This window comes from Salmo salar, chromosome 03, assembly GCF_965601325.2.
Source record: "Salmo salar chromosome 03, fSalSal1, whole genome shotgun sequence".
NCBI classification, from domain to species: Eukaryota; Metazoa; Chordata; class Actinopteri; order Salmoniformes; family Salmonidae; genus Salmo; species Salmo salar.
Genome location: NC_138293.1, coordinates 31,893,468 through 31,965,556, shown reverse-complemented (window position 1 = coordinate 31,965,556; position 72,089 = coordinate 31,893,468). Strand labels below are relative to the sequence as shown.

Here is a 72,089-nt window from a genome sequence, read left to right as displayed (position 1 = left end):
AGTTGCTGTCTATTTACCACCACAAACCAATGCTAGCACTAAGACCGCACTCAATGAGCTGTATGAGGCCATAAGCAAACAGGAAAACGCTCATCCAAAGGCGGCGCTCCTAATGGCCGGGAAACTTAAATCCATATTACCTCATTTCTACCCGCATGTTAAATGTGTAACCAGAGGGGAAAAAACTCAAGACTACCTTTACTCCACACACAGAGATGCGTACAAAGCTCTCCCTCTCTCTCCATTAGGCAAATCTGACCATAATTATATCCTCCTGATTCCTGCTTACAAGCAAAAATTAAAGCAGGAAGCACCAGTGACTCGATCAATAAGAAAGTGGTGAGATGAAGCAGATGCTAAACTACAGGACTGTTTTGCTAGCACAGACTGGAATATGTTCCGGGATTCCGCCGATGGCATTGAGGAGTTCACCACATCAGTCACTGGCTTCATCAATAAGTGCATGGATGACGTCTTCCCCACAGTGACCGTACATACATACCCCAACCAGAAGCCATGGGTTACAGGCAATATCCGCACTGAGCTAAAGGGTAGAATTGCTGCTTTCAAAGAGCTTATAAGAAATCCTGCTATGCCCTCCGATGAACCATCAAGCAGACAAAGCGTCAATACAGGACTAAGATCGAATCGTACTACAAGGGCTCAGACGCTCGTCGGATGTGGCATAGCTTGCAAACTATTACAGAGCACTACAGAGGGTAGTGCATATGGCCCAGTACATCACTGAGGCCAAGCTTCCTGCCATCCAGGACCTCTATACCAGGCGGTGACAGAGGATGGCCCTAAAAATTGTCAAAGACTCCAGCCACCCTAGTCATAGACTGTTCTCTCTGCTGCTGCACGGCAAGCGGTACCAGAGCGCCAAGTCTAGATCCAAAAGGCCTCTTAACAGCTTCTACCCCAAGCCATAAGACTCCTGAACAGCTCATCAAAGGGCTACCCAGACCCCTCTTTTATGCTTTTGCTACTCTCTGTTTATTATCTATGCATAGTCACTTTAACTCATGTCCATATTACCTCAATTACCTTGACTAGAGACCACTGTGATGACACACCAAACGGGTTTGATGGATCGCGGGAAAAGAGCATGAATAAGCTTTTATAGGCTACAGTCCAAGCTATGTCTTCTAATGGTGCGACTGCTGTTGGTATCCCAGATTATCCAATTTCAGTAAATGCTTTGGAGGTAAGGATGACAACAGTGGTGTAGTCCACGGCGATATGGATATCACGTATTATTGTTATCTACATAGCGCATTCATGTGAATCACACTACTGCTCTCCCGTTTAGCTATTCGCGCTAAACGGATTGTGGTTGTTGTGGATGGCTGTTCACAAATCTAAATATGTATTTGAACCCAGTAATGGTTGAATTCAAGTTTAAGCTGATTATCAATCATTGTTTTTGAAACTGGTGGACAGCCAGTAAAAAATGCGCTCTTGCAACAGCTGCACAGGCCGGATCCCGGCCTATGGAATAAAACTGTGTTTTTTTATTGCTCAATCAAGTCAAATTTTATTTGTCACATGCAGCGAATACAGTTGTAGACCTTACAGTGAAATGCTTACTTACAAGCCCTTAACCAACAATGCTTTAAGAAGTTTTAAGAAAAGTGTTTTAAGTAAAAAATAGAAAAAATAAAAGTAACAAATAATTTAACAGCTGCAGTAAAATAACAATAGCAAGGCTATATACAGGGGGAACCGGTACAGAGTCAATGATCAGGGGCACCAGTTAGCTAATTTGAATGTCATTGAAAAAACAAAGTGTCAAAGATAGTTTTTCGCAAACATCCTTTCTGAATTTAAAACTAATCCTCAAAGTAATCATCTAGTTTTTCAAAAGTATCTGTAATCTGATTACAATATTTTTGCTGGTAACGTAACTGTCACGAATCCCACCGAAGGTGGCTCCCCTGCCTGCTCGGGCGGTGCTCGGCGGTCGTCGTCGCTGGCCTACAATCCACCGCTGATCCCTTTTTCCTTTTCGGTTGGTATGTCTTATTGTTTGCACCTGTTCCTTATTTGTGTATCTTGATTTGTGGTTATTTAAGCCTGTTTAGCCCGCCCAGGTTTGTGCGGGATTATTTTCGTCAGTGTGCTTTTTTTGGATGTGCTGGCGATCAGCTTGAGTTATTTTCTTTCCGAACTGTGGACCCGTTGTGTATGGGTTGGGCACTTAGTTCTCACGCCTGTTGTGTTGGCGTCAACCGTTGTCGAACCAGAGAAAAATAAAACTTATTTTTCTTACCTCTGCTCTCTGCGCCTGACTCCTACCACCACTCCTAGCAATCGTGACAGAATCCTGCACCCGATTATGGAGTCAGCAGGAGCAGCCGCACCTCCTCTCCCATCGATGGAGGAAAGGGTCCTCCATCATACCAGCATTCTCCACCGGATCGGTTCAGCGATGGATCAGATGATGGAGAGGATGGACCGATGGGAGAGGAGTGGCCTCCTTACCGCATCCCCAGCACCTCTTCCCCCTCCACCTGCTACCCCTCCTCCGGCGTCCGGACCCGGGGCCCTACGCCTGGCTCTCCCCAGGGAGTACGATGGAGCGGCGGCTGGGTGCCAGGGGTTCCTGCTGCAGCTGGAGTTGTACCTGGCTACCGTTTGTCTGACTCCCTCGGGAGAGGAGAGCGTGAGCGTCCTCGTCTCCTGCTTAACGGGTCGTGCCCTGGAGTGGGCCAACGCAGTGTGGTATGGCCCAGACTCGGCAAGGGATCACTACCCGGAGTTCACCCACCAGAAGGCCGGGTGGCGGGTGAACGGCTGTTCCACCTGCGGCAGGAGACGAGGAGTGCACAGGACTTTGCTCTGGAGTTCCGGACCTTGGCTGCTGGAGCGGGGTGGAACGACAGGGCCCTGATGGACCACTATCGGTGTAGCCTCCGGTAGGACGTCCGCCGGGAGCTAGCGTGTCGAGACACTACCATCTGCCTGGATAAACTTATCGACATGTCCATTCGTCTCGACAACCTGCTGGCTGCCCGCGGGCGTCCAGACCGGGCCCTGTTGGTTCCAACTCCAGGCCCTCCAGCTCCCATCCCTATGGAGCTAGGGGGGCCGCATCGAGGGGAACTGGAGGAGGAGGCTCCTCCTGTACCCGGTGTGGTCGGAGAGGACACACTGCCGACCGGTGCTCCTCTGGGAATCGGGATGGCAGGCAGAGCACTCCTCGTTCACCCCAGGTGAGTAAGCACCAACCTGACCCAGAGCTCCCTGTTGGTCATATGTTTGTACTTGTAACTTTCCCTAAGTTTTCTACCTCTTTCCAGCATAAGGCGCTAGTCGATTCAGGCGCAGCTGGAAACTTTATGGATCGTGGGCTCACGTTAAGGCTAGGGATTCCCCTGGTGTCGTTGGACCAACCTTTCCCCGTGCACTCCTTAGATAGCCAACCATTAGGGTCAGGGCTGGTCAGGGAGGCCACGGTGCCACTGGACATGGTAATGCAGGGGGATCATGGGGAACGGATTAGTCTCTTCCTCATTGATTCGCCTGCGTTTCCGGTGGTGCTGGGGATTCCCTGGCTGGCCAATCACAATCCTGATATTTCGTGGAAACAGGGGGCTCTCAGAGGGTGGTCAGAGGAGTGTTCAGGCAGGTGTAAAGGAGTTTCCATCGGTGCGACGACGGTGGAGAGTCCAGACCAGGTTTCCACTGTGCGCATTCTCTCTGAATATGCCGATTTGGCTATCGCCTTCTGTAAAAAGAGGGCGACCCGATTACCACCTCATCGACGAGGGGATTGCGTGATAAACCTCCAGGTAAACACTACACTTCCCAGGAGTCACGTGTACCCATTGTCACAAGACGAAACGCTGGCTATGGAGACATATGTCACGGAATCTCTGAGACAGGGGTCCATTCGGCCCTCCATGTCACCCGTCTCCTCGAGTTTCTTTTTCGTGAAGAGAAAGGATGGAGGTCTGCGTCCGTGCATTGATTATCGAGGTCTAAATTCAATCACAGTAAGGTTTAGTTACCCGCTACCTCTCATCGCTACGGCGGTGGAATCATTTCACGGAGCGCGTTTTTTCACGAAACTGGATCTCAGGAGCGCGTACAATCTGGTGCGTATCCGGGGAGGAGACGAGTGGAAAACCACATTTAGTACCACATCGGGCCACTATGAGTACCTCGTCATGCCGTATGGATTAAAGAATGCTCCAGCCGTGTTTCAATCCTTTGTCGACGAGATTCTCAGGGACCTGCATGGGCAGGGTGTGGTGGTGTATATTGATGACATCCTGATCTATTCCGCCACACGCGCCGCGCATGTCTCCCTGGTGCGCAAGGTGCTTGGGCGACTGCTGGAGCATGACCTGTACGTTAAGGCTGAGAAATGTGTGTTTTCCAAACGAGCCGTTTCCTTCCTGGGGTATCGCATTTCCACCTCGGGGGTGGTGATGGAGTGTGACCTCGTTAAAGCCGTGCGTAATTGGCCGACTCCGACCACGGTAAAGGAGGTGCAGCGGTTCTTACGGTTTGCCAATTACGACCGGAGGTTTATCCGGGGCTTTGGTCAGGTGGCTGCTCCCATTACCTCACTGCTGAAGGGGGGTCCGGCGCGCTTGCGCTGGTCAGCAGAGGCGAACAGAGCGTTCAGTCGTCTGAAGGAGCTGTTTACCGACGCTCCCATGCTGGCTCATCCGGACCCCTCTTTGGCATTCATAGAGGAGGTGGACGCGTCCGAGACTGGGTGGGGGCCGTGCTATCACAGCGCTCGGGCACGCCACTCAAACTCCGCCCGTGCACTTTCTTTTCGAGGAAGCTCGGTCCGGCGGAGCAGAACTATGACGTGGGGGACCAGGAGTTGTTAGCTGTAGTCAAGGCTCTGAAAGTGTGAAGACATTGGCTTGAGGGGGCTAAGCACCCTTTCCTCATCTGGACTGACCACCGTAATCTCGAGTACATCCGGGCAGCTAGGAGACTGAATCCACGTCAGGCCAAGTGGGCCATGTTCTTTACCCGTTTCCGGTTCACAATCTCCTATCGGCCAGGTTCACTTAACACGAAGGCCGACGCACTGTCCCGCCTATATGACACCGAGGAGAGGGCCATCGATCCAACTCCCATCCTCCCAGCGTCGTGCTTGGTAGCACCGGTGGTATGGGAGGTGGACGCGGAGATCGAGCGGGCATTACGGTTGGAACCTGCACCATCTCAGTGTCCAGCAGGTGTTCAGTACGTGCCGCTTGGTGTCCGTAATCGATTGATTCGATGGGCCCATAATCTCCCCTCTTCGGGTCACCCTGGGATCGAGAGGTCAGTGCGGAACCTGAGGGGAAAGTACTGGTGGCACACCTTGGAAAAGGATGTGCGGTTTTATGTTTCCTCCTGCTCGGTGTGCGCTCAGAGCAAGGCTCCTCGACACCTGCCTAGAGGGAAATTACAGCCCCTCCCCGTTCCACAGCGGCCGTGGTTGCACTTGTCAGTGGACTTCCTCACCAACCTTCCCTTATCTCAGGGGAACACCACAATCCTGGTCGTTGTGGATCGGTTCTCGAAGTCCTGCCGTCTCATCCCGTTGCCCGGTCTCCCTACGGCTCTGCAGACTGCAGAGGCCCTGTTTACCCATGTTGTATATGGGTTGGGCACTTAGTTCTCACGCCTGTTGTGTTGTCGTCAACCGTTGTCGAACCAGAGAAAAATTAAACTCATTTTTCTTACCTCTGCTCTCTGCGCCTGACTCCTACCACCACTCCTAGCAATCGTGACAGTAACGGATTACAGTTACCATTTTTTGTAATCCCTTCCGTTACTCCCCAACCCTGCGTTTGTATAGCAACTAAAGTTGCATAAATAACTCTACTTTAAGTATATAGGAGGACCTGTTACTTTGTTAATGGCTCAACACAGAATAGCAGCATGTACAGTTGAAGTCGAAAGTTTACATACACTTAGGTTGGAGTCATTAAAACTCGTTTTTCAACCACTCCACAAATTTCTTGTTAACAAACTATAGTTTTGACAAGTCGGCTAGGACATCTACTTTGTGCATGACACAAGTAATTTTGCCAACAAATGTTAACAGACAGATAATTTCACTTATAATTCACTGCATCACAATTCCGGTGGGTCAGAAGTTTATATACATTAAGTTCTCTGTGCCTTTAAACAGCTTGGAAAATTCCAGAAATTGATGTCATGGCTTTAGAAGCTTCTGATAGGCTAATTGATAACATTTGAGTCAATTGGAAGTTTACCTGTGGATGTATTTCAAGGCCTACCTTCAAACTTAGTGCCTCTTTGCTTGACATCATGGGAAAATCAAAAGAAATCAGCCAAGACCTCCACAAGTCTGGTACATCCTTGGGAGAAATTTCCAAACGCCTGAAGGTACCACATTCATCTGCACAAACAATAGTACGCAAGTATAAACACCATGGGACCAAGCAGCCGTCATACCGCTTTGGAAGGAGACGCGTTCTGTCTCCTAGAGATGAATGCTCTTTGGTGCGAAAAGTGCAAATCAATCCCATAACAACAGCAAAGGACCTTGTGAAGATGCTGGAGGAAACAGGAAAAAAAGTATCTATATCCACAGTAAAACGAGTCCTATATCCACATAACCTGAAAGGCCGCTCAGCAAGGAAGAAGCCACCGCTCCAAACCGCCATAAAAAAGACAGACTATGGTTTGCAACTGCACATGGGGACAAATATCGTACTTTTTGGAGAAATGTCCTCTGGTCTGATGAAACAAAAATCTAACTGTTTTGCCATAATGACCGTCATTATGTTTGGAGGAAAAAGGGGGAGGCTTGCAAGCTGAAGAACACCATCCCAACCGTGAAGCAAGGGGGGGGGGGGGGGGGGCAGCATCATGTTGTGGTGATGTTTTGCTGCAGGAGGGACTGGTGCACTTCACAAAATAGATGGCATCATGAGGAAGTAAAATTATGTGGATCTATTGAAGCAACATCTCAAAACATCAGTCAGGAAGTTGAAGCTTGGTCGCAAATGGGTCTTCCAAATGGACAATGACCCCAAGCATACTTCCAAAGTTGTGGCAAAATGGTTTAAGGACAACAAAGTCAAGGTATTGGAGTGGCCATCACAAAGCCCTGACCTAAATCCTATAGAAAATTTGAGGGCAGAATTGAAAAAGTGTGAGCGAGCATGGAGGCCTACAAACCTGACTCAGTTACACCAGCTCTGTCAGGAGGAACAGGCCAAAATTCACCCAACATATTGTGGGAATCTTGTGGAAGGCTACCCAAAACGTTTGTCCCAAGTTAAACAATTTAAAGGCAATGCTACCAAATACTAATTGAGTGTATGTAAACTTCTGACCCACTGGGAATGTGATAGAATAAATAAAAGCTGAAATAAATCATTTTCTCTGCTATTATTCTGACATTTCACATTCTTAAAATAAAATGGTGATCCTAACTGACCTAAAACAGGGAATTTTTACTCGGATTGAATGTCAGGAATTGTGAAAAACTGAGTTTAAATGTATTTGGCTATGGTGTATCCGGCAATCCCTCAGAAATTGTTTGGAGAAAATATCCTTTCTATTTTATTTGTATTGTATTCTTCATACTATAAAATATTATTCAATAATGCCACAGAATCCTAAGCAAATCTTGTCTGCTAAATTAACTAGTGTAGCCCACAGACATATGACATATGAAGGTCAGGGCCTAACATAAGGACAACTCAGAATGTGCTATTCTGTTCTTCTGAAATAGACTACATGTTCTTCATATCATGTTTCTTTAGACCTGTAAAACAAATCATGGATTTATTGTGATAGTGTAGGCTATATTAAATTGATTTACTAGACTTTTTAAAATGTAGATGTTCCAAAGGTCTGCATCAGTGGCTTGTAGGCTATGCGTGGAAGCCAGGGGATGCTAAATGTTTTTATGTTAGTTAACGGTCAGTTACTGTGAGACTGACAGTTACTTGCTTGACAATCACCGGCTGATGAAATTTCATGACCTCCACAGCCCTAATAGGAATGAGTGTTTTGCACTAACAACATTTAGAAGGACTTTTCTTTTTAAAAAGAGGAAGGAAATGAGGGGTTCTATATTGGGTCATTGACTGGCCATTTCTTTTTTTAAAGAGGAAGGAAATGAGGGGTTCTATATTGGGTCATTGAGTGGCCTTGTTTAGTATACAGTCCATTACTGTAACACAGCAAACTAACTTCTTCAGATTCTACCCCATATATCTCTTTTATAACCAGAGGTCCACAGTATTATACTGTAGTGTACATGCTCCCTTCAAAGCCTCGGCCAATAGGCCCCATAGGTCCAGAACTAAAAGCTATGTTGAGAAGAGCTATGTGAGAGAGGCGGTAGTATGTGTGTAGGACTCAGTGTCTATTTATCCTCTGTACTAGAGCAGTGCCAGGACCAGGGGCTGCTGCTGCTGCTGAGTGGCTGAGAGCAGGGCTCTCCACTGGGGCTGAGGCTGCCGAGTGCCTGGGCCGGGTTCTGGATAAAGTAAACACACACACACACACACACACACACACACACACACACACACACACACACACACACACACACACACACACACACACACACACACACACACACACACACACACTGGGGTTCTTCCCCTCTCCCATCCTCCTCCCCAGCCTGCCCGTCAGCTGGAGACCACACAGCCAGACCACACAGAGTCTGAGCTCGGCCCAGGGCCCTCTCACGCAACACAGTCCGCAAGCTGTCACTCTGACCCCCCTACCACACACACACACACACACTACTCTAAAACACACTCTTAAACACAGAGGAACAGAAAGGTAGTAGTCGTAGGTATATGTATTTCTGTGGTTATTACACATTTTAAAAAGTGATTCATCAGTCCTGTGAAGTTGTTGGGTTGGGATTTTCTCCTCGCAAAATGTCAAGTATGTCAAATATGGCCCTGAACAGAGCTGTAGTGTTGACAGGAGAACTTCTTCTCTTGATTGATTTCTTGGTCCTTTCTTTCTCTCGATGCTTCATGGTCACTTGAGTGGTTTTACTTGACTCGTGGACCAAGAACAAATAAACAACCATTGGCCAAAAATGTATTTAAAGTGTCAGATGCTGATGTCTGTGATGTGTTTATATGTAAGTGGACAGCTTATGATTAATTTAAGAAATTAGATTAGAAATGAGACATTTGAATATAAATGTTACAATATGATTTTATTGGAGGTGTTAGTTATATTACTACCGTAACTACAGTACTGTGTGTATGTACTTGTGCACTTGTGTGTGTTGGAGGTCAGGGTGTTAGTAGAAGCAGGGCTATGGGTCATTAGCAGAGATCAGAGGCTGTGTAAATGCATTTATCGTGGGGCTCTGTCGGTCGCAGCGTAGGCACTCATGGTGGTCATTCTGCTCCAGGGGTCCTTGTTTCCAGTGGTGGAAAAAGTACCCAATTGTCATACTTGAGTAAAAGTAAAGATACCTTAATTAATAGAAAATGACTCAATTAAAAGTCAAAGTCACCCAGTAAAATACTACTTGAGGAAAAGTCTAAAAGTATTTGGTTTTAAATATACTTAAGTATCAAAAGTAAATGTAATTTCTAAAATATACTTAAGTATCAAAAGTAAAAGTATAAATCATTTCACATTCCTTATATTAAGCAAACCAGACGACACATTTTTCTTTTTTTAAATGTATTTACGGATAGCCTGGGGCACACTTCAACACTCAGACATCATTCACAAATTAAGCATTTGTGTTTAGTGAGTCTGCCAGATCAGATGCAGTAGGGATGACCAGGGATGTTCTCTTTAAGAGCGTGAATTGGCCAATTTTCCTGCCCTGCTAAGCATTCAAAATGTAACAAGTACTTTTGGGTATCAGGGAGAATTTGTTAGAAGTTAAAAGTACATTATTTTCTTTAGGAATGTAGTAAAGTAAAAGTAAAAGTAAAAGTAGTCAAAAATATCAATAGTAAAGTAAAGTACAGATACCCCCCAAAAAAACTTAAGTAGTACTTTAAAGTATTTTTTTACTTAAGTACTTTATACCACTGCTTGTTTATTTTCTCTCCAGCTGTCTCTTTTACTACAACTGACTAATGACATACTGTATCACTCCCTGCTGGCGATAATGTGTACTGCACCATTCTTCTTCTGTAATACTCCTGAGTTAAACAAAAGCAGGATGAAATACTTTCTGACCAAATAAAAGGTAGCGTCAATGTAGGGTTCAGGTATTGATTTCATTATTCATTGTTCAGACAATCATTTTCTCTGTGTCTGTCTGAATTCTACAGTACTGCATCTGGAGTTTGAAGTAATATTCCGTCAATGTTCCCACTATCCAAAGAGGGGTTTTAGGCTGGGTTTCTGTATAGCACTTTGTGACATCTGCTGATGTAAAAAGGGCTTTATAAATCCCTTTGATTCATTGATTTATTGGTTAATTGATGTAGATGAATTAATATCTGATATCACCCAGTAACTCTCTCCAAGCTCTCCACTGGCCTCAATCGACCCACATATTTCTCCCATAGTGTTTAGAGAAACATCCTTCTCCTCCTCCAAAACCCCCATACCATCCCTTCCAAGCCCTAAACAGGCAGGAGCCAGCCCCAGTCTGCACCTCTCACTGCCAGGTAGACTGGTCTACAGTATTGTTCTGGTTGACTATCATTACATCTGTATACATGCAGGCCTGTGGTCATGTTTCCCATTACTTTACTGTTTCTTATTATCATCCGACAACTGTTACTGCTTTCCTGCCATTGCAGTGTAGTGGTTGCTTTCATTGTTATCTGAGGAGGGTCAGATAAATAATCAGAGTCTACATAACAATGCAACTGATTAATTGTGGCGATAACTTTTTTTACCCATTTTTAGTGACTTCATAATAAAGTGGCAGAGACTATTCTCATGCCACTCAGAGCTTGACTTACAGGCAAAAAAGGTACTTTTACAGGAACTTTAAGTTAACTATCAATTTGATAACCACTGCAGTGATGTCAAACAGCTCACATTTTATTATAATTTTTTTAAATTTCACCTTTATTTAACCATGTAGGCTAGTTGAGAACAAGTTCTCATTTACAACTGCGACCTGGCCAAGATAAAGCAAAGAAGTTCGACACATACAACAACACAGGGTTACACATGGAATAAACAAACATACAGTCAATAATACATTAGAAAAAGTCTATATACAGTGTGTGCAAATGAGGTAAGATAAGGGAGGTAAGGCAATAAATAGGCCATGGTGGCGAAGTAATTACAATATAGTATAATTACAATATAATGACGTTACCCATCAGCCACTGCTTCCTGGGAGCAGGACATCTGTGATTTGCTGGTACGTGTTGACAGGGGGGTATGTAATGTCAGATGGGGGTCAAACAGACTGTTCTGGGGTTAGAGGGAATTGGCCATTTTCTCAACACCCTGGACACGAAACAGTGAGAAGTGTCTCGCTTTTCATCGATCCTAAACAGACAGAGGTTAGTGACATGGGTGCTCAGACACACACATTCTCATTCATCCAAGGGGTACATGTAGGTATGTATTATGTCATCCCTGGATCAACATGTCCATCAACCAGTCAGACAGTAGTCTGCCTTGTGACATCATCAACATGTGTAAGATTTGAAATTCAAATCCCAGCCATAATGATAATCTGGGATCAACACAGCTAAATGGCAATCCAGGATCAAACATCCTAAATGGAGATCCAGTTGGCTAGACTGAGCCCGAAAGTTATGGTGAACATTTGTGTGTATGTGTACGTTTATATTTGTGTACATGAGTGTGTTAGGGAGTGTGCTTGGAAGAAGGTACATCCTACATGTGACAGAGACAGATTCATGGTCCCAGGGGTTGTTTTGGTTTGGTTGTCCTGACTTTCCTGAAACACTGATAATCTATTATAGACACTGAGAGGACTTCCAGCTGTACCTTGAGCTTGAGTGTCTAGTTATCCAACATGATGAGGTCCAGACCTCCCTCTTCTTTTGCTGTAGGTCCATTGTGCGTGTGTATGTGTGGCTGGTGTAGCCTACGCCTACAGTTCAGGCACTTGGCTACTTGGTTGTCAGCTATAACAGATCTGGGAGTTTTGTTTATTGTTCTACCTACAGTTCCTGTAACTGAAGAATAATCTCACTCAATGACAGCCCCCCCCCCATCTCTCTCTCTCTCTCTCTCTCTCTCTCTCTCTCTCTCTCTCTCTCTCTCACCTATCATTCATGTGGTTAAACTGAGAGTCCAGTCTAGTCCAGATGGCGGATACCACAGGGTAAAAAGCATGTCCCCGTGCAGCTCTTTAATTTGCCAAGTGTTTTACTGCTGTTTTGACCACCCATGGAGGTATTAAAATTATACGCAAGCCACCCAGTAAGATGCCTTTCTTCCTACACATACACAGACATGCTGTACACACACAGTTGTTCCCCTAGAATACAGTTTTGGATGTTCAAGTCATTTTTACAAACACTTACGGAAGTATTTCTTAAAATAAAAAAACATGAGTTTCTCAGCTTTGACCGCTTTGATCTCCAGCAGAGATCGTTTGTCATGTCCAGCAGAGGTCAGTAAGATACAAACTAAATCCATATTTGAACACAATCTGATTTATCTGTACCACCTTCATTTTCTTTTGTTTGCAATCCTTGTTTTTATCAGTAAAACCATAAGGTCACTATTTTCAGTAAATAAAAAACTCAGATATCTATTTTTGGTTATGTTATTTAGGTCAGCAATTTATCTGATAGTTTCTAATAAATTACATTGAAGAATGGCAATTACATATTAACTAAATTTAGTAGCTTACATAATTCACCGTTTTATTACATTGGGATTTTATGAATCAAGAAAACATGTTGTACCAAAGAATACCCAGGCATTTTATCACATCATTTCATAGTATCAGGTCATTTGTCATTGCCTTAACAAACTTTTTCTAAAGCAATTGTAATTATGTTATTATGATATGTTTCTCCTTGAGTAATTGGCATTATTAACAGTCATTGGTTAGAGCCCACGCCTTCATGACAGTTTCGTTTCGGTGTAAGGACAAATGGGTGATGGTGGAACTGCTCTCTGGTCTCTCATGCTAATACTGTGTACCCTGTCTTTCTCCACTGCTCAGACGCCTTTGGTGAGGTGAGAGCTGAATAACAGCTCATAGATGGAAATACTGAAACCTTAGACTCTGCTTCCTGCGAAGGGGGGGGGGGGGGGGAGTACCATGGCAAAACTTGTGAATTGCTGTTGTTGTATTTCAAGCCCCTCTCTCTTTGTTTAATAATCTGCTAAATGCTATTTTGACTTCACTCATGCTCTGCAATGTAGACTAGCTCTGGATATCATTAGATAATGTGGAAAATAAAAACAAAATATTAGATAAGGTGTTTTTATGTCAAGTATGTTCGAATTTCAGTTAAATCCTCTCATGCTCCATCATCATAGATCGATAGTTTTTTCTTCTTCTTGAAGACATTCAGTTATTTTTGGAGAGTCTAACTTTTTCTTTTTGAGTCATTAATACTGCTTTTGGGGATGTTTTTGGGGATGTTCCAAATGGGATCGGTTTACAGTAAATTAATTAGTGTGTGTATGTATGAGGAGTCAGACCTTTTGTCTGTGTGTGTATGAGTCACTGACGTAACCGGGTTATTACAGAGCGTGTAGGTGGGGGAGTCACGTGTTCTCCTGTCTCCTCAAATGTCAAGCCCTTAGAGCCGTGCTAGTGGTCCCCCCCACACACACGCAAAGTCATATATCTGGGTAATTCTACAAGAAAGTCTAGTTCAAATGTGAAATAAATAACCTTTTATTTTAGCCCAGAGATTGAGGGAGAGTGATTGGACTTTTTAATTCACACCAAATCATCCGTGGTTTTGGTTTTGAGGGCCCACAGTGAAAGTAGTGTGGTTGAAGTGTGAGGGAAGTCACTCGCAGGGACCGAAACTCTGGACAATGAGAGAGAGAAAAAACAGGACCCTCATCTTTACTCACACTTCAGTGTACAGAACTGTCTAATTCCTGCTATCTAAATTCATGTTCTAATCAAATCAAATTGTATTAGTCACATGCACCGAATATAAAAGGTGTAGACCTTACAGTGAAATGCTTACTTACGAGCCCTTAACCAACAATGTAGTTTAAAAAAATAAGAATAAGAAATAAAAGTAACAAGTAATTAAAGAGCAGCAGTAAAATAACAATAGCCGGACTATATACAGAGAGGGATACGGGTACAGAGTCAATGTGCGGGGCACCGGTTAGTCAAGGTAATAGATGATAGATGATAACAACAGAGAGTAGCAGTGGTGTAAAAAAGGGGTGGGGGGGTAAATGCAAATAGTCTGGGTAGCCATTTGATTAGATGTTCAGGAGTCTTATGGCTTGGGGTTAGAAGCTGTTTAGACACCTCTTGGACCTAGACTTGGCGCTCCGGTACCGCTTGCCGTGCGGTAGCAGAGAGAACAGTCTATGAATAAGGTGGCTGGAGTCTTTGACAATTTTTAGGGCCTTCCTCTGACACTACCTGGTATAGAGGTCCTGGATGGCAGGAATCTTGGCCCCAGTGATGTAATGGGCCATACGCGCTAACCTCTGTAGTGCCTTGCAGTCGGAGACCGAGCAGTTGCCATACCAGGCAGTGATGTTTAGTCAGGATGCTCTCGATGGTGCAGCTGTATAACCTTTTGAGGAACTGAGGACCTATGCCGAATCTTTTCAGTCTCCTGATGGGGAATAGGTTTTGTCGTGCCCTCTTCACAACTGTCTTGGTGTGCTTGGACCATGTTAGTTTGTTGGTGATGTGGACACCAAGAAACTTTGAGCTCTCAAACTGCTCCACTACAGCCCCGTCGATGAGAATGGGGGCGTGCTCGGTCCTCTTTTTTCTGTAGTCCACAATTAGTTCCTTTGTCTTGAACACGTTGAGGGAGAGGTTGTTGTCCTGGCACCACACGGCTAGGTCTCTGACCTACTCCCTATAGGCTGTCTCATTGTCGGTAATCAGGCCTACCACTGTTGTATCATCGGCAAATGTAATGATGGTGTTGGAGTCATGCATGGCCGTGCAGTCATGAGTGAGCAGGGAGTACAGGAGGGGACTGAGCACGCACCCCTGAGGGGCCCCTGTGTTGAGGATCAGCATGGAGGATGTGTTGTTATCTACCCTTACCACCTGGGGGCGGCCCATCAGGAAGTCCAGGATCCAGTTGCAGAGGGAGATGTTTAGTCCCTGGGTCCTTAGCTTATTGATGAGCTTTTAGGGCACTATGGTGTTGGATGCTGAGCTGTAGTCAATGAATAGCATTCTCACATAGGTTTTCCATTTGTCCCAGTGGGAAAGGGCAGAGTGAAGTGCAATAGAGATTGCATCATCTGTGGATCTGTTGGGGTGGTATGCAAATTGGAGTGGGTCTAGTGCTTCTGGGATAATGGTGTTGATGTGAGCCATGACCAGCCTTTCAAAGCACTTCATGGCTAAAGACGTGAGTGCTATGGGTCGGGATTCATTTAGGCAGGTTACCTTAGTGTTCTTGAGCACAGGGACTATGATGGTCTGCTTAAAACACGTTTGATGAAAATGATGAAAATGTCAGTGAAGACACTTGCCAGTTGGTCAGCGCATGCTCGCAGTACATGTCCTGGTAATCCGTCTGGCCCTGTGGCCTTGTGTATGTTGACCTGTTTAAAGGTCTTTCTCACATGGGCTGTGGAGAGCGTGATCACACAGTCTTCCAGAACAGCTGATGCTCTCATGCATGTTTCAGTGTTATTTGACTCAAAGCGAGCATAGAAGTAGTTTAGCTTGTCTGGTAGGCTTGTGTCACTGGGCAGCTCTCGGCTGTGCTTCCCTTTGTAGTCTGTAATGGTTTGCAAGCCCTGCCACATCCGACAAGCATCAGAGCCGATATAGTACGATTCGATCTTAGTCCTGTATTGACACTTTTCCTGTTTGATGGTACGTCGGAGGGCATAGTGGGATTTCTTGTAAGCTTCCAAGTTAGAGTCCCGCTCCTTGAAAGCGACAGCTCTAGCCGTTAGCTCAGTGCAGATGTTGCCTGTAATCCATGGCTTCTGGTTGGGGTATGTAGTTACGGTCACTGTGGGGACGACATCATCCATGCACTTATTGATGAAGCCAATGACTGATGTGGTGTACTCCTCAATGCCATCAGAGGAATCCCGGAACATATTCCAGTCTGTGCTAGCAAAACAGTCCTGTAGCTTAGCATCTGCTTCATCTGACCACTTTTTTATTGATTGAGTCACTGGTGCTTCCTGCTTTAATTTTAACTTGTAAGCAGGAATCAGGAGGATAGAATTAAGGTCAGATTTGCCAAATGGAGGGCGAGGGAGAGCTTTGTATGCATCTCTGTCTGAGGAGTAAAGGTGGTCCAGAGTTTTTTTCCTCTGGTTGCACATTTAACATGCTGATAGAAAATTGGTAAAACATATTTAAGTTTCGCTGCATTAAAGTCCCCAGCTACTAGGAGCGCCGCCTCTGTGTGAACGTTTTCTTGTTTGTTTATGGAGGAATACAGCTCTTTCAATGCGGTCTTAGTGCCAGCCTCAGTCTGTGGTGGTTTGTAAACAGCTGCGAAAAATACAGGTAGGTAGACAATGTTGTCTACAGATTATCATGAGATACTCTACCTCAGGCGGGCAATAGCTCAAGACTTCCTTAGATATCATGCACCAACTGTTATTTGCAAAAATACATAGTCCGCCATACATTACCAGACGCCGCTGTTCTATCCTGCTGGTACAGCGTATAACCAGCCAGCTGTATGTTGATAGTGTCGTCGTTCAGCCACGACTCCGTGAAGCATAAGATATGACAGTTTTGAATGTCCCGTTGGTAGTTTAATCTTCCGCGTAGGTCGTCTATTTTATTTTCCAAAGATTGCACGTTTGCTAGCAGAATGGAAGGAAGTGGGGGTTTATCCGTTCGCCTACGAATTCTCAGAAGGAAGCCTGCCCTTTGGCCCATATTTCTCCGCCTTCTCTTCACGCAAATCACAGGGATCTGGGCCTGTTCCCGGGAAAGCAGTAAATCATTCACGTCGGGCTCGTCAGACTCGTTAAAGGAAAAAAAGTTACTTTCTGTCATAAGAGACAGTAGCGGCAACATTGTGTACAAAATAAGTTCAAAACTAAGTTACAAACAACGCAAAGAAACAAACAAAACACAATTGGATGGGGACACGTAAAACGTCAGCCTTCTTCTCCGGTGCCATCTTAGCCAGTATGTTTCTGTAATGTTATGTCTGCTGCTTTAGTGAGCATTGCCCATCTCCCTCAACATCATCGAAACGAAGGAGCTGATTTCGGAATTTAGTAGACAGCAGAGGGAGCACGCCACAATCCACATCAACGGGGTGCAGTGGAGAAGGTGAAAAGCTTCAAGTTCCTCTGAGTACACAGCACTGACAATCTAAAATGGTCCACCCACACAGTCAGTGTGGTGAAGAAAGCGCAACAGCGCCTCTTCAACCTCAGGAGGCTGAAGAAATTCAGCTTGGCTCCTAAGACCCTCACAAACTTTGACAGATGCACCATTGAGAGAATCCTGTCGGGCTGTATCACCGCCTGGTACGGCAACTGCACCATCCTCAACCACAGGGCTCTACAGGGGGTGGTGCGGTATGCCCAACACATCACCGGGGATACATTGCCTGCACTCCAGGACATCTACAGCACCCGATGTCACAGGAAGGCCAAAAAGATCATCAAGGACCTCAGACATCCGAGCCACGGCCTGTTCATCCAGCTATCATCCAGAAGGCGAGGTCAGTACAGGTGCATCAAAGCTGGGACAGAGAGATTGAAAAATAGCTTCTATCTCAAGGCCATCAGACCGTTAAATAGCCATCACTAGATGGCCTCCACCCAGTACCCTGCCTTGAACTTAATCATTGTCACTAGCTGGCTACCACCTGGTTACTCAACCCTGCACCTTAGAGGCTGCTGCCCTAATTAAATAGACATGGAATCACTGCTCACTTTAATAATGGAAAACTGGTCACTGTAAAAATGTGTGCATACTGTTTTACTAATTTAATATGTAAACTAGGCAAAAAAAATAAACGTCCTCTCACTGTCAACTGCGTTTATGTTCAGCAAACTTAACATGTGTAAATATTTATATGAACATAACAAGACTCAACAACTTAGACATAAACTGAACAAGTTCCACAGACATGTGACTAACAGAAAAGGAATAATGTGTCCCTGAAAAAAGAGTGGGTCAAAATCAAAAGTAACACCCTCCGATCCAACAGATCCCAGACGTGCTCAATGGGATTCAGATCCGGGCTCTTCACTGGCCATGGCAGAACACTGACATTCCTGTCTTGCAGGAAATCACGCACAGAATGAGCTGGAGCTGGAGTCATGCTGGAGGGTCATGTCAGGATGAGCCTGCAGGAAGGGTATCACATGAGGGAGGAGAATGTCTTCCCTGTAACGCACAGCATTGAGACTGCCTGCAATGACAACAAGCTCAGTCCGATGATGCTCTGACACACCGCCCCAGACCATGACGGACCCTCCACCTCCAAATCGATCCCGCTCCAGAGTACAGGCCTTGGTGTAACGCTCATTCCTTCGACGATGAAAGTGAATCCAACCGTCACCCCTGGTGAGACAAAACCGCGACTCGTCCGTGAAGAGCACTTTTTGCCAGTCCTGTCTGGTCCAGCGACAGTGGGTTTGTGCCCATAGGCAACGTTGATGCCAGTGATGTCTGGTGAGGACCTGCCTTACAACAGGTCTACAAGCCCTCAATCCAACCTCTCTCAGCCTAATGCGGACAGACTGAGCACTGATGGATGGATTGTGCGTTCCTAGTGTAACTTGGGCAGTTGTTGCCATCCTGTACCTGTCCCGCAGGTGTGATGTTCGGATGTACCAATCCTGTGCAGGTGTTGTTACACGTGGTCTGCCACTGCGAGGACGATCAGCTGTCCGTCCTGTCTCCCTGTAGCGCTGTCTTAGGTGTCTCACAATAAGGACTTGCAATTTATTGCCCTGGCCACATCTGCAGTGCTCATTGCCTCCTTGCAGCATGCCTAAGGCACGTTCACGCAGATGAGCAGGGACCCTGGGCATCTTTCTTTTGGTGTTTATCAGAGTCAGTAGAAAGGCCTCTTTAGTGTCCTAAGTTTTCATAACTGTGACCTTAATTGCCTACCATCTGTAAGCTGTTAGTGTCTTAACGACCCTTGCACTGGTGCATGTTTATTATTTATTTATGGTTCATTGAACAAGCATGGGAAACAGTGTTTAAACCCTTTACAATGAAGATCTGTGAAGTTATTTGGATTTTTATGGATTATCTTTGAAAGACAGGGTCCTGAAAAAGGGATGATTATTTTTTTGCTGAGTTTATAGTACTGTATTCTAGTCAAGGCCATCCTATTCAACTATTGCTGTACATATACTATTCTATCCTGCGTATTCTACAGCTACACTACATTTTCTATCAACATACTGTAATATATATATATATATATATATATATATATATATATATATATATATATATATATATATATATATATATATATATATATATATATATATATATACACTGCTCCAAAAAATAAAGGGAACACTTAAACAACACAATGTAACTCCAAGTCAATCACACTTCTGTGAAATCAAACTGTCCACTTAGGAAGCAACACTGATTGACAATAAATTTCACATGCTGTTGTGCAAATGGAATAGACAACAGGTGGAAATTATAGGCAATCAGCAAGACACCCCCAATAAAGGAGTGGTTCTGCAGGTGGTAACCACAGACCACTTCTCAGTTCCTATGCTTCCTGGCTGATGTTTTGGTCACTTTTGAATGCTGGCGGTGCTTTCACTCTAGTGGTAGCATGAGACGGAGTCTACAACCCACACAAGGGGCTCAGGTAGTGCAGCTCATCCAGGATGGCACATCAATGCGAGCTGTGGCAAGAAGGTTTGCTGTGTCTGTCAGCGTAGTGTCCAGAGCATGGAAGCGCTACCAGGAGACAGGCCAGTACATCAGGAGACGTGGAGGAGGCCAACAACCCAGCAGCAGGACCGCTACCTCCGCCTTTGTGCAAGGAGGAGCAGGAGGAGCACTGCCAGAGCCCTGCAAAATGACCTCCAGCAGGCCACAAATGTGCATGTGTCTGCTCAAACGGTCAGAAACAGACTCCATGAGGTTGGTATGAGGGCCCGATGTCCACAGGTGGGGGTTGTGCTTACAGCCCAACACCGTGCAGGACGTTTGGCATTTGCCAGAGAACACCAATATTGGCAAATTCGCCACTGGCGCCCTGTGCTCTTCACAGATGAAAGCAGGTTCACACTGAGCACATGTGACAGACGTGACAGTCTGGAGACGCCATGGAGAACGTTCTGCTGCCTGCAACATCCTCCAGCATGACCGGTTTGGTGGTGAGTCAGTCATGGTGTGGGGTGGCATTTCTTTGGGGGGCCGCACAGCCCTCCATGTGCTCGCCAGAGGTAGCCTGACTGCCATTAGGTACCGAGATGAGATCCTCAGACCCCTTGTGAGACCATATGCTGGTGCGGTTGGCCCTGGGTTCCTCCTAATGCAAGACAATGCTAGACCTCATGTGGCTGGAGTGTGTCAGCAGTTCCTGCAAGAGAAAGGCATTGATGCTATGGGCTGGCCCAGCCCGTTCCCCAGACCTGAATCCAATTGAGCACATCTGGGACATCATGTCTCGCTCCATCCACCAACGCCACGTTGCACCACAGACTGTCCAGGAGTTGGCGGATGCTTTAGTCCAGGTCTGGGAGGAGATCCCTCAGGAGACCATCCACCACCTCATCAGGAGCATGCCCAGGCATTGTAGGGAGGTCATACAGGCACGTGGAGGCCACACACACTACTGAGCCTCATTTTGACTTGTTTTAAGGACATTACATCAAAGTTGGATCAGCCTGTAGTGTGGTTTTCCACTTTAATTTTGAGTGTGACTCCAAATCCAGACCTCCATGCGTTGATAAATTGCCATTGATTATTTTTGTGTGATTTTGTTGTCAGCACATTCAACTATGTAAAGAAAAAAGTATTTAATAAGATTATTTCTTTCATTCAGATCTAGGATGTGTTGTTTAAGTGTTCCCTTTAATTTTTTTGAGCAGTCAATATATATAAAAGAATGGAATTTAGAAATATAGAAATATTAGGACGAGCAATGTCGGAGTCCGGAGTGTGTGTGTATGTATATATATATATATATATATATATATATATATATATATATATATATATATATATATATACACTCCGGACTCCGACATTGCTCGTCCTAATATTTCTATATTTCTTAATTCCATTCTTTTACTCTTAGAATTCTGTGTATTGTTGTGCATTGGTCGATATTACTGCACTGTTGGAGCTAGGAACACAAGCATTTCGCTACACTTGCAATAACATGTGCAAAATATGTGTAAGCGACCTATAACATTAGATTTAATCTGTACTACACTTTAGTTGGATAGCCCATCTATAGGTGCTCAACAAACTATCAATAGACTATCAGTAGCATGTGAGCTGCATGTCTGTTGACTTGCAACATGGAAGCATCTCCCTGTGTGATGCTAGCTCAGAGTGGTTCAACCTGAAAGCTCCTGTCTTGGCTGGCCTGGCCCTACAGTAAATGGAGACCACAGATAGTTTCCCTTCCCATTAGCCTGCCCACCAGTTTCGAGTCATGGGGAACAGGTGTGGTTTCTTCCCACCAGTGAAATATGACAATGGTGACATTTTCCTGACAATCCTGTCCTGACAGTTAGTTCGTACATGTGAAATTATAATAACCACTTTGTAATACACTGAATATACAAACCATTAGGAACACCTGCTCTTCCCATGACAGATTGCCAGCTGAATCCAGGTGAAAGCTACGGTCTCTTATTGATGTCACTTGTTAAATCCACTTCAATCAGTGTAGATCAGGGGTTCTTAAACTTTTTCAGCCTGGGACCCACATTTGAAATTCTGTGTTTTCCTGGGACTCAAGCTTAGGAAAATATTCAACTATATGTAAATATCGATACATTTCATTGCCCTTATGCCTAAAAAAAAAGCAATATAGACAAAAACAAATAACAATGAAATACCCATAAATGTCTTTTCATGTTTATTTTTCCCCATTAAAAACACTCTTACATACCTGTCTTGGTTGGAACTGTTGCTGTTAAAATACAATAAATAATTTCAACCTGAACTGGAATAAACGGATTGATCACATCACACAGATGTATAACAGAACACACACACACACACACACACACACACACCACACACACACACACACACACACACACACACACACACACACACACACACACACACACACAGGCTTTTTGATCGTGTAACCCTAAGTAACAGTACAGCAAAACATTTATCAGGCCTACTGTACATCTTACTGTATAAATGATTGTTGATAGAAATTCTAGGTTAAAACTGTTGCTGTTAAAATACATATATTTTTATTCTGAACTGGAATAAACTGATATATCACATCACACAGATGTAGACCAGAAAACACACATACACACAGTCCTAATGAGAGGTGTGTGGCTGGTTGAAGTTTTCAACAAGCATGTCATTCTGGGCTCAGTTTTTGACAGGGCAACTCTTGAGGTCATGCTCAGCATTGACACAGTTTCTGTACATGAGAACCCTGATTTGCATAGGTATGTGGTGCCAAATTGGATCAGAACATCTACTGCTTTCTCAGTCAGGCAAGAGACTGCTTCCTGCTGCAGATGAGCAACCCAGAACTGTGTGTTTGCCTCAAAAAGCATCTTGCTTTAATCAGTTTATTCCAGTTAAGAATAAAAATTCTTACTTGTATTTTAACAGCAACAGTTCCAACCTAGACTTGTTTTCAACAATCATTTCTACAGTAAAATGTACTGTAGGCCTGATAATTTTTCATCTTCATCTGTAATGTTTCTTAGGGTTGCACTATCAGTAACTAGTTAGCTTGCTTTGGCTAACGTTAGCTATTAGCTGTGTAAATTGCAAGGCCAGGGCATTGTTTGAAAGAGAAACTCACATCTACTACTATGAGAGACAATAGTCCCTTATTTCTGCTTATCATCACCGGTTATAAAATTACAACAATGCCTAGCTAGTTGACTTACTTTTCCACTTTCGAAGCACTGTTTCCTGAAGCATTCTGCCCTGTAATGATATAACTCCCTGAGTGTACCGTTATGTTGTGCCTGGATGTTTGGTCATGACATGTCGTTTTATTAATTTGTTCATTTTGAGAGACTCATTACCAAGCACTTCCCCACACAAAACACATTGTGGGCGCTCCTCGTTATTCTCAAAGTTTGAATGAAAGAGACAAAAAGTCATCACTGTATTTGCGTTTCATGACGATTGAGCTGTCAGAACTTGTGGCTAGCATGAGTCTATTTCATGACAGTGGTGGCGAGTGGGAATGACAAGTCAGTGGCTTGAACAACAGCGCTGCAGCATGTGGGTCGCGTAGTGATCTTTAAGAAAACTGCAGAAAAAAGATCCGGTAAACCGCGAAGCACACGGGCATCTCCCTCTACCTCTCCCACTCGCCGAGCTGCCAAACTGAACAGAGACCGCTGCTAAGCACAGAGCTCAATGAACCGAGAGTGCACTTGCACTTGGCCAAATCAATTCCAGTTATTAATGAAATAATTATACGTCGCGACCCACCATTAACAGGTCCGGTAGCGACCCATACTTTAAGAAACGCTGGTGTAGATGAAGAGGAGGAGGCAGCATTTTTTTTTTATCCCTGAGGCAATTGAGACATGGATTGTGTATGTGTGTCATTCAGAGGGTCGATGGGCAAGACAAAAGATGTAAGTGCCGTTGAATGGGGTATGTGCCACGTGCACTGGTTTGAGTGTGTCAAGAACTGCAATGTTGCTAGGTTTTATCATGATAAACAGTTTCCCGTGTGCATCAAGAATGGTCCAACACCCAAAGGACATGCCGCCAACTTCACACAGCTGTGGTAAGCATTGGAGTCAACATGGGCCTGCATCCCTGTGGAACTCCTTGTAGAGTCCATGCCCTGAAGAATTGAGGCTGTTCTGAGTGCAAAAGGGAGTGCAACTCAATATTAGGAACGGAAAGTATTCAGACCCCTTGACTTTTTCCACATTTTGTTAGGTTACAGCCATATTCCAAAATTGATTACATTGTTATTTTTCCTCATCAATCTACACACAATACCCCATAATGACAAAGCAAAACAGGTTTTTAGAAATGTTTGCTAATTTATCAAAATAAAAAACTGAACTATCACATTTACGTAAGTATTCAGATCCTTTACTCAGGACTTTGTTGAAGCACCTTTGGCAGCGATTACAGCCTTGAGTCTTGCTGGGTATGACGCTACAAGCTTGGCACACCTGTATTTGGGGAGGTTCTCCCATTATTCTCTGCAGATCCTCTCAAGCTCTGTCAGGTTGGATGGGGAGCGTTGCTACACAACTATTTTCAGGTCTCCAGAGATGTTCCGGACTCTGGTTGGGCCACTCAAGGACATTCAGAGACTTGTCTCAAAGCCACTACTGCATTGTCTTGACTGTGTGCTTAGGGTTGTTGTCATGTTGGAAGGTGAACCTCCGCCCCAGTCTGAGGTCCTGAGCGCTCTGGAGCAGGTTTTCATCAAGGATCTCTCTGTAATTTGCTCCGTTCATCTTTCCCTCGATTCTGACTAGTTTCCCAGTCCATGGCGCTGAAAAACATCCCCACAGCATGATGCTGCCACCACCATGCTTCACTGTAGGGATGGTGCCAGGTTTCCTCCAGACGTGACGCTTGGCATTCAGGCCAAAGAATTCAATCTTGGTTTCATCAGACCAGAGAATCTTGTTTCTCATGGTCTGAGAGTCCTTCAGGTACCTTTTGGCAAACTCAAAGTGGGTTGTCATGTGCCTTTTAGTCAGTGGTGGAAAAAGTACTAATTTGTCATGCTAGAGTAAAAGTAAAGATAGCTTAATAGAAAATGACTCAAGTAAAAGTGAAAGTCACCCAGTAAAATACTACTTGAGTAAAAGTCTAAAAGTATTTGGTTTTAAATTGACTTAAGTATCGAAAGTAAATGGAATTGCTAATGTACTTAAGTATCAAAAGTAAAAGTACACATTTTTTCGTATTGCTCATATTAAGCAAACCAGATGGTACAATTTTATTTAAATGTTTTTATTGGCCGATAACCAGTGGCACACTCCAACACTCAGACATTATACACGACTGTGACAATAATCGAAGAGAATTCTCGGTCGGCATTTGATTGTAAGGAATTCTAGGTCAGGTGAACAAAAGGACTTCAGTTCCTGTAGGTTGTTGTTATTACACCATGAGTCGTTAATCATAAGGCATACACCCCCGTCCTTCTTCTTACCAGAGAGATGTTTGTTTCTGTCTGTGCAATGCGTGAAGAAACCGGGTGGCTGTTCCGACTCTGACAACATATCGCAAGTGAGCCATGTTTCCGTGAAACAGAGAATGTTACAATCTCTGATGTCTCTCTGGAAGGCAACTCGTGCCCTAATTTCGTCTACCTTGTTAACAGGAGATTGGACATTGGCGAGTAATATGCTCGGAAGCGGTGGATGGTGTGCTCGCCTTCTGAGTCTGACCTGGGTCAGCCTCTGGGATATGATCGAATGTCCAGGGTGGAGGTCCGAACAAAGGATCCGCTTTGGGAAAGATGTATTCCTAGTCGTAATGATGATAAGTTGACATCGCTTTTATATCCAGTAGTTCTTCCCGGCTGTATGTAATAACGCTTGAGATTTTCTGGGCTAACAATGTAAGAAATAATACATAAAATAAAATAATACATAAAAGACCAAATAACTGCATAGTTTTCTAAGGACCTGAAGTCCTCCATTATATCCAGCAGCCAAGGAAAAACAATTTATGATAACGGACATATTCAATCTCTCCCTATCCCAGTCTGCTGTCCCCGCTTGCTTCAAGATGTTCCCCATTGTTCCTGTACCCCAAAAAGCGAAGGTAACTGAACTAAATGACTATCGCCCGTAGCAATCACTTCTGTCATCATGAAGTGCTTTGAGAAGCTAGTTAAGGATCATATCTCCTCCACCTTACCTGAAACCCTAGACCCACAGCAATTCACATACCGCCCCAATAGATCCACGGATGATGCAATCGCCATCGCACTGCACATTGCCCTATCCCATCTGGACAATAGGAATTCCTATGTAAGAATGCTGTTCATTGACTACAGCGCAGCCTTCAACACCATTGTACCCTCCAAGCTTAACATTAAGCTCGGGCTGTGAAGGGGTGCATAACTGGTGGCAGTGAAGTCAGACACAGGAGAGCAGAACTAGGTAATAGCCGGAGCAGTTTAATTTTCATAACCAACGGCATAAAGAAAGAACCAACATGGGTACAAAACCCGACGCGCACCAGTAAACATGTGCACAAGCACTTACAACAAACAATTCCACAAAAAGACATGGAGGGTTAAATACACAACACTTAATGAGGGAAATGAGAACCAGGTGTGTAGGAAAACAAGACAAAACAAATGGAAAATGAAAAGTGGATCGACGATGGCTATAAGACCAGTGACGCCGACCGCCGAACGCCGCCCGAACAAGGAGAGGAACCGACTTCGGTGGAAGTCGTGACAGTACCCCACCTTGACGCGCGGCTCCAGCAGGGGGCCTCGAGGACGACCTGGAGGGCGAGGTGCAGGGCGATCTGGACGGAGGTGGTGGAACACCCGCAGCATTGAAGGGTCCAACACGTCCTCCAACGGAACCCTGCATCTCTCCTCCGGACCGTACCCTTCTCAGTCCACGGGGTACTGAAGGCCCCTCGCCCAACGCCTCGAATCCAGTATGGATCGAACAGAGTATGCCGGGGCCCCCTCGATGTCCAGAGGGGGCGGAGGAACCTCCCGCACCTCAGACTCCTGGAGCAGGCCAGCCACCACCGGCCTGAGGAGAGACACATGGAACGAGGGGTTAATGCGGTAATCAGGGGGAAGCTGTAACATGTATCTCACCTCATTCAGTCTCCTCAGGACTTTAAATGGCCCAAAAAACCATGGACCCAGCTTCTGGCAGGGCAGGCGGAGGGGCAGGTTTCGGGTCGATAGCCAGACCCAGTCCCCCAGTGCGAACACCGGGGCCTCACTGTGGTGACGGTCTGCGCTGGCTTATTGGCGCAGCACGGCGCGCTGAAGGTGAACATGAGCGGCGTCCCATGTCTCCTCCGCGCGCTGGAACCAGTCGTCCACCGCAGGAGCCTCGGTCTGACTCTGATGCCAAGGAGCCAGAACTGGCTGATACCCCAGTACGCACTGGAAGGGGGAGAGGTTAGTGGAGGAGTGGCGGAGCGAGTTCTGGGCCATCTCTGCCCAGGGCACAAACGCCGCCCACTCCCCCGGCCGGTCCTGGCAATAAGACCTCAGAAACCTACCCACATCCTGGTTTTCACCCCGTTACTCTCGGGGTGAAAACCCAAGGTAAGGCTGATCGAGACCCCCAGACGTTCCATGAACGCCCTCCAGACCCTCGAAGTGAACTGGGGACCCCGATCAGACACTATATCCTCAGGCACCCCGTAGTGCCGGAAGACGTGCATAAACAAGGCCTCCGTCGATGGGGTGGTAATTGAGTCGCCCAGGGACTGGGAGACTGGTCAGGATCGAGACAAAGATAACCGAAGCAAAGTACAGAGAGATCCTTGATGAAAACCTGCTCCAGAGTGCTCAGGACCTCAGACTGGGGCGGAGGTTCACCTTTCAACAGGACAATGACCCTAAGCACACAGCCAAGACAATGCAGGAGTCTCTGAATTTCCTTGACTGGCCCAGCCAGAGCCTGGACTTGAACACGGTCGAACATCTCTGGGGAGACCTGAAAATAGCTGTCCAGCAATGCTCCCCATCCAACCTGACAGAGCTTGAGAGGATCTGCAGAGAAGAATGGGAGAAACTCCCAAAATACAGCTTGTAGCGTCATACCTAAGAAGATTCAATGCTGTAATCGCTGCCAAAGGTGCTTCAACAAAGTACTGAGTAAAGGTTCTGAATGCATATGTACTGTATGTGATTTCTCAGTTTTGTATTTGAATAAATTAGCAAACATTTAAAAAAAACTGTTTTTGATATGTCATTATGGGGTGTTGTGTGGTACATTGATGAGGAAAAAAATTATATTTAAGCAATTTTAGAATAAGGCTGTAATGTAAATAAATGCATTGGGATGGCACTATGCATAGACATGGAACAATGGTCACTTTAATAATATTTACATACTGTTTAACCCATTTCATATGTACAGTATATATTGTATTCAAGTCAAGGCCATCCTATTAAACCATTGCTGTACATATACTATTCTATCCACGTATTAAAAATCAATTCAAATTGTATTAATCACATGCGCCGTATACAACAGTGAAATGCTAACTTACAAGCCCCTAACCAACTATGCAGTTAAAAAAAAATATGAATAAGAATAAGGAATAAAAGTAAACAGCAGCAGTAAAATAACAATAGCGAGACCATATACAGGGGGGTACCGGTACAGAGTCAATGTGCTGGAGCAATGGTTAGTCGAGGTAATTGCGGTAATATGTACATGTGGGTAGAGTTACTAAAGTGACTATGCGTAGATGATAACAACAGAGAGTAGCAGTGGTGGAAAAAGGGGGCGGGGGGGATCAATGCAAATAGTCTTGATGGCCATTTAATTAGATGTTCAGGAGTCTTATGGCTTCGGGGTAGAAGCTGTTTAGAAGCCTCTTGGACCTAGACGTGGCGCTCCGGTATCGCTTGCCATGCGGTAGCAGAGAGAACAGTCTATGACTAGGGTGACTGGAGTCTTTGACAATTTTTAGGGCCTTCCTTTGACACTGCCTGGTATAGAAGTCCTGGATGGCAGGAAGCTTGGCCACAGTGATGTACTGGGCCGTATACACTACCCTCTGTAGTGCCTTGTGGTCGGAGGTCGAGCAGTTGCCATACTAGGCAGTGATGCAACCAGTCAGGATGCTCTCGATGGTGCAGCTGTAGAAACTTTTGAGGATCTGAGGACGCATGCCAAATCTTTTCAGTCTCGTAAGGGGGAATAAGTTTTGTCGTGCCCTCTTCATGACTGTCTTGGTATGCTTGGACCATGTTAGTTTGTTGGTGATGAGGACACCAAGGAACTTGAAGCTCTCAACCTGCTCCACTACAGCCCTGTTGATGAGAATGGGAGCGTGCTTGGTCCTCTTTTTCCTGTATTCCACAATCATCTCCTTTGTCTTGATCACGTTGAGGGAGAGGTTGTTGTCTCTGATCGCCTCCCTATAGGCTGTCTCGTCGTTGTCGGTGATCAGGTCTACCGTTGTTGTGTCATCAGCAAACTTAATGATGGTGTAGGAGTCGTGCCTGGCCGTGCAGTCTTGAGTGAACAGGGAGTACAGGAGGGGAATCAGCAAGCACCCCAGAGGTGCCCCTGTGTTGAGGATCAGCGTGGCGGATGTGTTGCTACCTATCCTTACCACTTGGGGGCGGCCCGTCAGAAAGTCCAGGATCCAGTTGCAGGGGGAGGTGTTTAGGCCCAGGGTCCTTAGCTTATTTATTTAAACTTTTTTTAACCAGGAAGGGCTCATTGAGATTTGAAATCTCTTTTTCAAGAGCGTCCTGGCCAAGAAAGGCAGCACCAAGTCATTACACAATTACACACAGACAACATGAAAAACTACAGGTAATATAGTAAAAAACTATATAATTCACAAGAGTATAACAAAATCACAAAACAGCTAATTAAAAACATTAACAGGTCAGGATATCAGCCTCAAAATCCTTCATCAATGATTTAAAAACACCAATCGGGACAAGTTCTTCCAGTTTGAAAGTATTTTCTAAGGTGTTCCAAGCCGATGGTTCGGACATTTGGGCTTTGGTGACAAAAGGGATGGCACTGTGATAGACTGCATCCAATTTGCTGAGTAGAGTGTTGGAGGCTATATTGTAAATGACATTGCTTAAGTCAAGGATCGGTAGGATAATCAGTTTTACTAGGGTATGTTTGGAAGCAGGAGTGAAGTATGCTTTTTTGCGAAATAGGAAGCCGATTCTAGATTTAATTTTGGAGATGCTTAATGTGAGTCTGGAAGGATAGTTTACAATCTTTTTTATTATTTTTTATTTAACTAGGCAAGTCAGTTAAGAACAAATTCTTATTTTCAATGATGGCCTAGGAACAGTGGGTTAACTGCCTTGTTCAGGGGCAGAACAACAGATTTGTACCTTGTCAGCTCAGGGATTTGAACTCACAATCTTTCAGTTACTAGCCCAACACTCTAACCACTAGGCTACCCTGCCACCCCAGTTTCCAGTCTAACCAGACACCTATGTATTTGTAATTGTCCACATATTCTAAGTCAAAACCGTCCAGAGTAGTGATGCTGGACGGGCCGGCAGGTGCGGGCAGCGATCGGTTGAAGAGCATGCATTATTTTTACTTGCATTTAAGAGCAGTTGGAGGCCACGGAAGGAGAGTTGTATGGCATTGAAGCTCGTCTGGAGGTTAGTTAACGCAGTGTCCAAAGAAGGGCCAGAAGTATACAGAATGGTGTCGTCTGCATAGAGGTGGACAACAGGCCCTCCGATTTGACACACTGAACTCTGTCTGAGAAGTAGTTGGTGAACCAGGCGAGGCAATAATTTGAGAAACCAAGGCTGTTGACTCTGCCGATAAGAATGTGGTGATTGACAGAGTCGAAAGCCTTGGCCAGGTCGATGAAGACAGCTGCACAGCATTGTCTTTTATCGATGGTGGTTATGATATCGTTTAGGACATTGAGCATGGCTGAGGTGCACCCATGACCAGCACGGAAACCAGATTGCATAGCAGAGAAGGTAAGATGGGATTCGAAATGGTCGGTGATCTGTTTGTTAACTTGGCATTCTAAGACCTTTGAAAGGCAGGGTAGGATAGATATAGGCTTGTAACAGTTTGGGTCTAGAGTGTCTCCCCCTTTGAAGAAGGGGATGACCACAGCAGCTTTCCAATCGTTGGGGATCTCAGACGATACGAAAGAGAGGTTGAACAGGCTAGTAATAGGGGTTGCAACAATTGCGGTGGATAATTTTAGAAAGAGAGGGTCCAGATTGTCTAGCCAGCTGATTTGTAGGGATCCAGATTCTGCAACTCTTTCAGAACATCAGCTATCTGGATTTGGGTGAAGGAGAAATGGGTTGAGGTTTGGGCAAGTTTCTATGGGGGGTGCAGGGCTGTTGACCGGGGTAGGGGTAGCCAGGTGGAAAGCATGGCCAGCCGTAGAAACATGCTTATTGAAATTCTCAATTGTCGTGGATGTATCGGTGGTGACAGTGTTTCCTAGCCTCAGTGAAGTGGGCAGCTGGGAGGAGGTGCTCTTTTTCTCCATGGACTTTACAGTGTCCCTCAACTTTTTGGAGTTTGTGCTACAGGATGTAAATTTCTGTTTGAAAAAGCTAGCCTTTGCTTTCCTAACTCCCTGTGTATATGTGTTCCTAACTTCCCTGAAAAGTTGCATATCGCTGGGTCTATTCAATGCCAATGCAGTACACCACAGAATGTTTTTGTGCTGGTCAAGGGCAGTCAGGTCTGGAGTGAACCAGTGCCTATATCTGTTCCTGGTTCTACATTTTTTGAATGGGGCATGCTTATTAAAGATGGTGAGGAAAACACTTTTAAAGAATAACCAGGCATCTATACTGACGGAATGAGGTCAATATCCTTCCAGGATACCCGGGCCAGGTCGATTAGAAAGGCCTGCTTGCTGAAGTGTTTTAGGGAGCATTTGACAGTGATGTGGGGTGGACGTTTGACCGCAGACCCATTACGGATGCAGGCAATGAGGCAGTGATCGCTGAGATCCTGGTTGAAGACAGCATAGGTGTATTTAGAGGGCAGGTTGGTCAGGATGATATCTATGAGGGTGCCCGTGTTTACGGATTTGGGGTTGTACCTGGTAGGTTCATTGATCATTTGTGTGAGTTTGTGGGTATCTAGTTTAGATTGTAGGACGGCTGGGGTGTTAAGCATGTCCCAGTTTAGGTCACCTAACAGTACGAGCTCTGAAGATAGATGGTGGGCAATCAATTCACATATGGTGTCCAGGGCACAGCTGGGGGCAGAAGGTGGTCTATAACAAGTGGCAACAGTGAGAGACTTGTTTCTGGAAAGGTGGATTTTTAGAAGCTCGAATTGCTTGGGCACAGACCTGGATAGTATGACAGAACTCTACAGGCTATCTCTGCAGTAGATTGCAACTCCGCCCCATTTGGCAGTTCTATCTTGTCGGAAAATGTTATAGTTAGGGATGGAAATTTCTGGACTTTTGGTGGCCTTCCTAAGCCAGGATTCAGACATGGCAAGGACATCTGGGTTGGCAGTGTGTGCTAAAGCAGTGAGTGAAACAAACTTAGGGAGGAGGCTTCTAATGTTAACATGCATGAAAACAAGGCTTTTACGGTTACAGAAGTCAAGAAATGAGAGCGCCTGGGGAATGGGAGTGGAGCTAGGCGCTGCAGGGCCTGGATTAACCTCTACATCACCAGAGGAACAGAGGAGGAGTAGGATAAGGGTACGGCTAAAGGCTATAAGAACTGGTCATCTAATACGTCCGGGACCAGATAGTAAAAGGAGCAGGTTTCTGGGTGCGGAAGAATAGATTCAAGGCATAATGTACAGACAAGGGTATGGTAGGATGTGAATACAGTGGAGGTAAACCTAGTCATTGAGTGATGATGAGAGAGGTTTTGTCTCTAGAGACATCATTTTGACCAGGTGAGATCACCGCATGTGTCACGAATTCCACCGAAGGTGACTCCCCTGCCTGCTCGGGCGGCGCTCGGCGGTCGTCGTCACCGGCCTACTAGCCGCCGCTGATCCCTTTTTCCTTTTCGTTTGGTATGTCTTATTGTTTGCACCTGTTCCCCATTTGGTTCTCTTGATATATGGTTATTTAAGCCTGTTTAGCCCGCCCAGGTTTGTGCGGGATTTTTTGCGTCAGTGTGTTTTGTTATTGGATGTGCTGGCGATCGTATAGTGTTGTTTTATGTGCGTGCTGTGCACCTGTTGTTTTTGGGCACCTCGCATTTTCACGCCGGTTGTGTTGGCATCGACCGTTTTTGTTGTGTTACGGAATAAACACATTATCTCCTTACCTCTGCTCTTTGCGCCTGACTCCTACCACCACTCCTAGCATTTACTGACAGCATGTGTGGGAGTTGAAACAAAATGGCTAGCTAAGGCATATTGAGCATTGCTGGAGGCTCTACAGTGAAATAAGACAATAACCACTAACCAAAACAGCAATGGACAAGACATATTGACATTAGGGAGAGGCATGCGTAGCCGAGTGATCATAGGGACCAGTGGGTAGCTAGGCAAGCTGGAGACACGGCAATTCAGACAGCTAGCGGGCCGGGGCTAGCAGAAGGGCCTTAGGGGGACGTCGCGACGGAAGAAGTCTGTTGTAGCCCCCTCGGACGGTTACGTCGGCAGACCAGTCGTGTTGGATTGGCAGTAAAAGGGTCCAGGCCAATTGGCAAAATAGGTATTGTAGCCCAAGAAATTGGCTGATGGTCCTCTTCATCTAACAGTCCGATGTGCACTAGACAGCTAGCGGGCCGCGGCTAGCAGGCTAGGGGATGGGCCTTCAGGGGACGTCACGACGGAGGAGCCTGTTGAAACCCCCCGGGCAGATAACGTCGGTAGACCAGTCGTGTTTGAATCGGCAGGGCTCCCTGTCGGCAGTAAAAGGGGTCCAGGCCAATTGGCAAAATATGTATTGTAGCCCAAGGAGTGGCTGATGGACCTCTTAAGCTAGCCGGGAGATGGGCCTAGCACGAGGCTAGTTCCAGGCTCACTGATGCTTGCTTCGGGACAGAGACGTTAGCCAGAGACGGAGACGGATAGCAGATAGCTAGCTGAGATGATCCAGGTGAAAAGGTTCAGAGCTTGCGGTAGGAAACCGGAGATGTGGAGAAAAAGCAGTCCGGTATGCTATGGGTTGAAACGCCCTGTGCAGACTGGCAGGAGTTGACCGGGCTAAGGTTAGCTGATGACCGCTAGTAGTGGCTAACTGACTACTAGCTAGTAGCTAGTTAGCTGGCTAACTTCTGTTGGGGGTTCCGGTTCTAAAGTATAGAAAATAGCAGATCCATACCACATTGGGTGAGGCGGGTTGCAGGAGAGTATGTTGAAACTGAGGTTAAAAATATAAAAGAATATATACGAAATATATACGAAGGAAAAAATATATATATACACGTGACAAGACAAAGACTTCTGAACTGCTACACCATCATGGATGTTGATCTCAAACACTGAAAGGAAGCATTCATATATAAAATATCCCCATAGTCTAGTAGTCATAAATGTAGCTGATACTGGCCTCCTTCTGGCTCCTAAAATAAAATCCCAACTTCAGCTTCAATTTTTTTGTAAGTTGTTGAATATGCAATTTAAAGGAGAGGCCGTCATCAATTAAAATTCCAAGATATTTATATGAGGTTACAGTCTCAATCTCATTGCCCTGACAGGTAGTATTAGGTGAAAGGTTCAGAGGTCTATTTCTTGCTTTAGAAAACACCATTTGTTTTGTTTTATCAGTATTGAGGATACGCTTCAATTGACACAAGGTATGTTGAACAATGTAAAAAGCAGTTTGGAAGTTCTGGAAAGCTTTTGTGAGAGACGAGGCCCAACAATAAATAACAGTATCATCAGCATAAAAGTGAAGTTGCGCATTTTGTACATTTTTGTCTAAATTATTTATATAAATAGTGAATAAGAGGGGACCAAGTACATAGCCCTGGGACACACCATTACAGACAGACAATTTAACAGATATGAGCCCATCAAATTGTTCTATCGAACAGATGCAACTGCATGCTCTGCAACAGTACATGTCCTACCATCGACAATCTCTGCCTCGGTATAGCATAATCAACTGTATCAAAGGCCTTAGAAAGATCAATAAAAAGTGAGACACAGTGCTGTTTTTTGTCAAGGGCTTCAGTGATATCATTTCAAATCTTAATGGCTGCTGTAATTGTGCTATGCTTCTTCCTGAAGCCTGATTGGTACATTGATAAAATAGAGATAGTATATAAAAACTCTTTTAGCTGTTCACTAACAAGGGTTTCAAGTATTTTTGCCAGGGGTGACAGCTTTGAGATTGGCCTATAATTATTTTAAAAGTTGGATCTCCCCATTTCAAAAGTGGTGTAGGACAAATGCTGATTTCCAGATCTTTGAAATTTCATTACATTCCAGGGTTAGATTGAACAGATCTGTAAGTGGTTCAGCTATGAAATCAGCTGCCTGTTTTAAAAAGCAGGGATCAAGAAGATCAGGACCTGCAGGCTTTCTGTGATCTAAGGATTTCAGGGCTTTATGTACCTCCTGCACTGAGAATGGCAAAAATCTAAAGTTTGACCAGCTCTCGCTGGTTCATCCACACAGGCTTGTACAGAGACAGAGGACACTGAATCCAACAGCCTACCAGATGATACAATGTGCTCATTGAAACAATTCATCATTTCAGTTTTGTCATATACAGCAACAGAGTCCTTCAATACACATTATGGTAATTCATTAACATTACTGTTTCCAGACATAGACTTAATAGCCTTCCAAAACCTTCTAGGGTCATTCAGGTTATCAGTTGTGACAGACATAAAATATTCAGACTTGGCCTTCCTGAGAAAAGAAGAACTGCCTAAAAAGAAGCCAATCAGCATCAGAACATCATTTCCTTGCTTTAGTCCAGGATAGATTACGTTTATGAATAACACAAGACAGCTCAGAAGAAAACCATGGATTATCCCGCCCTTTAACTCTAAACCTGCGCAATGGGGCATGTTTGTTTACTATTATTTATGAGCTTTGAGGGCACTATGGTGTTGAACACTGAGATGTAGTCAATGAATAGAATTCTCACATAGGTTTTCCTTTTGTCCCAGTGGGAAAGGGCAGTGGGGAGTGCAATAGAGATTGCATCATCTGTGGATCTGTTAGGGTGGTATGCAAATTGGAGTGGGTCTAGGGTTTCTGGGATAATAGTGTTGATGTGAGCCATGACCAGCCTTTCGAAGCACTTCATGGCTACAGACGTGAGTGCTATGGGTTGGTAGTCACTTAGGCATGTTACCTTAGTGTTCTTGGGCTCAGGGACTATGGTGGTCTGCTTAAAACATATTGGTATTACAGACTCGGACATGGAGAAATTGAAAATGTCAGTGAAGACACTTGCCAGTTGGTCAGCGCATGCTCACAGTACATGTCCTGGTAATCCGTCTGGCCCTGCGGCCTTGTGAATGTTGACCTGTTTAAAGGTCTTTCTCACATCGGCTGTGGGGAGTGTGCTCACACAGTCTTCCGGAACAGCTGGTGCTCTCATGCATGTTTCAGTGTTATTTGCCTCGAAGCGAGCATAGAAGTAGTTTAGCTCATCTGGTATGCTCATGTCACTGGGAAGCTCTCGGCTGTGCTTCCCTTTGTAGTCTGTAATGGTTTGCAAGTCCTGCCACATCCGATGAGTGTCAGAGCCGGTGTAGTACGATTCAATCTTAGTCCTGTATTGACGCTTTGCCTGTTTGATGGTTCATCAGAGAGCATAGCGGGATTTCTTTTAAGCTTCCGGGTTAGAGTCCTGCTCCAAAAGTGGCAGCTCTAGCCATTAGCTCAGTGCGGATGTTGCCTGTAATCCATGGCTTCTGGTTGGGGTATGTACGTATGTTCACTGTGAGGATGACGTCATCCGTGCACTTATTGATGAAGCCAATAACTGATGTGGTGTACTCCTCAATGCCATCGGAGGAATCCTGGAACATATTCCAGTCTGTGCTAGCAAAACAGTCCTGTAGCTTAGCATCTGCTTCATCTGACCACTTTTTTATTGATCAAGTCACTGGTGCTTCCTGTTTTAATTTTTGCTTGTAAGCAGGAATCAGGAGGATAGAATTAAGGTCAGATTTGCCAAATGGAGGGCAAGCTTTTTTACACAATTTTAATCAGAAGAATCTCCTCTTTGTAATTATGTAAGTCTGGGCAGCGAGCTTGGTTGTCATTGATCACTAGACCAGAAATAGCCAGAAGTTTTCATTTTTTCCCTACTGTACCATCGATGTGCGGATGTTTAGTTTACTTATTTATTTTTGCCCTAAGAACAGATTGTAGTGGTAAAATAAAAAGGGATACATTTTTGGTGCCATTTAGGGGAAGTGGAATTCTAAGCATCACCAGTCAGAAGAGGATCTGCAAAGGTTTGTTTCAATTCATCTGCTATGGCCTCATGCTAGTGTTCCAGCTCAGCCAACGTTTTCAGCCTTGGGTGAATTTTGACTCATTCTATTGTCTAGCCTACTGTTGTCAATAGTTGTCTCAGTAACATTCTATTAAAATGGATATTTGCATAGTGGAGTCTTTTGTTAAGACATGTAGCTAGATAGCGCAACAATGAACCATAATCCCAACTCATGATGTTACTACCCTGCATGAATCTGCAGGTAACTAACCAACCAGGTTCAATGTTAGCTAGCTAACATTAGGCTATAGCTAGCAAAACAAATGGCTCTGAAATACGAATAATATTACTACACAGATCATACATGTAACATTAGCTAGCTAGCCAGCCAGCTAATGTTAGCTAGCTAGCTAACAGTGCACTTTTACTTGAAATGAAAATGACCTTCTGGCAAAATCAGAAAAGTGTAATATCTGAAAATGTAGCTAGGTAGACTATCTTACCCGTAGACATGGATGGACGCATCTCCCTCTCTCATGGATGCCACGGTTGCCCTTAGTTTGAAAATGTAATCCGGAGACAGGTGTTTTCTCCATCTCCTTGGCTATCATACTCGAATTCCACTGATTTCAAAACTCGGTCCTCCAGAAAGTGGAGAGCAACACTTATGCAGTTCTACTACAATATCTATATATATTTTTAAAGCTGCTTTAGACAGGATTACCTACACATACTGACTAGTTCAAATAGACAGAAGCGTTCTACACGGCAGACCAATCCAAACTCGTCTCTCGGCATGTCCAGCCCACTCATTATCTCAGCCAATCATGGCTAGCGGGAAGGTTGCTGGCTTTTCTCTGGCTAAACCAACTAGGCTTGTAATTTAACAATTTTATTCGTATTTACAGATGGCATACAAGTTTGTTATTAAGGCACATGAAAGTTCACAAGCTCCAGAAGCCATTTCTGTCAAAAAAAATGCATTTTGATAAAAATATACAAATATTACGTTCAAATGGCTCTCGTGTGAAGTAGTGACCTGCGACATATGCCTTATTTCCTGAAACGGGTCACATATTTGGTAGAGAGTGGAAACGCCAACCAGATGCTTCACATTTATACATTCGGTGAAATATCTGTCTCATTGTTCTGTCTGTGGCTGTAGTATGAATCTGCAGGTAGCTAAAGCTAACCAACTAGGTTCAACATAAGCTAACTAGTTAACATTAGGCTATAACTAGCAATGCAAATGGATTTCTGAGACAAAAATAATATTACTATACAGATCATACACGTAACATCAGGTAGCGAGCCAGTAAGCTAACATTTGCTAGCTAGCGAACAATGAGCTTTAACTTGCAATGAAAATGACTTTCTGACAAAATTTGAAAAGTAAAATACCTGAAAAATGTAGCTAGACACTTATCCGTATACATGGATGAACGCTTCACTGCAGACTGGAACCACTTTAACTAATTAAGACGTCCTGTGTCTTTTCCATTTTATTTGTAGCTAGCTACAGCTTATTTGGCCCGTTGTGTCATGTCACTCCGGTTCACACTGATTGTGTGCAGAAAGTAGTCCATCACAACTTTTTCCCAGAGATCTTGTCTATAGTGCCTGCTAAATTCAGGGCAACAATGTTGTTGAGAACAGTAGCAACCCTTTTGCAGTTCTCCATGGCTGATGTTATCTCTTTCAAAAAAGCCGCCGTAGCATGGATTATCAACACATACTGAGCAGCTCATGTTATAGACAGAAGCGTGCTACATGGCAGATCAATCTGAACTCATCTCTCAGCATATCTCAGCCAATCATGGCTATCGGAAGGTTCCTGTCTTTTTTTCATGGCTAAACCAACTAGGCTCATAATTTAACCAATTTATTCGTATTTACAGATGGCATACAAGTTTATTATTAAGGCACATGAAAGTTCACATGCTCCAAAAAGCATTTCTGCCCAAAAAAGGATTTTGATATAAAAAAAAGGTTTTTCCTTAAAATGCCTCTCCTGTGAAGTAGTGACGTGCAACATATGCCTAGCTTCTGGAAATGGGTCACATTAAGCCTCTTCTCCCTTTCTCCTGAGGGCTACTCCACTTCCTGTGCACCTGTGACTGGTGCTTCCTGCTTCTGTCAGTCACCCTCTGCTTCACATTGGTCCTCGTCCCCTCAAACCGCATCCTATACACTGTCAGAATGTCACATGCAGACACACATATGCACACCCGCCCGCACACACACACACACACATACACACAAACATACACAAGCACATGCATCCCTCTCTCGTTGAAAACAAGTGTTAGCAAGAGAGAAAATGAAGCGGGAGACAAAGAAAGAGAGAGAGATGGGGAGAGAGAGACAGGGGCAGGCTACCTCCGCCCCCATACCACTACCACAGGTCAGGGGGTGTTGTGGGTTTCCTACAGATGTCACCGGAAAACACACTATCTCTTGTGATAAGCCTACACACACCACACACTTTGTAGCTATAATGTATCAAGGATCACGTGGGAACCAATGCTAGGGTCAGCCTAAATCCAATCACTTCAATTATCTACAGCTACAACAGAAGTGCAATGTAAAGATTTACAAATCAAAAGACTTATTCAGTTTTCCATATTGTTTAAAAAAAGACAAATAAATGATGATTACAAACGTAATTGTAAGGCTGTACAAACTAGGGTAGATACTTCCATCTTTGATCATCTTTGGCTCAAACTGTTGACACTGATGATGGAGGCACAGTCCAGTCTTACGTTGAAATCACAGTGAGGCATTTTAGTCCAAGACCTGAGTATACTGTATACATTACAGTAGTTGTGAAGTTAAGCTCATTGGTCTATCTACATGCATGTCCATGGCTCCTGAGGCATGTTTGTATGTGTTACTCCTGCATGTGTTGGAGGGTCCTCTGGTAGTCTCCTGAAGCTGGAGGGGAGCTCTCTGTGTGTCCCTGGAGCTCATAGTCCCTAAGGTAGTGACTGCTGTTCTGCTGGGTGAAGTACAACAGGTCCCTGGCAAACATTGGCTCCACCTGCAACACATACAGAGGTCACACTATGAATGATGAATGACAATGAATAAAGATTGCTTACATTTACCAAATCTCTCCCTACCCCTCTAGTTTCTGCAAATCTGTAATGTGTAAGCAATATGCACTGCACTGTTTATATCAATCCGGGCCCTACAGATCTACAAACATTGATGAGTTGGGGTCAAGGGGGAGGGAGCGATTTGGAACCTGTTGATAGAGTCCTTCCTTTCACATCATGACTAACAAGGCTAAGCAGGCTATAGAGAAATCATTTAGTTTAAACCTTTCTCATTTTGGACTGTTATTGTAATGCATTAAAACAGTGAAAGTATGTGGTGTACTGTACCTGTGCTGTGATCATCTTGGTCTGGCGTTGGGGATCTGGGTACTCGTCGCCAAAACACAGCACCACCTGATGCCTGGGCATGGGACGGCCATGTTGGGCATACCCCTGCAGCTCTGGAAGGAGGGAGGGAGTGTACAATGAGTTTCTCACTTTATTTCACCCCAAATCACCAGTTTGCCCTCTAACAGCTGAAAACAGCTATTTTGCTCATGAAGGACGGACCTTCAGCTGAAGTGGGCTGGGTATTGTGAAACAGTAGCACTGCAAGGGACATGCTATGCTGAGAGAATAAGGTTCACAGAATCAGAAAGAGGAGTCAGTGAAATCTTTTTCCAGTCATTTGTAAGGAAGTCCTTGGAGTGAAAAATGAGTGGTGCACCTGAAAACCTTGGCTGTTTCATGGAGAGACTCCACGGACAGGCCGCCGCTAAGAACGTGACAAGTCTTTTACCCACTGATACCACAGTATGGAGAGGGAATTTACATTCTATAGTACGCCTCCTCCGATCATCTTCATCATCATCCTCACCCCCATTATCATCATCATAATCAGCGTCATCATAAGCATCACAATCAAATACTGTTTCTCACCAGTGAGGAACTGCTGAGTGTCAAACAGCTTGCAGGTCTGTTCTTTCTCCAGTTTGTTGGGTTTGTCCGTGTACGGGGCCAGCGGGCCCTCCCAGTACACTCGGCTCTGGCAAAGCCGCTTGGCATAGAGCCCATCTGACGCCATCCACAGGAGTACGCCCCTCTCCAGGACATTGGGTAGCTTCTCCGCCCCCCTCCTCTGTGACTCGGGGTAAGGGGACGGGAACAGCACCACTTCTGCACCGCTGTACAGCTTGTCCTCAGGGCAGGTGGAGGACGGAGAGGAAGACGAGGAAGAGGAGGAGGAATAAGAGGTGATCTGGCAGCCTTCAGGACCAGAGGTGGTTACCTTCTTGACCAAAGCCTCACGGTAGAACAGGGACACATGCAGTCGGAAGTCTGGAGGAGAGAGGGGGGAGGTTGTTAGAGAATAAACAAGTGATTCCAAATAAAACAAGATGGACAGCTGTCTGAAAACGAATGTATAAACAGTGTATATAGAAAGGAAGTGAATGAGGGAAGTTAGCAAACTACTGAACTTTACGACTTTCATAATCAGGTTACTTTAACTGTAGTGGTCTCTACAGTTACCCATCTAAAACATTAACAATATACTCATAGAAAACACTTAATATGAAAACAAACAACTAACCTTATTAAAACCCAGATTAGGGAAGTAATTGTCCTATAAATAGCTTCTAGTTTCTAGTGGTTGGTAACAAGAGATAACAATTCAGTACACTCCACTACATCTTACTACTCCTGCCCTTTGTGTCCAGCTGTCATTGCCCTGTTCGGTGGTGTAGCAGTAGCATTAGCTTCAGCAGCAGCAGCAGTAGTAACTAAGTAATGTAGTAGTAAGAGAATAAATATGTCTTTACCAGAAAGGGTGGCCATGTTGTGGTCCATTGTAAATGCTGTGGGGTGGGACTCTGAGGAGGAGTATGAATAGAAGGAGCCAGTGAACTGATAACCTGGGAGGAAAAGATGAAAGGAGTATCGTTATTAACCAATTAATTAGTGTTTACAGAGTACATTTAATCGCGGATAAAGCACTACACCTTCTTGTCATGATTTTATCTCAGGAGGAACCTGACTAGAGCATGTCAAATAATGCCCTCAATATTTTGTAGAAGTGGCAGCCACCAAAGCCTTCACTGTCAACCTAAAGCTTTTTTTACAACATGTGTGTTTGTCATACAATAGTACACTGTTTTATATATATATATATATATATATATATATATATATATATATATATATATATATATATATATATATATATATATACTACCAGTCAAAAGTTTGGACACACATACACATTCAAATATATTTTATATTTGAGATTCTTCAAAGTAGCCACCCTGTGCCTTGATGACAGCTTTGCACACTCTTGGCATTCTCTCAACCAGCTTCATGAGGTAGTCAGTCACCTGGAATGCACCTGGAATGCATGAGAAACAAGATTCTCTGGTCTGATGAGACCAAGATTGAACTCTTTGGCCTGAATGCCAAGCATCACGTCTGGAAGAAACCTGTTACCATCCCTACGGTGAAGCATGGTGGTGGCAACATCATTCTGTGGGGATGTTTTTCAGAGGCAAGGACTGGGAGACTAGTCAGGATCGAGGGAAAGATGAACAGAGCACAGTACAGAGAGATCCTTGATGAAAACCTGCTCCAGAGTGCTCAGGACTCAGGAGTGCTCAGGGGCAGAATGTCAGATTTGTACCTTGTCAGCTCGGGGATTCAATCCAGCAAGGCCAGAGGGGGTGTGGTATGTGGCCAATATACCACGGCTAAGGGCTGTTCTTATGCACAATGCAATGCGGAGCGCCTGGATACAACCCTTAGCCTTGGAATATTGGCCACGTCCCACAGACCCCCAAGGTGCATTATTGCTATTATAAACTGGTTTCCAAAGTAATTAGAGCATTAAAAATAAATGTTTTGTCATGCCCGTGGTCAGCCAATCAGCATTCAGGGCTTGAAACACCCAGTTTATAAATATATGTACACAGTACACTGAAAAAAATATATAAATGCAGCATTAAAGTGTTTGTCCCATGTTTCATGTGCTGAAATTAAAGATCCCAGAAATGTTCTGTATGTACAAAAAATGTATTTCTCTCAAAGTTTGTGCACAAATTTGTTTACATCACTGTTAGTGATTATTTATCCTTTGCCAAGATAATCCATCCACCTGACAGGTGTAGCATATCGAGAAGCTGATTAAACAGCATGATCATTATACAGGTGAACCTTGAGCTGGGGACGATGAAAGGCCACTCTAATATGTGTAGTTTTGTCACACAACATAATGCCACAGATGTTTGAAATTTTGAGGAAGTGTACAATTGCCATGCTGACTGCAGGAATGCCCACCAGAGCTCTTGCCAGAAAATGTAATGTTTTAGAGAATTTGGCAGTACTTCCAACCAGCCTCACAACCATAGACCCTGTGTAATCACGCCAGCCCAGGATCTCCACATCCGGATTCTTCACCTGCCCTATGGTGGCGGTGGGGTTATGATATGGGCAGGAATAAACTATGGACAACAAACACAATTTCATTTTATCGATGGCAATTTTAATGCACAGAGATACCGTGACGAGATCTTGAGGCCATTGTTGTGCCATTCATCTGCCGCCATCACCTCATGTTTCAGCATGATAACGCACGGCCCCAAGTCGCATGGATCTGATCACATTACCTGGAAGCTGAACATGTCCCAGTTCTTCCATGGCCTGCATACACACCAGACATGTCACCCATTGAGGATGTTTGGGATGCTCTGGACTGGATCGACATGTACGACAGCGTATTTCTCTTCTCGCCAATATAGAGCTACTTCGCACCGCCATTGAAAAGGAGTGAGAAAACATTCCACAGGCCACAATCAACAGCCTGCTCAAATCTATACGAAGGAGATGTGTCGCGCTGCATGAGGCAAATGGCGGTCACACCAGATACTGACAGGTTTTCTGATCCACACCCCTACCTTTTTTTTAAGGTATCTGTGACCAACAGATTCATATCTGCTTTCCCGGTCATGTGAAATCCATAGATTAGGGTTTAATGAATTTATTTCAATTGACTGATTTACTTATATGAACTGTAACTCAGTAAAACCGCTGAAATGTTTCCTTGTTGCGTTTATATGAAGGTCAAATAAATCAATAAAAATAAATATACTGTGTAATCTTATCTCTCCATTACCTGTTCTTTCCTATAATCAGTGCCCACCCCATGACCGTGGCCATGCTATGCCATGCCTCACCATTATCTGTGTGTGGCCCGGTGTGCCACAGTCGGCTGAGTGGCGGTGGGTAGTGGCACTGGCTGTACTGCAGCTCAACGTGGGGTGGCTGGTGGTGCTGAGGCTGAGGTTGCTGCTGGTGGTCTTGTGTCTGGCTGTACTCCTTCCACTCCTTCCTCTCCTGGGGAACTATGTAGCCGCCAGACACCTTGGGACAAGCCAGGGGGAGAGGAGACAGCTGTTAGTCAGATAGTGGTGGGTTCCTGATCCACACACAGCAGGAAGAGAGAGAGCTGTGAAGAACTTTGAAGCTCTTAAGACCTTTGAAGCTACATGTTGCAGGGGTAAACGAATGACGTTACCTGGCTGTGTAGAGTTGGGTACAGAGAGTGCATGGGGTAGTTGCTCTCTGAGCTCATATGTAACGTTGTCTCTGACATCTTGATCGCTACATTACAGAAATGTAACATTAGACATCACACATAGAACTCTCTATATTCCAATCTACAATGCACAATGCAAAATGATGTGGAGGTCCCTCAGAAATGTGTGTGATCCTCAATAAAAAATGTCACTATAGTCAACATTATTAGAGCCTTTTCAACAGAGCTCACATGCTATTCAGCCCCTTTTCAAATAGTTGAATACAACAACTATACAAGCTTGCGATAACATCTTTTGATTCAAGAGTTTGAACCCCCATGTTGCAGGTTTGGTCTCTACGAGTCACTCCTGAGACTGCTTAATGAGAGTGACAAAGGGGTCTTCTGTCTAGCCTTCAGCCTTCGTTATGCAAGGTTAAGTGTGTATGTTGTGCATTCTGCACTGGTAAACCGAAGCCCTCTAAAAAAAGCTCAGAGGCCTTTTTGGTAGATGCATCGGCTTCCTCTCGGCTTCCTGCCTCATTAGACGATGGAGGCAAAATGAAACATTGCTGGCTGTATGTGTGTCTACTCGGGTGTGTTAAGAGTTAGCCAGTGTTTTCATTACCTTTGACATATGAAATCTGTGACATCACCTGCAGGTAGTCTATATCATTTAATTATGGTACAGTAGACATTTCTGACAGCAGTTTACACTCGTGACATGGACTTGACTTTGGAAATACAGCAATTAGATGAACAAAACTTGCCTCTCTTAGCTCCCTCCGGTATGATTCTGTAGACTTTGTAAGGGTCTGATATATCAAGTTGGCTTCTCTCCACCAGCTCGTCAAAGTCATTACTTTTGTTAAGAGCACATCGCAGTCTGGTCTTCCATGTGGGGGGGTCTGGTTTGTCCACTCCTTCCCTGTGTTTCCCTTTGAACAATGCCCAAGCCTGCAATAATCAACAGCATAATAAATTGACTGATTTACACTTTCTCTCTGCATTCAATTTAAATGTATCTGGCAATAAGTAAGGCATTATTAGGCCTGCATCAAAATCAACATGTATTGGTCTTTGTCTTAAACAAATATCCATTGCCTTGAACAAAGATGATCACTTGTTATAATGTACAAAAAAAACAACAGGTAGTCTATAGAAAATAATGTAAATTACACCTGCCCGAGTAGACTAGGTATGGAGAGTGAATTGAGTGACTGAATATGATTGAGTTAGCAATACTTTATGGGGTACCTGCACACTATATTCAATATTCACCAGTTGTATATAGTAACTAAATAGTAGAAGAAAAAAACTGTAGAGAAGTATGGTGAAGTGACTGCGTGGGTCCAAACGCACCTTGAAGAGTGCAGCATCCTCGTCTCGATTGTAGTCCTGTTTGCCCGCATGTTTCCACGGGATCCTGAAAATGCTTTTCTCGCCATTCTCCCAAACCAGTCCGGCATAGCTACTGCTGTTAATCTGATCGATCAGCCACTGTCTAAGTTTCCCGTTGCCGCAGCTCACTGACAGACCGCTGTCCCCCTCTAAGTTCATCTCTGTCAAAAAGCACATGCAATAGAAGGATGGGCATAAAGATAATGTGCGTTGCAATAAGGTCGTTATCATGCAATGCAAAACAATGTCAGTTGATGCTGAGTGATGAAGGTTAATGTGATCAGGGAAGTCATACTTTTATAAAAATGCCATGCTTTCATGAAATGAAGCTATAATATCACAACTTATTTGATAGTATATATTTTTTGGATTAAATATGCACTAAAACATTTATTATTATTTACTTTTGAATTGCATAAAAATAAATCACATAGAAAATAGTTAGGCCTTAATTTAAGAATGAAACCCTTCTGGATGTCTTGGGTTATTTGAATTCAAAGACAATGGAATTCATATTTTGTAGGCTCATAAGTAAAATCAGAAAAACAGTGTTATAATCACATGAATAAAATAAATAACATAATGGTCTTAAGTGCATCAACATCACTGCATCAACTTCAGAACTTTCTCCTCTCTTATGTTTCCTATATAGCCTACTGTGAGTGAGAATAAACTCCTTACCTCTAACCATGTGAGCTTCTCTGACAAGTGATGAAATCAATTTCACTGACACTGTTCTCAAGTGAGAGCATCGGGTGCCCTATTCATATAGTTAGTCACATCTTGATGTGTCGGTGCCGCGACTGGGAGGAGCTGCAGTTCTCTGAAGCTTATCGAGAACAACCTACAGTCGGTGGATGGGGAATCCCTCTCGAGTGGCAAACACAGGAAGCAAACGTCACCATGGAATGGAACAATTACCTGTGTCAATATCAAAAAAGAAACTCCCTAAAATCATAATTATGTCAATAGATTCCATTACCATTATATGGTTATGCTTTAAATATTGTATTATAAAGTCCTAAAATAGAATTGTTCTTGTGCTGTTGTTTTCATAATATAGTTATATGGCAATTAAAATGTAGTCAATCCTCCTGCAAGTTAATTACAGTAGCCTATTACAATGATGAAAATAGGGGATATTTTAGTGTGTTTTCATTTCATTCACAAATACAATATAGCCACCATTTTGTTTTACTGTGGTTATACTGCTGCCCTCCAGTGGTTGTGTAATGCACATAAACTTAAATATCAACTGGGTCTAATTCATAGACTGCATGCTATATCTATTGGAGAAGGGCTACATTATAGGTAGGTGCGTGGGTAGGTAGGCAACAGATAAATTCAAATGCATCACTTTTCAGAGCCAGTGTCACGCATGTCCAGCTCTCTGTATCCCTCCAATGCTGACAGAGGGTGCTGAAAAGGTTGTTTTACTGCTGTCATGCAAGGCTTCCTTTGCATAACACACAAACAGGAAATAGACCCAGAAACATATATAAACAGAGCAGAGCATGTCTGTCTGTCATCACACTGTATCTGACAGCATAGCAGACCTACCGGTTGTTAATAACCATTTCATCTCAGTCATAATTTCATCTTTAATCCTTTTATTAATGCTGAGCGTGCCATATATAACTAAATACTGTACATACATTAGGGGTAATAAAACCAGTGGTTTTAGCCATAATGAAACATCAATAAACATTCTCTAAATGGTGCATCCATCGGCCCATCCTCCCCCAGTCTTCTCCAGTAGAGGGACAACAACAGAGCGACTGGTCTAACAGCGTACTGACAGAGAAAGAACCCCCCCCCCCCACCCACCCTTTAGGGGCCAGAGTGGTATCATCCCACAGTGCAAGCCTTCAGACCTGGATAAGGGATCTCAGGTACCCTGCAATCCTGGAGGGGTGGACGGCTCAACATTCACCTCCATCCCATTGGGTTTGAAACTCTTGGCCAACAGGATGCGGATGTCATCCTCGTCGTTGAAGGGCCTCTCTTTGTATAATTGCCAAAGCCACTCCCCGAACTGCAGAGACATACAACAAAATACAGTATGTCAATATTCTTGTCTATTGAGGAAGGTGTATTCTCTTTCTAAAGTAACTACAGCATAGCCTGACTCCTCGCTCTGAAAGCTTTAATGCTTAAAGGCCCAGTGCAGTCAAAAATGGGATGTTCCTGTGTTTTTTATTGCACGTTATGAGGCTGGGATAATACTGTGAAATTGTGAAAATGATGATAATGCCCTTTTAGTGTAAGCGCTGTTTGAAAAGACCGCCTGAAATTTCTGCCTATTTTGGTGGGATGGAGTTTTGATGACATCACCAGGCAGTAAATTAGTTAATAGACAAATAAGAAAGAGTGTTCGAAACATGGCCAGATTACCAAACAGGCACCTGGACTCCATGTGATAGCAAAATGTGTACAATTGCAGGGGAAGCTTTTCTTGTTCCTTTTTGACCATTTTAATTGAAAACAATCACAGTAAGGTACCTAACTGTTACCCGGAAATGATTTGATATTGAGATAAAAACGGCTGCATTGGACCTTTAACACATTCATTTTTAATGATAAGTAACTTTTTATTGAACTTCCATTTTCCTCCAAGAATTACATTTTGCCATCTATCCTTCTTCTATCCCCCTTTGTATTGACCTGGTCAGCGTGATTGGTCTCAAACTCCTGGAGCTGGCGCTGGAAGCCCAGGTTGGGCCCAGCACAGGGCCGAGCCACCCTCACAGCAGCCAAAGCCTCCTGCCAGCCCAGCCCTGTCACCGTCATGATGTAGGCCACCACCAGGGTGACACTCCGAGACACACCCGCCAGACTCCATGGAGAGAGGGATGGACGGTTAAGGAGAGATGGATAGGAGTGGGTATGGCCATGATAGAGATAAAGGACATCAGCAGAAGGTCATATTAAAAGACAATACATTGAATTGGAAGTCAAAGAAACAGGGTGTGCTGTGGGGGCAACATTAGAGATTGAATATCAAGGAAGGTCTTCCTCTGTATTTCTCAGAAGACCCTCAACCTCACCAGATATACCTCAGATAGGTTAACAAACACAACACATTCAAATCAAGATTGTTGTTTGGGGAAGTTCAAGAATAGCATTCTGCGTTATCTCTCTGTCTTCTGCTAGCCATAGTCACACATGGGTTCACTTGTGAGCACTCAGTTAAACCCAGAGATACAGTAGCAGTTGGACAAATAAAGTTGTTTTGTATTTTATAAAGTTTCTCACCAGTGGACCAGACAACCCTCTCCTTTGAGACGTGACTCGTGAATGAACGTGATGCTCTGTTTAAAAGTGCATTCTCCTGAGAATGACACAAATACAGGTTATGTAAGGTCATAAGCAGGTCGTAAAAAAAGTTACAAACCAGTTGCCATTCCCATAATGGTAACACAATTGTATCAGTTGTGGAAGAGAAAACACATAGGACAAGTAACACTTAAGTCGGCAAAAAACGGGCCCCCCTCCCTAGTCATAAACACTGGGGTGATGAGTGGTTAAAGGTGTGCGAGCGGTGAAGGGTATGCGTGATGAGAGGGCCATAGCGGTGAGGATGGGTGTGTTCTACTAAGCTCTAGGGCCATCCATCTATCCTCCTGACAAGACCAGGATGAGAAAGTGTTGTCTGTCTCCATCTCTGGTTAGTCAGTGCCAGTTTCATATTTCGCCTGCAGGTTTCACACCGCGCTGGAGCGTCGAGGCGTGGGGGTAACAGGGGTTACCGTGCAGATGGACGAGGCAACGCTGCAGTACAGACTTCCTGTTCCTTCCTGCATATCAGAGGACCAGACCTCCAGCATTCTACACACTTAACCAGAGTAAATGTGTGTGTGTGTGTGTGTGTGCGTGTGTCTGTGTCTGTGCCTGTGTGCGTGTGTGTTTCAGCATTATCTATCCACCTATCTATGTATGTATAATATATGTTGTTATGGGTGCTCAGTACATCTCTGCATATATTTGTGTCTTAATCTTAGTGTGTAAAAATCCCTCCATGATTTCTCAATAAGAAATAAGAAGCTGAATCACCTTGTCATCTAGTCATTTATTCAGTGCTTTGATTCACAGTTAAATGGTGAAAATGTGAAGCACATCATTTTCATACTAATAGAACGTGAACTAGAGACGCCCACACAGAGTGTATCTGATGGATAGAATGGATATGAATGGTCTACCTCGCTTAAGTCCTGTGCTGTTCTGTTCTGTACCTGGTAGCCTTGTGTACTATGTGGTGCTGTGTGTTGGGGTACTTACAGGTTTTGTGTGGGCAGGTCTACTGCTGAGATGCACAGATAGGTCATCCCCTGCAGGACAACAGCCAACTGTTAAACGGTCTAACACAATCACAATCTAATAGGCAAAGTAGGACAACAGCCAACTGTTAAAAAGGTTTAACACAATCACAATCTAATAGGCAAGGTATACCAACAGGATCATTGGAAACACCACTCACTACACACTATTACATCCATGCTGAATCCTCAGTCTTTACAAGTGTTTCTGCAAACAGCAAGAACCATTATGTAAGTTTACACACAAGGGCTTTTCCTATAGGCTGGGTTTGTGAGGGCGTGACTGCAGCTGTAGTGAGGAAGTGGTGGAAGGGGACAGACCTTGCTAGTTGCTAGAGGGAGTAGTAGAATGCGAGAACACCAAGTTCCACACAAGCTCGAGCCAGAGCACTGGGTCAGAAACTCAAATGAAACTCCTCTCCGCCTAATCCCCCGCCTATAGTCTCCCACAGAGCTCATACAGGCTCCAACAGATTATTTCTATTGAAGTCATGGGAACCTGGTTGGTTTGGGATGGGGCATAGTCTAATGCTACACGGTAAGCCATACTCTCATACTGCAGTCCGGAATTACCTGACAGACAGGTCCAGGGGCAAACACGCACCATACTCTTCCCATGACTGTCATACGTGCAATTTATTTCCTTAAACAAACTGTGTGTGCATATTTCGATGATAAACATGATTTATATGTTTACCATCCATCTAAATTGGATTTTGAAACTGGATTTTAAGTGTGCATGATACGGGATGAGCATTAATGAATGTGTGTAAATGCATGCGTCGGGTATCATTACATCATGTGTACATACATTCATATAATAACCTCATGCGTAAAACATTTCTGAGGTGGTATTTAGCTTTGTTCTAGTAAATGGTCCCCTGGGAATTGTTTTCTTACCGGCAGGATAGGGGCTGCACTATCACGGATGGAGAGGATGTGTGTGATGTTGTTCCTCGCTAACTGTTCCCTGTCCCTCGCATCTGTGAGAAAAAAGTACCCAATGACAATCAACAAATATTTATAGAATGTTCTCAAAATGAATGTGCCACTGAAATGTACTGGAAGGGAAACAGTGGCGGGGTGTCTTCGTTTGTCTTATCCTTAGTTCAAGCCTTTGACCAGCAGAGTGGGGGAAGAAACACATACCTTTGAAGTTTCCCAAGTACAAATCAGGCAGGACCTATGGGAAGGTAAGCATAGAATATTAATGTGTGACCAGTTGTATACATTAATTTACTGGTGTACATAAACCTAACATAATTACAACAAGCATTTCATTCATTGCCCAAATAGCTCAGCTAAGTACCGTAAATTCCGGACTATAAGCCGCAACTTTTTTCCCAGGCTTTGAACCTCGGGGCTTAAACAATGACGCGGCTAATATATGGATTTTTCCCGCTTTCATTTTTTTTTTTTTTTAAAAACATTCTGTGACGTGCTCAGTTTTTTGCCGGCATGAAGCTTTTATTAGACCAATGAAATTGCCGAACGGGTTAAGGTCAAACAACTTTTTTGTTTACTGTTTAGATTAAATCGAGCTCTTGGTCTTAAAAATCGATGATAAGACGTTGGAAACAGCAGCGTGAGAAATGGACTCAGTGCAAAAAGACAACTACCGGTAAAGCTTACTGCTAATGTTTTATTTTTTGTTTCAAGCCGTGTTTCGTTGAAGCCTATTTACTTTTGTTACAAGCCGTGTTTCGTTAAAGCCTATTTCTTTTTGTTACAAGCCGTGTTTCGTTAAAGCCTGTGTAAAGTTAATTTGTTTCAATGTACCGGTAGGCACCTGCGGCTTATAGACATGTGCGGCTTATTTATGTTCAAAATATATATATTTTTTTAATTCAGTGGGTGCGGCTTATATTCAGGTGCGCTTCATATTCCGGAAATTACGGCAACCATATTACTACTCAAAATACACGCCCCCTGGCGTATTCTACCATTATTGACAGGAAAGACGAAACTCAAATATATAGACTGTGTACTCAAGGAAAGACAACATGGAGGTGCAGGGACGGTATATTTAGTTTGACACCAAAGACTAGAGGAGAGTGAGCTCAGACAACTGATACGTGTCACTCTGACTCCACACAAAATAATGGTGATAATAACAAATGTTAATGGGGATCTGTGTGTGTGTGTGTGTGTGTGTGTGTGTGTGTGTGTGTGTGTGTGTGTGTGTGTGTGTGTGTGTGTGTGTGTGTGTGTGTGTGTGTGTGTGTGTGTGTGTGTGTGTGTGTGTGTGTGTACGTGGTAAAAGTCTTTATCCCTCATCCCGCAGCTGGAATAACACTGATGAGGGCTGCAGAAATGTTATCCAATTGAAATGAGTTGATGACACCTGTTGTGTACAACAAGTACCAAGCCAACATTTGAAAAGGTCAATCGCTAAAGTATTCATGACATGTAACCTACAGTATGTGATAACACACAGCAATGCATTACACCCAGAACAAGTAATATCACCAAACCATGTGGTTTGTTTTCGATGGAATTTGTCCACTGTGTAGCCAAGGAGTTGGAATGTAAAAGCACCACGCCTACAGACCGGGTGTGTGTGAAAGCTGCTTTGATAGACACCTAGATTAATTAAAGTGTACAGTGTACAGTACATAGAGCAGCAAACTGACAATCTTCTGGCATAAAGTGGAAATGATATTATGCAATTGTGTACCTGATTCAATATAATACATTAGGTGTAATATGTTTTTACAGCAGCAATAGAACTCACACATTAAACACAGTTGACAACGCGTTCTTGATTGACATCATATAATTAATTGAAACCTGCGGTCTACAGAACTAGCGTACTCGAAGACCGGGCGTAAACTTTGCTGGGAGCGCATGCACATGCACGATATATCAACAAATAACATACCTTATTGAGCCCATTACCCATTGAAATCAAAGACATCTGTAAAACCAACGAATGGAAGGAAAATTACGTAATATATTGCTGTACTCTTGTCTCGAGAAGTATACTGCTCAAAAAAATAAAGGGAACACTTAAACAACACATCCTAGATCTGAATGAAAGAAATAATCTTATTAAATACTTTTTTCTTTACATAGTTGAATGTGCTGACAACAAAATCACACAAAAATAATCAATGGAAATCCAATTTATCAACCCATGGAGGTCTGGATTTGGAGTCACACTCAAAATTAAAGTGGAAAACCACACTACAGGCTGATCCAACTTTGATGTAATGTCCTTAAAACAAGTCAAAATGAGGCTCAGTAGTGTGTGTGGCCTCCACGTGCCTGTATGACCTCCCTACAACGCCTGGGCATGCTCCTGATGAGGTGGCGGATGGTCTCCTGAGGGATCTCCTCCCAGACCTGGACTAAAGCATCCGCCAACTCCTGGACAGTCTGTGGTGCAACGTGGCATTGGTGGATGGAGCGAGACATGATGTCCCAGATGTGCTCAATTGGATTCAGGTCTGGGGAACGGGCGGGCTAGTCCATAGCATCAATGCCTTCCTCTTGCAGGAACTGCTGACACACCCCAGCCACATGAGGTCTAGCATTGTCTTGCATTAGGAGGAACCCAGGGCCAACCGCACCAGCATATGGTCTCACAAGGGGTCCGACGATCTCATCTCGGTACCTAATGGCAGTCAGGCTACCTCTGGCGAGCGCATGGAGGGCTGTGCGGCCCCCCAAAGAAATGCCACCCCACACCATGACTGACCCACCGCCAAACCGGTCATGCTGGAGGATGTTGCAGGCAGCAGAACGTTCTCCACGGCGTCTCCAGACTCTGTCACGTCTGTCACGTGCTCAGTGTGAACCTGCTTTCATCTGTGAAGAGCACAGGGTGCCAGTGGCGAATTTGCCAATCTTGGTGTTCTCTGGCAAATGCCAAACGTCCTGCACGGTGTTGGGCTGTAAGCACAACCCCCACCTGTGGACGTCGGGCCCTCATACCACCCTCATGGAGTCTGTTTCTGACCGTTTGAGCAGACACATGCACATTTGTGGCATGCTGGAGGTCATTTTGCAGGGCTCTGGCAGTGCTTCTCCTGCTCCTCCTTGCACAAAGGCGGAGTTAGCGGTCCTGCTGCTCGGTTGTTGACCTCCTACGGCCTCCTCCAAGTCTCCGGATGTACTGGCCTGTCTCCTGGTAGAGCCTCCATGCTCTGGACACTACGCTGACAGACACAGCAAACCTTCTTGCCACAGCTCGCATTGATATGCCATCCTGGATGAGCTGCACTACCTGAGCCACTTGTGTGGGTTGTAGACTCCGTCTCATGCTACCACTAGAGTGAAAGCACTGCCAGCATTCAAAAGTGACCAAAACATCAGCCAGGAAGCATAGGAACTAAGAAGTGGTCTGTGGTCCCCACCTGCAGAACCACTCCTTTATTGGGGGTGTCTTGCTAATTGCCTATAATTTCCACCTGTTGTCTATTCCATTTGCACAACAGCATGTGAAATTTATTGTCAATCAGTGTTGCTTCCTAAGTGGACAGTTTGATTTCACAGAAGTGTGATTGACTTGGAGTTACATTGTGTTGTTTAAGTGTTCCCTTTATTTTTTTGAGCAGTGTAGTTCTCCAAACGCTTTCCCAAAATCTCCCCAAATTGCGAGCGAGGACCTCACACAGTCCGCAGCAGCGTGGTGGTGCCAAATAGTGATGGGTCGTTCACGAACGAGTCTGCTCTCAGAGCCGTTTCTTGTAGGTGAACGTTGGGAGCCGGCTCGCATATCAGAAGAGCCGAATCTTTTTAAAATGAAGATATGAATAATCAAAATATTTAAATGAGTAGAATTAACTAACTCAAAGATCGAAAAAATAAATTAAATAATATAAGCCTAAATGCTCATGCGCACACACATTCGTTCTGACTGTCTGCTCAGACTAACAGCCTCACCTGTTGTTCCTGTCAATCAGACACGCAGTGTCAACCAATGAACCAAAGATGCATGAGGGAGGGCCGAGCCAACTCACTCACAGTCACACACTTAGCAGCTGAGGAGAAAGAGGAAGGACAGCTGTGAAAACGACAGCTGGAAAATGAGTCGGAAGCACAGTAGCATTTGGATGCATTTTTATAATGTAGACAATGTTAGAGCACAGTGTAGAATTGTCCAAAACAAAATCTCATATAAAGCTGGTTCTACGCACAACCTACACCGGCATATGTGATCTGTGCACCCAATTGTGAAGCTAACTGTAGCGGAGCTTCGAGAATCTAGCGGGCCTGCTAGTGATAGTGGTGGAGCCAACACCTCCATACGTGGAGATGTATCCACTCAGTCAAGTAGGCCTACTCCGCGACCCACAGCTACGCAGTCTTCTATGGACCAGTTTATGTCAAAGTCTATGTCTGTAGCAAAACAAGGCCAAAATTGATATTGCATTGGCTAAAATGATTGCCACCGATTTCCAGCCATTTTCGATCATGGAGGACAGAGGTTTTAGAAATTATAGCAATAGTCTCATTCCAATGTACACAATTCCAAGCAGGAAAATTCTTTCAAAATCACTTATTCCACAACTGTACGAGAGCACACAGGCTTCAGTGCGGGAAAGAGTCCAAAAAGCTACTGCAGTTTGCCGTACCACTGACTGCTGGACATCAAGGGTAACCACTTCTTACCTGTTGGTTACATGTCACTTCATTGAAGATTTGTTGATGTCTAGCTGTCTTCTGGACTGCTTTGAGTTCAGGGACAGACACACCTCAGAGAACTTGGCAGAGGAACTGTTGATAGTGGCCAGAGAATGGCAAGTAGATGGAAAAGTGGTCTGTTGTGTTAGCGACAATGCAGCTAACATAACTAAAGCCATGAACATTTTAAAATGGACCCATCATCCATGTCTTGCCCACACAATCAACCTGATTGTAAGAGATGCTCTGAAGGTGATGAAGCCCACTGTGGACAAAGTGAAAGAATCTGTGGAATACTTCCACAGGAGCACAGTAGGTGCTGAAAAACTAAAGTCTACACAACGCCAGATGGGGATGCCTGAGCTGAGGCCTAAACAAGACTGCACTACAAGGTAGAATTCCACATTTTATATGTTGAAGTGGTTTCTTGAGTCAAAGGATGCCATCATCTCTGCCCTGGCCATTGTCAATGCACCTGTTGATGCTCTGACCCAAGAGGAATGGGAGGTGGTGGAGGAGGTGTGCAGAGTCCTGGAACCCTTTGAGCAGGTCACTGTGGAGATAAGTGGAGAGAGGTACCGTAAGCAGTTATTACTACATCATTATTTAATCCAGTATTATATATGTATATGAGCAGTAGATGAGAATGTAGTATCAGTAGACAAAACATGAACTAATAAGTTACTGTTCTCTCTTTTCAGCTACGTGACAGCCTCAAAAATGATACTCCTGTGTAAGGGTCTGCAGCAAATCACAGCCAGCCGCCAGAGAGAAGCAAATGTAACCACAGGACATGTGACAGAGTTGATGGACACCCTATGTCCATCAATGGACAGAAAGTTCTACAGAATGGAATATAAATCATATGCAATCAGAAACCGCTGCACTTGACCACAGGTGTAAGAAGTTAGCCTTCAGTGATGCCAGAGCGATTGATGAGGCTCTTCAAAGAATCTCAGCAACAGGGAGGGACAGCCCCAGCAGTCAGCTGGCTCAGGCACCAGGGCAACAGGAAGAAGAGGAATCAGATGGAGCAGAAGCACCAGTGTAACAGTATAGCTTCCGTCCCTTTCCTCGCCCCAACCTGATGCTGCAGTTTTGCACATTGCTATTTATTTTTCTTTGATATGGTGCAATATTCTATTATGTTGTTCAGATTGGATTCATTTTTAATTGCTACATTTATATGCACTTTGTTTCTATACATTGAAAAATATATACTTTAAATGCACATGTTTAATAGCATCCTTCTTTTTTACATTTATTTCAATTTGTGGGATGTTGCATTTTTGCAAATTGTTATTTATTTTTCTTTGATATGGTGCAATATTCTATTATGCTGTTCAGATTGTATTCGTTTTGAATGGTCAGTTTTATATGGACTTTGTTTATATACATTAAAAAGTTAAACTTTAAATGCAAATGTTTTATAGCATTCTTCTTCATAACAAACCAATGCATTTTTAAATACATTGTGGTTAAGGTAGAGTATGATTTCATTTAATCATTTTATTAGAATTACTTTAACACCAATCATAGACGAACTATCGCAAACTGTTTGACTTGAAAAAATACAAAACATATTTTTTTGAAAGAGCAGTTTGGGAGCCGGAATGCCCATCACCAGTGCCAAAGCTCCCGATCTTTCCAATGCTTCCTGGGATATGTAGTGTTTTCTTATCTAGAGAGGTCTGCGCTCTGCAAATTAAGGACGGTACTCTTACTCACTTTTTGTTTACCCTCTATGTCATAGACTTGTAAAACAATGACTTGGTCCCACCTCTGGTAGTGAGGTCAGGGAGTGTGCCAGCCTGCCGAAACCGCTCCCTTCGAGCAAAAGGTATAAAGGATGGGTTAAGAAGTTAACACGTTAGACCAGAAAAGTGTGAAGCTGCAGCTGCGCGTTTAAAATGGTTTGAACTTTGAATCTCAACATGAGACGATTAACTCACCTCATGGACAATCACTGGCAAACCCAGGCATTTCAAGTAAATACTTTCATGATTTCTTTCTCAAAGTGGGCAGCGGTTCATGTGCAAAGTATTTTTTTTAAATATATATTTCACCTTTATTTAACCAGATAGGCCTGTTGAGAACAAGTTCTCATTTACATCTGCAACCTGGCCAAGATAAAGCAAAGCAGTGTGACAAAAACAACACAGAGTTACACATGGGATGAAGAAATGTACAGTCAAAAACGCAATATAAAAGTCTGAATATAGTGTGTGCAAATGAAGTAAGGAGGTAAGGCAATAGATAGGCCATAGTGGTGAAGTAATTACAATTTTGCAATTAACACTGTAGTGATAGATGTGCAGATGAGGTTATGCAAGTAGAAATACTGGTGTGCAAAAGAGCAGAAAAACAAAAACAAATATGGGGATGAGGTAGGTAGTTGGAAGTCAAGGTGTCTGAATACTTTCTGAATGCACTGTATATACAAAAGTACGTGGACACCTCTTCAAATTTGTGGATTTGACTATTTCAGCCACACCCTTTGCTGACAGGTGTATAAAATCGAGCACACAGCCATGCAATCTCCATAAACAGACATTGGCAGTAGAATGTTCTTACTGAAGAGCTCAGTGACTTTCAACGTGGCACCGTCATAGGATGCCACCTTTCCAACAAGTGAGTTTGTCAAATTTCAGCCCTACTGTAAGTGCTTTTATTGTGAAGTGGAAACGTCTAGGAGGAACAATGGCTCAGACACGAAGTGGTAGGCCACACAAGCTCACAAAACGGGACCGCCGAGTACTGAAGTGCATAAATATAATCTGTCCTCAGTTACAACACTCACTACCTATTTCCAAACTGCCTCTGGAAGCAACGTCAGCAAAAGCACTGTTCGTCAGGAGCTTCATGAAATATGTTTCCATGGCCGAGCAGCCGCACAGAAGCCTAAGATCACCATGCGTAATGCCAAGCGTCGGCTGGAGTGGTGTAAAGCTCGCCGCCAATGGACTCTGGAGTGGTGGAAACGCGATCTCTGGAATGATGAATCACGCTTCACCATCTGACAGTCCAACGGACAAATCTGGGTTTGGTGGATGCCAGGAGAACGCTACCTGCCCAAATGCCTAGTGCCAACTGTAAAGTGGTGGAGAAGGAATAATGGTCTGGGGCTGTATTTTATGGTTCGGCCTAGGATCCTTAGTTCCAGTGAAGGGCAATCTTAACACTACAGCATACGATGACATTCTAGACGATTCTGTGTGGCAACAGTTTGGGGAAGGCCATTTCCTGTTTCAGCATGACAATGCCGCTGTGCACAAAGTGAGGTCCATACAGAAAAGGTTTGTCGAGATCAGTGTGGAAGAACTTGACTGGCCTGGACAAAGCCATGACCTAAACTCTTCGAACACCTTTGGGATGAATTGGAATGCCGACTGTGAGCCAGGCCTAATCGCCCAACATCAGTGTCCGACCTCACTAATGCTCGTGGCTGAATGGAAGCAAGTCCCCGCAGCAATGTTCCAACAAGAGTGGAGGATGTTATAGCAGCAAATGGGGGATCAACTCCATATTAATGTCCATGATTTTGGAATGAGACCAGCAGGTGTCCACATACTTTTGGTCATATAGTGTATGTAAATTAGATATTGATGTGTTTAATTTTTTATAAATGAGCATAAATTCCCCAAAATATGTTTTCACTTTTTTATTATGGGATATTATGTGTAGATGGACGACAAAAGAATAAATGTAATCCACCCAACACGACCAAATTCACATAGAAATGTGTGTTATTTACTGTATCTGTCATTCTCATGTGCACTATTTCTATGCTCGCTGTTTAATTAAGTTTAATTTGTGCGTCTTTTACTTTCTGTTTTATACAGCAGCTTCAAACAGCTGAAAATACAAGATTTTTGTTTATGGAAAATATATTTCACATCGGTTTAGAAAGTACAAGGATTCTCTAGACTATACTTGCTTGTTTGTCACATAAACTGAAATTAGGTGATCTATTAGAATTTTAGCAACCAGGAAACGGCAGAGCGATTTCTGCATTGTGCATCTTTAAACCAAACTGATTAACTCTATTACATATGGCAGATGATAAGATCCAGTAAAACAGTGGAATGGCAGGGTTACCGTAATGACCATGACTCATGAAAGAGAACCCAGAGCCATAGCAAACGATGATGTGAAATACTTTGTTGTGGCTTTAGTGTGTGGGGACAGACAGAGAATGTAGATGAGGTCGGGGGCGTTTACAGCGTACATCATCCTCCAGATCTAGGCCTAGGTCGAACTCCGCATGTTTCAGTCTAGTCACATGTCACCCACACAGTCAGATGCGCTACAATTCAGGTGGTTTCCCATCCTGGTTTCAGAGAAAATCTTATTTTATCAATGGATCATAATCTCTTGTTTTGTGACTGCATTTTTTTTTTTTTTTCAGTGTGATTTGGCTGTGTTGAGTCCTTTTGACGGTAAGTGAGTGTCTTGTCGTGTATTTCTTACTTTCTGTAATGTACTCTGAAATAGATCATTTAAACAATTCTGGTTATTTTAGGGTTTGCTATTTTTATATTGTATTATTGTATTACATTTGCTGCCTGTGTGTTTCACTGTCACAAGTGTTGTTAATATACTGTATGTCATTACTTGATAAGTCAAAAAGGTTAAAGTAGTCATAAAAAGTAAAACTGAGACTGTGTCCAAAAACAAAACCTTCTGGTAACGATCCTTATAAAAAACAATCTAGTGCAGTCTGTCTTTCACAATGCCATGGCTGATATATACTTGCACAGCATGACCCATTATCTATCAATGTCCATTGACTTCCAGGAACAGCCAGGCTATAAGTGGTAAAGTGGCCTACATGATTCACATGACCATGACCCTGTCTCTCTCTCTGAGCAATCAAGAAAATCTTCACATCCATATTGGACAGTACACGTTTCAAGAATTAGGATAGCCTACTGTCTTCATAGACAAACACATACACACAATCAATGTTTCCTCTGCAGTGCATTTGGAAAGTATTCAGACCCCTTTACTTTTTCCACATTTTGTTACATTACAGCCTTATTCTAAAATGGATTTAAAAAATATAATTGTCATCAATCTACACACAATACCCCATAATGACAAAGCAAAAAATGTGTTTTTTTAATCTTAGCAAATTTCAGAAAATAAATATATACTGAAAGTCTGAGGTCCTGAGTGCTCTGGAGCAGATTTTCATCAGGGATTTCTCTGTACTTTGCTCCGTTATTCTTTGCCTAGTCTCCCAGTCCCTGCCGCTGAAAAACATCCCCCACAGCATGATGCTGCCACCACCATGCTTTACTGTAGGGATGATGCCAGGTTTCATCCAGACATGACGCTTGGCATTCAGGCCAAAGAGTTCAATCTTGGTTTCATCAGACCAGAGAATCTTGTTTCTCATGGTCTGAGTCCTTTAGGTTCCTTTTGGCAAACTCCAAGTGGGCTGTCATGTGCCTTTCACTGAGGAGTGGCTTCCGTCTAGCCACTCTACCATAAAGGCCTGATTGGTGGAATGCTACAGAGATGTTTGTACTTCTGGAAGGTTCTCCCATCTCCACAGAGGAACTCTGGAGCTCTGTCAGAGTGACCATCATTTCGAGTCTCATAGCAAAGGGTCTGAATACTTATGTAAGGTATTTCTGTTTCTTATTTGTAATACATTTGCTAACATTTCTAAAAACCTGTTTTTGCTTTGTCATTATGGAGTATTGTGTGTAGATTGATGAAGGAAAAAAAATGATTTCATCTATTTTAGAACAAGGCTGTATTGCAACAAAATGTGGAAAAAGGTATAAGGTCTGAATACTTTCCGAATGTACTGTATGTGTATACATCTTCACACACACACACACACACACACACACACACACACACACACACACACACACACACACGCACACACACACACACACACACACACACACACACACACACACACACACACACAATATCATTGCGGTCAGGGCTAAAATGTCTTCTCAGCTCCCTCACAATATGATGTTGCAGCAACAGGAAGTGCCACACAACACTCTCTGTTAAACCGTAGGCTGGAGAGGTGACTTGAAGCTGTATGCTGTAATACTTAGACAAAGATGGATCTTTAGAATTACAATCACCCTATAATGTGCAACTCCCAATAGTCAGGAGGTGTGTGGTTGTGCATAGGCCTATGTAGTAAGACGTTATATTCTCTTTGGTAGATTAATTGTGAGAAAATGTATTCCACCAGTAGGTGGTGATAGTGGTCTATTTTTACTGGGCTATCTTTATTGTCCCCCACAATCAATCGGGAGGGAGACTGTGGATGACACAATAGCTCAGACAGCACTGGCCTGATTTAGACAAAACCTGTCATAGAGATCTGGCATTTACAAAATTACACTGACTGGTCAGAAAGGGGCACGATAACAAGCGACTGAAAATGCTAACTCCCCTCACCCCATTTGATCTAAGGTTAGGACATAGAGTACATAAATCCCTCTCCTCACAAGGAACATATTTGCCTCTGGACCCATGAGGTCCGCCATGATGGATTTTCCGCCATTTTTAATTTTGTGAAAAACACTTAAAACGATAGTCCTCTGGGACTGAATGACGGCTCTGCACGAAAATTGATATGTGTCATTTAAGGACAAATCTCTCTCAAAGCAACATTTCCCAGACTAGTACCTAAAACAACATGGCAGCTATTGACCAATAAATATACACGTGGCTGATGCACATTAATGCATATAAATCAGTCACAGACATTCGGATTGTAACAACATATATTACATATGTTGCAAACACTGTCAAGACTCAACATATGCAAGAACATTCATAGCTAAGTAATTCCATGAACATGTGAATTGTTTTGTGACAAAGAAAAGTTGTCTAACTGTGACATCATTGTGTGTAACCTAGCCTATTGCACAGGCTAAGAGTCTGTCTTTAACCAAAATGTTCAGCTGCATTCAGACTTTAACATAAACCACCAAAAATAAATGGTTGAAATCTGGTCTGGACGTCTTATAAGCAGATCATTACCAGATCAAGACGTCTTTTTGGTTGATATCTGGTTTTTGGTTGAAATCTGATTGAACAACTGACCAGTTATATAAATGCTGTTGCAATTATAGACATCAATCTATATAAACATGGGCATATTGTTTGTGGGCCATACACCCATTGCATATAAGACACTAGAACCATTACAATTATTAAAGTAATTTTTCAGCAGGGTTTGCATGATTCAGCACTTGGCAAACATCAGCTGGCAGAGTGCAACAAAAGCAGATTAGGGTATCATGGCATAACGTACCCAGTCAACACAATGGGCCTAATCCGAGACTTTGGGGACTCTGGGTGCTTCATGCGGGCCAAGCTCTTCCAAGGTCCAGCAGAATCATATTTTTCAGGAGTAGGGCCATTTTAGATTTTTTATTCGGCAGGTGTTGAAATACCAATTTTTTTAAAACAAAGAAATGTGATATATTTCACTCCCAAGTCATGGAATTTGCTAGTTCATTAAAAGCAAAACAGTTGTGACAGTCTCTATGGTCCTATAGCTATCAGAGATGGTCCCTAATTTAGAAAATCTCAGATGCTATAAATGCTTTTGCTTTTACTACAGGCTATGCCAGTGTTTTTCGTAGTTGCAGTCCACCCAATTGAAAAGGGCACACTCACTTTCATAACATTTGTTCTAGGCTACCAGCATGTAAGATAAACATGCACAATAATACAGGATACATTTACAAAAATGCACTGCCATTAAAATACAGTAAAACTGCAGAATAATGAAATAATGGTTGTTTAATTAATGACATCTGATAGCTTGATGTTGGCTTCTGATGGTCATCTTTTATCTGTGTTAGCTAATTGCACTTTTTATTGTGCTGCACATTGTCTTCTGTTCCACTGAATGCTGTTTTGGAGTTCTATTATGACTAACTCAAATTGTTTTCAGAATTTAACAAATAACATGCAGGCCTCTGTCTTTTATTTCAATTGTAACGGCTGTCTGAGGAAGAAGTGGACCAGAGTTAGGGTTCGGCGGAGTTAGGGTTCGTCATATTTAATTACACGAACACTATGCAATGTACAAAAACAACAAAACTGACAGCCAACACAGTCCTGTCAGGTGCAACCACAATGACAAGCACAATTACCCACGAAACACAAAGGAAACGTAGGCAACTTATGTGTGACTCCCAATCAACCACAACCCTCTACAGCTGTGCCTGATTGGAAGTCACACGGCCAAAATCAATGAAACAATAAAACACACACACTCCCTTCTGCCACGTCCTGACCCAACTACACCCTCAACTGGTCAGGACGTGACAGTACCCCCCCCTCAAGGTGCAGACCCCGGGATGCACCTAAAAAAGGAAAACACAAGAAAATCCCACAACAAAATATAACACCTAAACAATAAGGGAGGGAAGGGAGGGTGGCTGCCGTCACCGACGGCACTGTGCTACACCCTCCCTCCCCAACCCACCTATCCTGGAGGTGGCTCAGGTGCAGGACGTGGACCTCGCTCCACCTTCGGCGTTGCCCACTTTGATGGCGCCGATAGCTGCGCCGGGCAGACGGGCCACTCGGGCTGACCCTGGCAGACGGACCACTCGGGCTGGGCCGGGGGGCAGGAGGGCCACTCTGGCAGTTCCGGGCAGTCTGGCCACTCTGGCAGTCTGGCCACTCTGGCAGTTCCGGGCAGTCTGGCCACTCTGGCAGTTCCGGGCAGTCTGGCCACTCTGGCAGTTCCGGGCAGTCTGGCCACTCTGGCAGTTCCGGGCAGTCTGGCCACTCTGGCAGTTCCGGCTCAGGATTCACCAGGCTGGGGAGACATAACGGAGACCTGGCTCTGGGCGCAGGCCCTGGACTCACCAGTCTGGGAAGACCCGCTGGAGGCCTGGTTTGAGGAGGTGGCACAGGAGAGACCAGGGTGGAGAGACCCACTGGAGGACGGGTCCGTGGAGGAGACACGGGCTTGACCAGGATAGGGAGACCCACTGGAGGACTGGTCCGTGGAGGAGGCACGGGCTTGACCAGGATGGGAAGACATGCAGGAGGCTTGGTTCTGGGCGTAGGCACAGGACGTGCAGGGCTGGGAAGACAGGCAGGAGGCCTGTTTCTGGGCGCAGGCACAGTCTTTACCAGACAACCAGCACGCACCTCAGGACGAGGATGGAGAGCTGCCTCAGGTGACATCATTCCCACGACACGCTCATTAGGGCGAATGCCGTATTTTATGCACCATACTAGCAGCTCTCTCATCTCTCTCTCTCTCCTAATTTCCCCATTAACCCCGTCACAGTCTCTGCCTCATATCCCTCGCTCACCTCCAATGTCATCCCGACTGGCTCTGGTTCCGACCTCAGCTCCACCGACTGTCCCGTGTGCCCCCCCCAAAAAAATTATTGGGGCTGCCTCTCGCGCTCGTTGCGCTCTCTCTCCTCGTAATAGCGCCTCTCCGCTTCAATCTCCCACTGCGGGAGGCGATAATCCCCAGCCTGAGTCCATGGTCCCTCTCCGTCCAGGATTTGTTCCCAAGTCCATTTGTCCATAACGCTGTACTCCTGCTGCTCCTTCCTCCTCCGCCGCTTGGTCCTGGTTTGGTGGGTAATTCTGTAACGGCTGTCTGAGGAAGAAGTGGACCAAAATGCGACGGAGTTAGGGTTCGTCATATTTAATTACACAAACACTATGCAATGTACAAAAACAACAAAACTGACAGCCAACACAGTCCTGTCAGGTGCAACCACAATGACAAGCACAATTACCCACGAAATACAAAGGAAACGTAGGCAACTTATGTGTGACTCCCAATCAACCACAACCCTCTACAGCTGTGCCTGAATGGAAGTCACACGGCCAAAATCAATGAAACAATAAAACACACACACTCCCTTCTGCCACGTCCTGACCCAACTACACCCTCTACTGGTCAGGACGTGACATCAATATCCTACTACAATCCACCAGAAATTACACAACCCTTTTTTTTACCCCTGAATTTGACTAAATAACTATTATAACTATAATTTTTTTCCCTTGTAGCTTTTAAGCAATTAACATAATGCATGCAGTCATTTTATTCTAATTTCAGTAGCTAAATAGGAGGTAGGCATATCAGTTCCAGATAAAATGTGGATTGGAATATTTACCTTCTGCACAGTAATAGATCTCTGCACGCAGGCAGCCTGCTTGCTCAAGCACATTGTCAACATTCCATACAGCAGGATGACCATACAGCAGTTGGGACAGAGGGCCCTGTAGGATACACAACAACACAGCTTTAAGAAAGTTTCAAAAAATGTACACAAAATGTACTGCTAAGTGGTAGTCTGTGGTTTTCCTGCATTCTTGTTTTACTTTTGTGAGTAAAGCGGTGCTGGGGAGAAGAACGTCAAGGAAAGATTTGCTAGCTACAGTGCCTTCAGAAAGTATTCATGCCCCTTCACTTATTCCACATTTTGCTGTGTTACAGACTGAATTCTGAATGGATTACATTTTCTTTTTTTCCCCCTCACCCATCTGCACACAATAACCCATAATGAAAAAGTGAAAACATGTTTTTGGAAATGTTTGCAAATTTATTGAAATTGAAACACAGAACTATCTCATTCACATGAATATTCACACCCCTGAGTCAGTACATGTTAGAATCACCTTTGGCAATGATTACAGCTGTATTTGTATTTATTATGGATCCCCATTACTCTTCCTGGGGTCCAGCAAACTTAACCTCTATGGGCTATGTGGGACGCAAGCGTCCCACCCCTGGTACACCCTATCAACAACAGGTGAAATATCAAGAGCGCCAAATTTGAAAACAATTAAATGTCATAATTCAAATTTCTCAAACATACAACTATCTTACACCCTTTGAAAGATAAACATCTCCTTAATCTAACCACGTTGTCCGATTTCAAAAAGGCTTTATGGCGAAAGCATAAAGTTAGATTATGTTAGGACAGTACATTGAAAATAGCTGTGTGTAATGTTTTGTCAATGCAAAGACACGCGTCACCAAAAGCAGAAAACCAGCTAAAATTATGCACTAACCTTTGACAATCTCCATCAGATGACACTCCTAGGACATTATGTTAGACAATACATGCATTTTTTGTTCTATCAAGTTCATATTTATATCCAAAAACAGCGTTTTACTATGGCATTGATGTTGAGGAAATCTTTTCCCTCCAATACCGCCAGTCAAATCAGCACAACAAATTAAATAATTACTATTCGAAAACATTGGTAAAATATTATATTGTCATTCAAAGAATTATAGATTTACATCTCTTGAACGCAACCGGATTGACAGATTTAAAAATAACCTTACTGGGAAATCACACTTTGCAATAATCTGAGCACTGCGCCCAGAAAAATACGCTTTGCGATACAGACTAACCGCCATGTTGGAGAGATCTAAAATCGAAAATACTATGTAAATAATCCATTACCTTTGATTCTCTTCATCAGATGTCACTTCCAGGAATCCCAGGTCCATAACAAATGTAGTTTTGTTCGAAAAAGCTCATAATTTATGTCCAAAAAGCTCTGTGTTGTTAGCACATGATCTAAGCCCGCCGGACTTGTCTTCATGAAAGAGGGGAGAAAAAATATTTACGTTCGTTCAAACATGTCAAACGTTGTATAGCATAAATCATTAGGGCCTTTTTCAACCAGAACATGAATAATATTCAAGGCGGACGATTGCATTCTCTTTTAAAACGTATTGGAACGAGAGTACCCAACATGAACTCGCGCGCCAGAGTCTTGTCGGCCACCACCGTTCCAAGGCTCTTGTTCGTTCAGTTCTCACAGCAGAAGACTCAAACCACTTTGTAAAGACTGGTGACATCTAGTGGAAGCCATAGGAAGTGCTCAACGATTAATAAGCCCCTGTGTGTTTCAATGGCATAGGTTTAAAGGTAATTCAACACATCAGGTATCCACTTCCTGTCAGAATTTGTCTCAGGGTTTTGACTGCCATATGAGTTCTGTTATACTTACAGACACCATTCAAACAGTTTTAGAAAATTCAGAGTGTTTTCTATCCAAACCTGAACAATAATATGCATATCCTAGCTTCTGAGTTGGTGTAGTAGGCAGTTAAAAATGGGCACATATTTTTTTCAAAATTCTCAATACTGCCCCCTATCCCCAACAGGTTTTAAGGCAGTTTATACAATTCTAAAACATTACAATACATTCACAGACTTCACAACACACTGTGTGCCCTCAGGCCCGTACTCCACCACTACCACATATCTACATTACTAAATCCATGTGTATGTATAGTGCGTATGTGTGTGTGTGTGTGTGAGTATGCATGTGTCTGTGCCAATGTTTGTGTTGCTTCAGTCCCCGCTGTTCCATAAGGTGTTTTTGTATCCGTTTTTTAAATCTAATTTCACTGCTTGTGTCAGTTACTTGATGTGGAATAGAGTTCCACGTAGTCATGGTAACTCTCTAAGGGCTTTGCACACCTGGATTGTGCAATATTTGCACATATATAATTTTTCTTCTTATTTTTTTATTTTATCAAGTTCTGTCAAGTTGGTTGTTGATCATTGGTAGATAGCCATTTTCAAGTCTTGCCATAGATTTTCAAGCCAATTTAAGTCAAAACTGTAACTAGGCCACTGAGGAACATTCAATGTCGTCTTGATAAGCAATTCCAGTGTATATTTGGCCTTGTGTTTTTGGTTATTGCACTGCTGAAAGGTGAATTATTCTCCCAGTGTCTGTTGGAAGGAAGACTGAACCAGGTTTTCCTCTAGGATTTAGCCTGTGCTTAGCTCTATTCAGTTTATTTTTAACCTAAAAAAAAACTCCATAGTCCTTGCCGATGACAAGCATACCCATAACATGACGCAGCCACCACTATGCTTGAAAATATAAAGAGTGATACTCAGTGATGTGTTTGTGTTGAGTTGGATTTTCCACAAACATAACACTTTGTATTCAGGACATAAATATTTTTTCTTTAGTTTTACTATAGTGCCTTGTTGCAAACAGGATGAATGTTTTGGAATATTTGTATTCTGTACAAGCTTCCATCTTTTCACTCTGTCATTTAGGATAGTATTGCTGTCACGCCCTGATCTGTTTTACCTGTCCTTGTGATTGTCTCCACCCCCTCCAGGTGTCGCTTATTTTCCCTGGTGTATTTGTCCCTGTGTTTCCTGTCTCTGTGCCAGTTTGTCTTGTATGTTCAAGTCAACCAGCGTGTTTTTCCGGTGCTCCTGCTTTTCCATTCTCTTTTACTAGGACTCCCGGTTTTGACCTTTGCCTGTTGTTCTGGACTCCATTCCCACCTGCCTGACCATTCTGCCTGCCCTGACCTCGAGCTTGCCTGCCATTCTGTACCTCTGGAACTCTGAACTGGTTTTGACCTTTTGCCTGTCCACAACCATTCTCTTGCCTCTTGCCTACTCTCTTTTGGATTGTTAATAAACATCTTGGACTCTGCCTCCTGTGTCTGCATCTGGGTCTCGCCTTGTGCCCTTATAATTGTGGAGGAACTTTCATGCATACTCCCTGCTTTCCCACTCCGGTGCTCGACGGTGCCAGTTTACTAACCACCGGTCCTGGCAACCATCATTACGCATACCTGCATCCATCATTACGCACACCTGCGCCCCATCATTATGCCCAACTGGACTTCATCACTACCTTGATTACTTCCCCTTTATCGAGCACTCGGTAGCCTCACTCATCAGGCAGCATTAGTTCTGTACTCTTGTCCAGACGCTTCTCTTGTTTTGTATCTCGCCATGTTCGTTATTATTAAACTCACTAACTGCACCTACTTCCTGACTCCCTGCGTCTCCGTTACAAATTCAATTAAGTTTGCTGACAACACAACAGTGGTAGGCCTGATCACCGACATCGATGAGACAGCCTATAGGGAGGAGGTCAGAGACCTGGCCGTATGGTGCAAGGATAACAACCTCTCCCTCAACGTGATCAAGACAAAGGAGAAGATTGGGGACTACAGGAAAAGGAGGAATGAGCACGCCCCCATTCTCATCGATGGGGCTGTAGTGGAGCAGGTTGAGAGTTTCAAGTCCCTTGGTGTGCACATCACAACAAACTATCACGGTCCAAAAACACCAAGACAGTCGTGAAGAGGGCACGCCAAAGCCTATTCCCCCTCGGGAGACTGAATAGATTTGGCATGGGTCCTTAGATCCTCAAAAAGTTATATAGCTTTGCAACCAGCATCCTGACTGGTTGCATCACTGCCTGCCTCCGACCGCAAGGCACTACAGAGGGTAGTGCGCACGGCCCAGTACATCACTGGGGCCAAGCTTCCTGCCATCCAGGACCTTTATACCAGGCGGTGTCAGAGGAAGGCCCTGAAAATTGTCAAAGACTCCAGCCACCCTAGTCATAGCCTGTTCTCTCTGCTACCACACGGCAAGCAGTACCGGAACGCCAAGTATAGGTTCAAAAGGCTTTTTAACAGCTTCTACCCCAAAGCCCCCCCACCCTTTCTACACTGCTGCTACTCTCTGGTTATTATCTATGCATAGTCACTTTAAGTCTACCTACATGTACATATTACCTCAGTTACTCGACAAACTTGTGCTACCACACATTGACTCTGTACTGGTACCTCCTGTATATAGCCTCGCTACTGTTATTTTACTGCTGCTCTTTAATTATTGTATATATTTATATTTTTTATTTTCTTATTTATCTATTAGTTACTCTCTGGGCTAGGCGGGACGAATTCGTCCCACCTACGTAACAGCCACTTTAAGCCTGTGGCGCGATTTTCAAAACCTTAAAAATCCTATTACTTCAATTTCTCAAACATATGACTATTTTACAGCTATTTAAAGACAAGACTCTCGTTAATCTAACCACACTGTCCGATTTCAAAAAGGCTTTACAACGAAAGCAAAACATTAGATTATGTCAGCAGAGTACCAAGCCAGAAATAATCAGACACCCATTTTTCAAGCCAGCATATAATGTCACCAAAACCCAGAAGACAGCTAAATGCAGCACTCACCTTTGATGATCTTCATCAGATGACAACCCTAGGACATTATGTTATACAATACATGCATGTTTTGTTCAATCAAGTTCATATTTATATCAAAAACCAGCTTTTTACATTAGCATGTGACGTTCAGAACTAGCATACCCCCCGCAAACTTCCGGGGAATTCGCTAACATTTTACTAAATTACTCACGATAAACGTTCACAAAAAGCATAACAATTATTTTAAGAATTATAGATACAGACCTCCTCTATGCACTCGATATGTCCGATTTTAAAATAGCTTTTTGGTGAAAGCACATTTTGCAATATTCTAAGTACATAGCCCAGGCATCACGGGCTAGCTATTTAGACACCCGGCAAGTTTAGCACTCACCATAATCATATTTACTATTATAAAAGTTTGATGACCTTTTGTTGTCTTCATCAGAATGCACTCCCAGGACTGCTACTTCAATAACAAATGTTGGTTTGGTCCAAAATAATCCATCATTATATCCGAATAGCGGCGTTTTGTTCGTGCGTTCCAGACACTATCCGAAATGGTAAAGAAGGGTCGCTCGCATGGCGCAATTCGTGACAAAAAAAATCTAAATATTCCATTACCGTACTTCGAAGCATGTCAACCGCTGTTTAAAATAAATTTTTACGCCATTTTTCTCGTAGAAAAGCGATAATATTCCGACAGGGAATCTCCTTTTCGGCAAACAGAGGAAAAAATCACAAAGGCGGGGGCGGTCGGGTCACCGCCTAAGCCCAGTGTCCCTTGATCGGCCACTTGAGAAAGGCGATAATGTGTTTCAGCCTGGGGCTGGGATGACGACATTCTGTTTTTTCCCGGGCTCTG

The 72,089-nt window shown here is 43.9% G+C and overlaps 2 protein-coding genes across 2 annotated transcripts; both read right to left on the bottom strand.

Moving 5' to 3' along the window:
* Window positions 1-38,161: 38,161 nt before the first annotated feature.
* On the bottom strand, window positions 38,162-47,121 carry LOC106599909 (interferon regulatory factor 4). Its single transcript, XM_014191260.3, has 9 exons — window positions 46,967-47,121; window positions 46,247-46,446; window positions 45,655-45,841; window positions 44,885-44,970; window positions 44,544-44,730; window positions 42,144-42,236; window positions 41,263-41,661; window positions 40,672-40,784; window positions 38,162-40,325 (listed from the first exon to the last, which is right to left on the bottom strand). The coding sequence occupies exons 1-9, from the start codon at window positions 46,974-46,976 to the stop codon at window positions 40,176-40,178; spliced, it is 1,425 nt and encodes a 474-aa protein (XP_014046735.1). The 5' UTR covers window positions 46,977-47,121; the 3' UTR covers window positions 38,162-40,175.
* A 985-nt stretch (window positions 47,122-48,106) lies between these two features.
* Window positions 48,107-50,793, bottom strand: LOC106599645 (dual specificity protein phosphatase 22-B-like). Its single transcript, XM_045714720.2, has 4 exons — window positions 50,564-50,793; window positions 49,541-49,616; window positions 48,950-49,121; window positions 48,107-48,320 (listed from the first exon to the last, which is right to left on the bottom strand). The coding sequence occupies exons 3-4, from the start codon at window positions 49,073-49,075 to the stop codon at window positions 48,174-48,176; spliced, it is 273 nt and encodes a 90-aa protein (XP_045570676.1). The 5' UTR covers window positions 49,076-49,121; window positions 49,541-49,616; window positions 50,564-50,793; the 3' UTR covers window positions 48,107-48,173.
* Between the last annotated feature and the right edge of the window lie 21,296 nt (window positions 50,794-72,089).

Excerpts from the sequence above, each read along its gene's own strand:
- LOC106599645 (XM_045714720.2), bottom strand. The coding sequence starts at position 49,075 with ATGACGGTGACAGGGCTGGGCTGGCAGGAGGCTTTGGCTGCTGTGAGG. Across the intron at positions 48,321-48,949 it reads AGACCAATCACGCTGACCAG|TTCGGGGAGTGGCTTTGGCA; the intron begins GTCAATACAAAG and ends ATGTCTCTGCAG.
- LOC106599909 (XM_014191260.3), bottom strand. Across the intron at positions 42,237-44,543 it reads CGGGCCACACACAGATAATG|GTTATCAGTTCACTGGCTCC; the intron begins GTGAGGCATGGC and ends TTTTCCTCCCAG. Across the intron at positions 40,326-40,671 it reads CCAAGATGATCACAGCACAG|GTGGAGCCAATGTTTGCCAG; the intron begins GTACAGTACACC and ends TATGTGTTGCAG.